Source organism: Vigna angularis, chromosome 7 (genome assembly GCF_016808095.1).
Source record: "Vigna angularis cultivar LongXiaoDou No.4 chromosome 7, ASM1680809v1, whole genome shotgun sequence".
NCBI lineage: Eukaryota > Viridiplantae > Streptophyta > Magnoliopsida > Fabales > Fabaceae > Vigna > Vigna angularis.
Window position 1 is genome coordinate 6,150,732 of NC_068976.1, and position 72,089 is coordinate 6,222,820.

A 72,089-nucleotide genomic window follows, 5' to 3' on the forward strand; every position below is an offset into this window, starting at 1 on the left:
CTTTTTTATTAAAAATAAAATCTCAACACTTTATTTCTAAAACCCCTAAGATTTCCTTTCTTATTCTCTCTTAACTACTTTTTAAAATATCACCAACCACCAAATCTTTTTAAAATCCACGTACTCTTTTAATTTCAGATTTAATTTTATTCTCTTACTTTCTACACCCCCTTATATTAATTTCTACACCAATTAATAAAGGTAAATGACCATTTTTCCCCTAAGAAAAATACAAATAAAACAAATGTTTCCTTTAACTTCCTTTCTCCCTAGAATTGAACTCACACTCATTCAATCCTAAACCACCCTTCCATCATTAAGCCAACACATCACATTTATAATATTACACACACTTTAATCACTCAATTATCAATATATGAATCATGTGTTGCACTTTATTAATAACATAAATAACTAGCATATCAATTATAATTCTAAGCAACATATAAACATTAAACCTAATTACCAAACAAGAATACCCAAGTCTAAAAACACATTTTATCCCCTAATTACTACGTTTTCACCGGGTCTTACATTCACCCTCCTCAAAAGAATTTTCGTTCCCAAATTTACCCGGAAGTTGAACAAAACTTGAATAAGCTACGAAAAAGTTTGAAATTTGGGTGTTCTACTCAGGGAACATCTTCAACATCTGAAGCCATTACAAAAACTATACCACCTTCATCTTCTCTGGTTATAAATATATCATATAATCCTTCACCTAATCCAAACCCAAACATAATGGCTCAAAGATTCACCAAACAATTAGCCACATCCAACAAAGAAGCAACAACAACAACCTTTGGCTTCTTCACCAAAGAAGCAACAACAATGACCAACACCCTTAAGTTAACCTTTTGCTTCTTCACCAAAGGAGCCATAGCAGGGATCAACTTGAAAGAAGTATGCCACTTCTTGTAGTCAAATTCCTTTGACATGACCTTTGAAAAGTAAAAAAGGAAACGTTTGAAACCAACTATGTGATAAGTGTTCATTTTACCTATAATTCACATGCATTTTAACACTTATCTTGATTTCTTCTATCATATATATTAAGGATTTTACTCTCTTTTACTTAGAATTCACAAAAAAAGATGAGGATATAAACATGTATTGTAAAATAATGTATTTTTGGATGAATTTCTGCATAATTAAAAGAAATGGAAAAATATCGGATATATTGAGGATTTTACTCCCTTTTACTTAGAATTCATTAAAAGCATCAAGATTGAACATGTATTGTAAAATAGTGCATTTTTGGATAAAATAGAGAACAATAGCTTAAGCTCAAGAATCATAACTTTAGCAACTAAAAGGCGATTTTAAGAAGATTGAAATTTAGCTTCCATAACTCAAGCAAAGAAGATGGTGTTTGAGACATGTGAGGAAAACTTCACCATGAAGCACAAAATTCTTGAGTTCAACCACGGAAGAAACCCACCATTGAAGAAGGTTTCGTTATTACATAATAAGAATAGAGTCCAAGCTTGAAGGAACCCTCTATGGAAGAAAGGTCATAAGATTCACCGCCAAGTTTGGAGCTGCAACCAACCTTCCAATTTTTTGTAAATTAAGCATCCCCTGTCAAGGTACGGTAAGCTTGGTTCAAGACAAGATCGTTTAATAGACACCCTGGTCTTGGTTTTGAAGTTTAACTAAATAACATGAAACGAAAAAATCCTATGTATTGAAAACTAACGAAGAAGTCTCTGTGTATGGAAAGATAACTCCAAACTAGAAAAATACTTAGCAAACCAACTAGTTTAAAAACACCTAGACTAAGGAAACAAACACTCTAATAGAAAACCCTAAACCGAAGTTAGGAAATCAACCTTCGGTTAGATATTAAAATAGAAAAACCCTAAGTTATGAGACCAATCTTAATTGATAGAAAACCCTAAACCTAAGTTAGGAAACCAACCTTCTGTTAGATACTATAATAGAAAAACCCCAAGTTAGGAGACCAATCTTAAGATAGAAAAAAATCATCAACACTAAGGTAGAAGTTCTTAGAAAAACCATGAGCCTAGAAGGGCTAATGAAATCATAATCGATCAAAAAACAAAACAGAAAACAAAAAGGTCTGACAAAACTCTAGTTAGGAAAAACATATCCAAAAGTTGTATATGATCGTCTAAGAAAAAGAAGTGAACAATAGAAAAACCAAACTAATGAACTTACGAGAAATATACAAGAAGAAAACTTAAGACACCAACTGAAAACAAACATCTCAAAACTCTGGGAAACAAGAAAACAACTTAGAGCCTAAATCCCAAACATACACAACCAAAACCAAAATCTCTACTATAGAAAATCTTAGAACAACACTTAAATTCTTAGGACACAGAAAAACACTCAGGTCAAAACACCTAGACATATAGCTAAACGTTGGTATGTCTGAAGCGTATAAGAAAGTTGAAGCCAAACATTAGTACTTGAATTAAACTTTGAAATTTTTTTCATATATTTTGAGTTATTTGAATTAATTTATTTTAAAGAAAATTAACTTCCAACTTCAAGAAATAACAATGATTCCTTTAATTGTACAATAATATTCATAATAAAAAAAATATACAGAATTATAGATGAAAAGCCCATAAATTTTAGAAAATAAAGCCAAAAATTTCTTTCAAAACTATTTGTCAGATGACAATGATTTGTAGATGCATTGGGATGATTGTCTGTCTAGTGTATTAAATTTTTTAAAAATAATTTTTATACACAACTTGTAAGAGACAAAACAATAAAACACTTGGGTTGACTTACGTTCAAATATCTTTTACAATTTTTAAAAGAATTTATGAATAACAAGTTTATTACCAATATTTTTTATATTGTTTTTGACATATAATAAGAGCACAAAATTAATATTAATTATTATTTTTATTTCCTATGAGATAAAGAATGCACAAATTCTTTTCCATTAAATTAATTTTTCCATCTAAAATACTTTTGAATATCTTTATAGAATCGATTCATTAAAATAAGCTTTGTTTTCCGAAATAATCAATAAAGTTTCCTACTTTAACATAGTTATGAATTTTATTATATCAAGATATCAAGTTGTTTAAATAGAAATTGACAAGCTTCCTTTAAAAACGTATGAGAAAGAAGAAAAAGGAAAACTTTCAAAGTTAAGATTAACGTGTGTATAAGTTAAAAATTAAAAATTTAAAGAAACTAGTGGATTTCTAAATTTAGTTTATTTATGAATTATGTTTGACTAGTGTTGTCAAAATGGATAACTCGATCCGGTCTGACCCACCACGAGTCGGTTACTTAGTGAGCCAACTCAACCCGGTTTATTTATTAGTGAGTTAGAAAAAGTTGAATCTGGCCCAACCCACCACGGGTTGGTGGATAAACGGGTTGGCTCACTAGCTTATTTAATTATATTTTTTTAAAATAAAAAAATTACAAACTTTCTGTAATTCAAATATAAACAAATTTCACTCCCAAAATGATGTTAAACTTAAGAAAGAGAAGTCATTATAGGGTTTTCGGAAAAAAAAGAAGAAAGAGAAGTGAGAAAACAAAAATGTCGAGAAAAGAGAAGAAAAAAGGAAGAGTGTTTTACCCTACTCCTTGAAGACTTTCAAAGAGTGAAGTGAGATGCTCCTTGAAGACTTTCAAATAGTGAAGCCAGAGTCAGAGCACTGTGAAGTGAGAGCAGAGCACTGTGAGAGCGATTCGCGAGAGCAGATGTTTCTTTTTTGGTATACACATTGAGTAAAGAGAGTATTTTGTTTTTTAGGGTTTCATAAATAAAATAATAAATTAATAAAATAAAATTAGGTATGTGGGTTGGTGGGCCAACCCGGCTCACCACGGGTTCAACCCGCATGAACCGGGTTTAAATGAGCCGAGTTGAAATTTGACCCGCATAAAAAAAATACAATTTTTTCAAACCCAATTCGGTCCGAACCCGTGGTGAGCCAGGTTGGCCCGCGGATTGTGACCCATTTTGACAGCTCTAGGTTTGAGTATACGAATTTCTTAATTTTATATATTTTTCCTACTTATGGAGAAATTCATTTAAAAAGATGACATTTAATATTGTTTGAAAAGTTATAGTTTATAAGATTTTAAATGCTTACTAAAGGAGAAATTCCTTTAACTTATCTGAAACGTTTTTAAATAACTATTTTTCTCAAGACAAAATAAATAAACATTTTAAAATAAGAGGTAAATTCTAAAAGATATATTTGAATAGAGTTTTTTTTTTTTTTAAATCTCAATTTAGTGTTAGATGTTATTTGCAGGGGTTAAACGGTCAAAAAATATTGAACATTTAAGGATTTCTAGAAAGTGTCTAAAAAGTCAGTAAAGAGATAACACAAAAAATTCTTGTTTTCATACTAGTTTACTCCAATTAAGTTACGTTTAGTTCTCCTTTAGGCATTTTAAAATGTTTCACTATCTTTGAAAAGATAGAACGGGTTTTACTATTCCTAGTTTTACAATGAGTTTAACTACTCATGGTATATAATAGTCCAATTGACTAAAATGTTTAACTCCCCTTGAGTTAAACAACCAAATGTTTTAAATCACTTATGATTATTCAAAAAACAACAAAGTGTTTTTTAAAAAAGTACAAATTAAAAAACTCTCTTAGAGAGGAGTTAGATCAATACAAAGTATATATGGAAAACTTGTTACGAAAAGTTTTCTTTTTCAAAGAGCTACATGACACAACAAGATAATATTGACAGCATAAGAGTATGTGCACTTAATTCTTATTTGTTCTCTTCATGTAGTCTTCTTTATATTGGCAACTTTAAGAAAATTCGTTACTCAGTAGCTTTGACTTTGATGTAGGTGTATAGCATTTTATTATGAGGCTAGATGCTATGTTGCTTTTGCAGAGGTAACTATGCTTCTTGTACGAATGAGGCAAATAGAAAGCATTGAAGAAACATGCACAAAATGTTTTCATATCTCTTAACGTTCTTTTAAATCAGCGTAGAACTTTTGAATAAAACATTGTCCTTTATGAATATGTACAGATAAAGAAAAATAACACGACCCAAAAAAAGTATTATTCATACATTTGGATTTAAAACGTTAACATTCATTATATTGTTTAACACAGTCCGTGTACTATAGTGTTTATGCTGGTCTGAAGTCATTTGGAGTAATGTATTGTGTTTAAGATATTGTTTACATATGTATTACATTTATTGCATTATTCTAAACAATTACATCGATAGACACTATTTTATTAGATTCTTTTGTTAAATTTCAAAATAAAAAATGTATTGATGATCTTATCTTAAACCAAATGGGTTATTAGAAGCTTATGTTTGAAGAAACCAACTTTTAATCACTTTGTACTTATTTTTTCATATATATTTATATTTACACAAGAGAAAACATTCTACTTTTAAATTATATTAATCTTTAATAAGATGTAATATAAAGATTGAAATTTAAATCTTTTTATTTTGTTAAGTGACATTCGTTAGAAAAGAGTTTAATTGAAATATAAGACTTTGATTATTGCTTGGAGATCAAACTGAAGATAACATATGAAATAAAAATATTTGTATCATATTTATGTGTAATAGTAAAATTTGTTAAGAGATAAAATAATATTATTAGTACAAGACAAATTAATATTATTTTCTCCACCAATATATAAACTTGTGAGAGCATGTAAACTTCGGTTGTAAACTCCTAAAAAAATACTTTCTTCAAAATATATATTAAAATACCTATAATAACATAATAATTTAATGATATATAACTTTTTAAATAAGTTTTTATATTTTTTTAGTGTATTATTATTATTATTATTTTATCATATTATATATAATTTTTAAATATTTTTCTAATGTTATTATACTTTAATCATTACTCATATTATGTTATTATTATTATTATTATTTTTATTGTTATGTTTTACAAGAAAAAAAATTGATCTCCATATTCAGATCCAATAATCCAAAGGGAAAACACTTAATTTAGATTAAGGCCCAATAATCCAAAATAATAAGAGGGTAGAAAAAACCTAATATCGAAAACAAAAACCTAATTTTAGCTATTAAAGAATTAATTAGTGTCTAGATTATTCTTTAATTTAAAATTAAAGATTTACTTAGAATCAATTAGTATGTAAAAGTAACTAATGTTAAAGATTAATTGAGACTCTAATTTAGAAATTAATTATAATTTTTTATTTACAGTAGAAATTATTTTAGATATCGATACTTTTTTCTTATAAAATAATATTTAACTTAATCAACATAGTGACTAATTATTTTGGCCTTTAAAATTGATGATTTTCATGTATTGTATTTAACAAGGTTTTTAATTTATTAAATATTTGTTTAAAAATTTATGTGATAATAAATTATAAAATTTTGAGATAAGTATATGTATATATAACAAATATTTATTAACATTTTATTCTTATTATTGTGATGACCTTTAATAATTTTTAAATGATTGTTTCGATCACTTAACTTATTATTTTGTAGTGTTAGTACGTTTAATAGAAGAATTAAATTTACATGTAAATTACCCAACACTCAGATATCATATTTGTGTTTCAACTCAACTAAAATAGAACCAATGACATATTAGATACCTATATAAAAAATAATAGTTTATTTGAGCATCAATTCGAAGAAAAAATTTATGGGATTTAGTTAGTTTTATGACAAGATGCTAAAATAAACTACAAATAACTAGAGAAATGCTATTTTTATTTTCCGCATTATTAAAATATGAAGAAATGTAGACAGTGACATAAAACCAGTCCAAGGAGACAGATAGTTGGATTGGAAGTTTGGAAGCTATAGATGATCTTACAATGAACACTCCAACCCCTTCATTATTTAGTACCTTTCCCTTTTCCTACAACAACTCATCTTCTCTATCTTTCAACACTCTCTTGCATCATCTTCTTTCTGAATACATTGTTTGATCAGGATGATCACACTGTATCATATTGGCTAAAATCAATTCCTTTTATTTAGAACCAAAGCAAACTTCATTTCTTTGTTTAATCTTTTCTTGGTGTCCACTTTTCTCATAAACCATTATTTTCAATTCTTCACACACAAGGACTTGTGTGGTGTGAAATAGTGAAAGCCATTGCAACAACATGCCAAATCAACACCCCATTTTGCAATGTACTTTCCTCATGTTTCTCTTGTACTTTCTACTCAATGCAGCTCCTGTGAGTTGCAAATCCACCATTGAGCCATGCTCTGATAGTAACTCCTGCAATGCTCTTCTTGGCTACACCCTTTACACTGAGCTCAAGGTCTCTGAGGTTGCTTCTCTCTTCCAAATAGACCCTATTGCTCTTCTCACTGCCAATGCCTTTGACATATCCTACTCTGATGTAGAGCATCACATTCTCCCTTGCAAACTCTTCCTCAAGGTCCCTATCACATGTTCCTGTGCTGATGGAATTAGAAAATCAGTGTCTGCCCATTACAGGACTCGTCCTTCTGATACTCTCTCTTCCATTGCAGATTCAGTGTATGGAGGTCTGGTGTCTCCTGATCAGCTTAGGGAGGCTAATTCCATAGCTGATCCTTTGATGCTTGATGTGGGTCACAACCTTGTGGTGCCACTTCCATGCACATGCTTCAATGGCAGTGATAATTCTTTGCCTTCAGTTTACCTCTCCTATGTGGTAAAGCCAATGGATACTTTGGCTGCCATTGCAGCTAGGTATTTCACCACACTTACTGATTTGATGAATGTCAATGACATGGGGAGTGCAGCTATCTCTGATGGAGATATTCTTGCTGTTCCAATTCCTGGTAACTCTGATTGTCTTTCTACTTAAAGGAAAAGATTTCACTTTGTAGAACAAGTGACGACATGTATGAAAATGTTTTTCTTTGTTCTTGTTCTTTTTCTTCGTTTATGTTTTCATGCATAATTACAAAGTGATTTTCATATTTTAACTTGTGGATTATTTCTTCACTAATTTATGAGTATTATACCTTATATGCCCGTTCAGAAGATTCTTGTTTAGGTTTAGGTTTGTGATTATATTGTGACTGCCAAGCTTTTAAATTGGTGGTGACAATTGTTTTGGGCAATGTCTTCGATTTCTTCACTAAAGTATTTTGCTTGTGCTTATATTGTGTTGCATAATCAATCACTAGCTGTTATCTTGTTATTGTTACAGCTTGTGCATCAAAATTTCCAAAACATGCCACTGATTTTGGCTTGCTTGTCCCTAATGGAAGCTACACCATTACAGCTAGTCACTGTGTGCAGTGTAGCTGTGGACCACAGAATTTAGAGTACTGACTAAGCTACTTTTTTTTTTCCTGTTGCAATATATTCCTTCTCCTATTTTGAAGCAAACGTAGATTTCTCTTGCTTAGAGAATGATCTATAACTAAACCGTAGTTCATCGGGGTTTGTGACTCTACCTGCAGTTTAAACTGTATTCCCTCTTCTCTAGCCGTCTCTTGCTCCAGCATGCAATGCAAAAGAAGCAATTTTACACTTGGGAATGTTACCGTGCAAAAGATGAGCTCAGGTTGTAATGTGACATCGTGCAATTATGATGGTTTTGTCAATGGCAACATATTAACAATGTATGTTTATCCTCTGTGCTTTTGATTGTGTGATTGGATATTTCTACCATACATTCTGCTTGTTAATCTTAAGCTTATTCAATCTTTTTCTTGCCACCTTGCAGGATGGCCTCTTCTCTTCAGCCTCATTGTCCAGGTTAGAGCTACAACTTTTGTATAATTGAACTACAAATTCATTGTGAAATTCCGTATTCTTTTACTAGTTGTTGTAATCCATGACAATAAACATTGTTTTGTGGTCGATCGAGATCCTAGTTTCTATTCCTTTGTCCCCATCCCGAAAAGTTTACTGAGCTGATACTGAAGTCGTAACTTCTGACATTCCTTCGAAATATATTTGAAATTATGCAGACCAACAACGGTTCCCTCCACTTAGAGCGACACCTTCATCTCGTACAAGTGAATCAGTTGTTGCATTTCCTCCATCTCTGTCACCGTCACAGCCACAATTACTGTCACAATCACCATCATCGCCATCAGAAGGAATAGGTCTAATAGCACCCAAATCTTCAGTCATGCCTGCAACCAGATCATTTCCAGTATTCTCTCCTGGAAGTGACCTTGTTGGTAGGATTGCGTCTGCTGCTTCCTCTTTGGTGAATCCTATTCCCATTTTGACGTCCTCATTTATGTTGTTGCTTATAACGTTGATGATCCCTGTTGCTTTGTAATCTTCTAAGTTTTCTGGTGGGCTCTGTTCTCTCCCATTGCTTTGTCACAGATGCTCTATCTGTTTTAGTTACTCATTTGTGAAATCTAAGAAACAATGGTATGTTTCATCAAACAGTTTTCCTTTTATTATTTGGTGCTTTAGTGTAATATGCTGTCCTATGTGCAATGTATTTTGACAGCCAATTGTGTGTATTTGTCAACTCAATTCTGTTTTCATCCAATTGTGGGTATTTTTGCAATTCAACTCTGTTTTACATATCTTTTTGAGTAGTGACATAATTATACATTTTTACATTTTATTTCACAGACTATAGGATAAAATAATCATAAAAAATAAATTTTTGTATTCATTTAAAAAAAGAAGAAGATAATATCAAATTAATATAAAAAATTTATATGTCAAATATCATTATTCTATTTTCAACCACTTTTATGTGAACTAGATGGTTATTTGATGTTTTATGTAATACTCTTTTTTTGTGCAAGACAAAATAATAAATAGAAACTGTTCTGTATAGAAATTCTAATTTTAATATCTGCATACAGTAAATTTTATTTTTAAAATATTAAAAATTACTTTTTTATTTAAAATAGTAAATGAGGGTATTATGTATGCATATTTTAATATGCTCGAAAACGGCCACACTTGAACTCGTGTTTCTTGTTTGCATGGGGGTTGATCCAACAAGTTCATGGATTTTTTTTTTCTATTATATTGCTGTGGTATTAAAACAATCCATGCCAACCTTTCACCTGAGGTCTCAGCATTGCATGTCCTGTCAGAACCTTTTTAAAAATTAAAATTAAAAAAAGTTTAGTGCTATTATTACTAGTCAGTAAAAATTAGGCAACTGCAGAGGAGATTTCGTATGGATTTTAAACATTAAATTTATCTGGTTTTACAAGGAATCTAGTAAATTAACATCCACATGATAAAATCCTTGAATTCAATAATGAAATATTCAATATAATTTAACACCATAGCAACATTGTTAGAAACCAGCGTGAATTCACAGGTTGGTAAGAACACGTATAATTTTATTTACAAATTATTTACATCAACAAGATTTGTAGGAACAAATAGGTTGATACTCAGACAAGGCACAGTAAGCTCCATGGACTAGCATTCATTATACATTTACCAGGGTCACGGAACAACCATCTTCAGAGAGCCCTGAGAGCAAGTTTACTTCCTGAATGAACACCTTTCGCAGCAACTCTTAACAATGCACGACTTTGGTAAAGCCTGTCATTAAAATATTAACAAATTAAAATAATAAAAAGAAGTTTATTCTCTTCAAATTATTTTAGAACCTTTATCAATTTCTTCATATTGTCGTGTACCTGTCTTTTGCAAGCCATTCAAAGTAACAGTTAAGTGAGAGAGAGAGAGAGAGAGAGAGAAGGAAGATTACCCAGCCAAAGCAAGTCCCCACGTAGCCAAAGTATAAAACAACTTTCCAGCCTGCCAAATATCTAAAATCTTTTCCAGTTTGCTTGTACCTTGCAATGTCTTTGATATTGCTGTCATCACATAAATTGAAATATGAGATGCAAAAGTTGTTACTTAATCACAATGGCAAAAAACTGTGTAATACAACTCATTCAAAATCCTCCCAATCAAAACATTGCCAATGGTAGATAAGAAAATGAATAAAATAAGGTTAAATTATAATTTGGTCAGTACATTTGTCGGATTTTTTATTTAGTTCCTATAAGAAAAAACTTCACATATCTGTTCTTACAAGTAAAGAAGTTTACAAATAAGTCCTTGTCATATGCTGAAGTTATGATAGAACTAAACTTTTTTTTATGCAGGGATCAAAATAGAAAATGGAAGTGTCAGGTAGGGGTGTTTTTCCTTTTCATTTGGGACCAACATGCAGAGTGTTTTTCCTTTTCAAGACCAAATATTTAAGTACAGAAGTTTTTCATGTAGGGACTAAAACAAAAAGGGTCAGGTACAAGGACTTCATCAAATCAGACACAGTTATAGCTTTGGCACAGTAGTGATCAATTCATAAACTATTTTCTCTAAGGCAATCCAAAATGTGAAGTTCTTTGTTTTTCATGTAACGACTAAAACAGCAAAACAAATAGCCAAGTACGGAGAAGACCAAATTTTTAATTTAAGTCTACAGAACAAGTAACAGATTTTGAAAGCAAGACACTGGTATTCAGCTCCAAGGATCAGAAAGTTTTTATACAAAATATTTAGAAAATTAAAAGGAATGAATCATTCAGTTGGAACATTATGAGAAAACAGTATTCACCTCATCCATCATGTTTAAAGGGGACTATCCACTTGAATCATTCATGCTGAACAATAGTCATCAATTTATGACTAAGCTATTAACGAGTTTTATGGTTGCTAAAGTTAGAGTGTAGGAAGAATTATGTTTTTGACTTATTTAAAACTTCCTTACTTTAGGACTTCCCCAACTACCGTTATAACTACCTCCCTAACTAAGTACCCACACTGCCCATTCTTTTGACAAAATGAATTACCCATGTGTTAGAGCTTGGGGCACCTGTGTGCAGGACAAAACGTAGCCCACATTGGGAGCAATGTCCCTCCTCATTTCTCTTGACATACGCTCATATTTCGTAAAGCTTTGTTATTGGGCTGAACTCGTTGCTACAGACCCTGTTTGGAGAAGACCCTTACACCAGCCCAGATAGTTAAAGCCTGTGTGTTTTGGAACTGTGGTAAATCCTTCTCGTTGGTTTTCATCTTCCTCAAGCCATGCAGATGTACAGCACCCAACTCTCAAGGGAGCACTCTCCCTCCACAGAAACAACCTCTTGTCAACACAATGAATATCCAAAAGCTCCCCTAACACAAGACCTCCCTGCCTTCTTATAAAGGTCCCCCAACCAACTAACAACTAATTCCTAATCTATTTCCTTTTATTCTGCACACATTATATCCTATCAGCACATCTCTTCGATTAACCTTGAGTGCGGGTCCTTTGAAGTAAACAACTACTAGGAGCCACCCAAACCTCAAATTCTTGGATGCATTCCACCACAATACCTTTCTGATGTAATGCCAACAATCTTTTGTGGATGTTCCTAAGGCTACATACATAATAAAATCTTCACATTCATGCTACTCTGAAATTCTCCGACATTGTGTTTGTGTTTTTCTTTCTCCAAAATGGAACCAGTGCACTCCAATCCCATCCATATAGATGAAGTCTAATCAGACCTTCTTAAGAAGTCTAATCAGACCTTCTTATGAAGTCGAATATGCTTTACTTGAAAAGAAAAAAGACTATCTGCCCTAACTTTGCAATCCTGATAGGCCAAGTTTTGAATATGGCTGTTCTAATTATGTATAGAAAGTTATTAATCAACTATATTTTATTAATTTCAACTTAAACAGTTATATGTTATGATGTGACAATTGTAGTGATAACTCTTTGTATCACAGACTTCTAGAAAGCAATTAAGGTTCGGATAGTTAATTCAGGAGTTAAGAGAAGAACTCAGTTTATACTCAAATCTAAACCAGATTATTTTTAAAATTATTTCAAAATTCGACATTTATTTCTTGAGTCTGACATACCCACCCAAATGAACCCACCTTCATATTTAGGTAATTTATTGCAATATAATTATATAACCAATTAGCTACTTTTTCACTTGTTTAAACTTCCTTAGCTACTAACTTCCCAATCCCTGTTATAACTGTTAGGATATTTATCCTATTTTATCATCATTATAGTGTGTCAAGGGTTTCCCTATTTATCATGATTATATTATGTCTAGGATTACCCTATTTATCATGATTATATTGTGTCTAGGGTTACCCTATTTATCATGTATTTGTGTATCAATTTATTCTTATAAATAGAAGATTGTGAGAGGGATCAATCAAGCCCTCTAGAATTATTTTACAGTTTCAATCTTAAGTTGGTATCAGAGCGGGTCGATCCCGCTCTGGTTTCTGTCTCGTAATATATATCTGTCCGGCGCCACAGTTCTTTGTCGCCCGCTGCTGCCCGCCGCCGGCCACCGTCAACCGTCGGCCACCGTCGTCCGTTGCCGGCCATCGTCCGGCCACCGTCTCCGGCCACCGTCGCCGGCCACCGTCCGGCCACCGTCACTGCCGGCCACCGTCACCGCCGGCCACCGCCCGCCATTGCCGGCCACCGTCGTCCATCACTGTCAAAGTTTCCTTCGTTTAAACCCTTAGGGTTTTCTTGTTCTTCGTTAGTACTATTCGTCTTCTTCAGAAATGGCGTCTGGCAGTACTCTTTCCTTTTCTGGAAGTCCATCAATTACCTCCGAGAAGCTAAATGGAAAAAATTATCTATCATGGTCTGCTGCCGTTGAAATGTGGTTCCTTGGCCAAGGGCATTATGACCACCTTGAGCGAGATGGAAGCCATGTGCCTACTGAAAAAGCTGATCAGTGGAAACAAGCAGATTTCCAGTTGTGTGCCCTGTTATGGCAATCAGTGGAACCCAAACTTTTTGTATCCTTGAGGGCTTTCAAAACTTGTCACTCCTTTTGGAAGAAAGCCCAAAGCATTTATGCCAACGATATTCAACGTCTCTATGACACTACGAATAAACTTGCATCTCTTAAAATGGCAGACCATGATATGGTGTCCTTCATGGCTGAAGCCCAATCTGCTGTCGAAGAACTTAGGATGTTTTTGGAAGTAGATCCATTAGAGGATATAAAAAAGAAACTAGACAAATTCTACATGGTGTTGATCCTTCGTGCCCTACATCCCGATTTTGATCATCTCAGAGATCAACTTCTAACTAGTCATGAGGTCCCCTCTATGGAAACATTGACCACTCGCCTTCTGCGTGTCCCGGTATCTCAAACTCAAGAAGCGCATGAACTAGTGGAACCATCTGTCATGGTTGCCACACGAGGAAGAGGAGGACGTGGCACTAGAGGAGGAGGACGAGGAGGTCGGGGACGTACTCAATGCACATATTGTAAAAGGATGGGTCATACTCAAGAGAATTGCTACTCCTTACATGGTTTCCCTTCCAAAACCGCCAATATTTCGAAGACTGAAACTTCCACTTTGAAAACTGAAACCTCCACTTCTATGTTTTCTAAGGATGAATATCAAGAGTATTTAAGGTTAAAGTCTAACAGCTTGGCACAACCATCTCAATCTCCCAATACATCAACAGCCTGCGTTTCTCAATCTATGGAATGTCAAAATTCATGGGTAATTGACTCAGGTGCTTCTGATCACATTTCTGGTAATACCTCTTTGTTCTCATCTATTTCCTTTCGAGAAAAACCTCATTTCATAACCCTTGCAAATGGATCTAAAACTTCTTCCAAAGGAGTCGGTCATGTTTCTTTGTCTCCCTCCCTCAATCTCAACTCAGTCCTTTTTGTCCCTAATTGTCCTTTTAATTTAATTTCCTTAAGCCAGTTGACTAAAATGTTAAATTGTTCAATAACCTTTGATCATAAATCTTTTGTTATACAGGAGCGTGGTTCGGGGAGACAGATTGGAGAAGGATATGAAGCTGGCGGATTATACCATTTTGGATCTCGTCCAAGGGTGTCTTGTGTTGCTGCTCTTAATCCTAAAGTGCTACATGATCGACTTGGCCATCCTCATTTGTCCAAATTAAAAAAGATGTGTCCTGAACTTAGTGGTCTCCAAACCTTAGAATGTGAGTCATGTCAATTAGGAAAACATGTTAGATCTTCCTTTCCTAAAAGGTCTCAATCAATATGTAATTCTAGTTTTTCCATCATCCATTCTGATATATGGGGACCTAGTCGTATCTCCTCCTTTGGTTTTAGATATTTTGTTACCTTTATTGATGAATATTCAAGATGTACTTGGGTTTATCTTATGAAAGATCGTTCTGAATTGTTAGCTATCTTTACATCCTTTTTGAATGAAATCAAGAATCAATTTGGTCAAGTAATCAAAATATTAAGAAGTGATAATGCCAAAGAGTATTTTTCATCCTCCTTTTCTGCCATCTTGAGTTCCCATGGTATCTTACATCAGTCTACTTGTCCTCATACACCACAGCAAAATGGTATAGCAGAACGAAAAAATAGACACTTGGTTGAAACTGCTCGTACCCTTTTGCTTGGTGCCTATATTCCTGTCCATCACTGGGGGATGCCATCTTAACTGCATGTTATCTTATTAATAGGATGCCCTCCTCCTCTCTTGATAATAAAGTCCCTTTCTCCATTTTGGTTCCTAATGATCCTCTCTTTCATACATCTCCCCGAGTGTTTGGCTGTGTATGTTTTGTTCATGACATGTCTCCAGGTCTAGACAAACTCTCCGCTCGCGCTCTCAAATGTGTCTTCTTAGGCTATTCTCGACTTCAAAAAGGATATCGGTGTTACTCTCCTGAAACTAAGAAGTATTACATGTCTGCCAATGTCACATTCTTTGAACAGACTCCTTACTTCTCTCCATCTGTTCAGGATGTTTCTATCCTCCAGCAGGTCCTTCCTATTCCACTGGTTGAGTCAAATAGCTCCACTGTCTCTGTCATTCCCAGTCATGATCACAATCCTTCTACACCTGTTTCTCCACATACTGAGATCATCCCACACAGGGCCCCAATGGATAGTCCACCTCCCCAAGACAATGGTGAATCTCCTACTTCAGATTCTTCTCCCTCGTCTCCTCCCACGCCTCCTGGTGCAAATAATTCAGCATGGCCTATTGCCCTCAGAAAAGGTACTCGTTCCACTCGGAACCCTCATCCCATTTATAATTTTCTAAGCTATCATCGATTGTCGCCCTCCTATTTTTCTCTTTTATCCTCAGTGTCCTCTGTTGTTATACCCAAGAATGTGAAAGAAGCACTTGATCATCCTGGATGGCGACAAGCTATGATTGCAGAAATGCAGGCTCTTGACCACAGTAATACTTGGGAGCTGGTGCCCCTTCCCCTAGGAAAAAAGGCGGTTGGTTGTCGATGGGTGTATGCAGTTAAAGTTGGCCCTGATGGTGAAATTGATCGGCTCAAAGCTCGGCTTGTTGCAAAAGGTTACACTCAGGTTTATGGTCTTGATTATTGTGACACTTTCTCTCCTGTAGCCAAGATGACTACTATTTGTCTCTTCTTTGCCATGGCAGCCATTCGTCACTGGCCACTTCATCAATTGGATATCAAGAATGCCTTCCTACATGGTGATCTTGAGGAAGAAGTTTATATGGAGCAACCTCCAGGGTTTGTTGCTTAGGGGGAGTCTGGTATGGTATGCAAATTGCATCGATCTCTATATGGCCTCAAGCAATCCCCACGTGCTTGGTTTGGAAAGTTTAGCTCCATTGTTCAAAAATTTGGGCTAAAACGTAGTGAAGCAGACCATTCAGTTTTTTATTGTCATTCTTCTCTCGGGAAATGTGTTTACTTAATAGTATATGTTGATGATATTGTCATTACAGGAAATGATGCTGTTGGAATATCTCAACTAAAAGAGTACTTGTGTAGACATTTTCAAACCAAGGATCTTGGAAGTCTCAAATATTTCTTAGGCATTGAAGTAGCGCAATCAAAAGATGGAGTTGTAATCTCCCAAAGGAAGTATGCTCTTGATATATTACAAGAAACAAGCATGATTGATTGTAGACCGGTAGACAGTCCCATGGACCCAAACCAGAAATTAAGGACAGAAGGTGAATTATTCTCCGATCCAGAGAGGTATAGGAGGCTGGTTGGCAAACTGATTTATCTCACTATTACAAGGCCAGATCTATCCTTTGCAGTTGGAGTGGTTAGTTAGTTCATGCAGGCTCCATGTATTGACCATTGGAATGCTCTCATTCGCATTCTAAGGTATGTAAAGAAGGCTCCCGGGCAAGGATTGTTATATGAAGATAAAGGAAGCATTCATGTCTCTGGGTATTGTGATGCAGATTGGGCAGGTTCACCTATTGATAGACGGTCTACAACAGGATATTGTGTTTTTCTGGGAGGAAACATTATTTCATGGAAAAGTAAGAAACAGAATGTAGTAGCTCGATCAACCGCGGAAGCCGAGTATAGGGCAATGGCATCACTAACATGTGAACTTATATGGGTGAAACAATTCCTTCAAGAGGTTAAATTTTGTGACATCCATACTATGAAGATGTATTGCGACAATCAAGCTGCTCTCCACATTGCATCAAATCCAGTGTTTCACGAGAGGACTAAACATATAGAAATTGATTGTCATTTTGTTCGTGAAAAGTTGTTGAACAAAGAAATATGTACTGAGTTTATTGGGTCAAACGATCAACTCGCAGATGTATTGACCAAGTCATTAAGGGGTCCTCAGATTGAGTTTATTTGTTCCAAGCTTGGTACATACAATTTGTATGCTCCAGCTTGAGGGGGAGTGTTAGGATATTTATCCTATTTTATCATCATTATAGTGTGTCAAGGGTTTCCCTATTTATCATGATTATATTATGTCTAGGATTACCCTATTTATCATGATTATATTGTGTCTAGGGTTACCCTATTTATCATGTATTTGTGTATCAATTTATTCTTATAAATAGAAGATTGTGAGAGGGATCAATCAAGCCCTCTAGAATTATTTTACAGTTTCAATCTTAAGTATAACCAGCTGAGTAATGTTCCTGACTTTTATTTTATTCCATTGGGAATAAACCCCAGAATCCTACCATCAATATTCTACTGAGGCTGGGCCTCGTGCCTAGTAGTCTCCTCACTAATCACATAAAACAAAATGATTGGCGTGTTACCAATACATTTGACCTAGAGCACATTATAAGCTACAATTCAACATAGCTTTTACAGTTAGGTGAAGGAGAAGTGAAGGAAAAACCATTAAGATACAAAAAATATGATAGAAAACTCACCTTTCTGCAGTTCCTCCGGTGAAAAATTCTGCAATTATAACAAGGGCAAAATGATGTCAATTGAAGCAAAAGAAAAAACTAAAATTGCATATTATATGAACACACAAACCAGAGCTTTTGGGTTCGACAAAATGCATTTGGCCATGAAGTTGGCAACACCATCAACCACATGTTCTTCACTGATGACCAGGTAACTCTCATCATCAATTCCACTCATTTCCTCAATGTTACTAAGATCTGTCTCATCCTTAACCCACACCCACCAACTTGGTTCTTGAGAGTCAACATTGACCAAAATGTCAGCTGATTTATAATCAACCTCTGTCAAATACCAGACAAAAACCAAAAGATTGTCAATATCTAATTATTACAATGCACGCAAGACACATTTTCAAAGTAGAGAATTTTACCAGTGGCCTCCTTGAAAGGAAATTGATTTCCTCCGCTAGCAGTTTCCTGTTGTAGGAACTTGAGCCGATTCAGGTACTCATCAGACCTCATTGTAGCAACTAACCGGTCATTCAACTATAGCCAAATATCACCAAAATATAAACAAGGAACAGGTAAAAAACATCATGACCAAACCCAAAGCACAATGCAGCCAAACTAATAATGCTTGGAATAAATTATGAAAATGCTTCTAGATTCGTAAATGTAGATGCAATAATATCACAAAATATGATTGACCAGCACCCAACTGTATCCAATTATAAGAAATTAAAAGCATTCGATCTAAAAAATAAACTTCTGTCCCAAAAGTTTGCTTCGTTTCTATTTATTTACCAATACTCCCACGAGTATAGACTAATTCCATTATGATGGTTAGGTATAGGTTACCCAAAATGGCAATCTTATGATGCCTGGAGTCTCGGTTCATTTCCAATGCGATCAAGATCACATTATATAACAATTAGCTTCATCGATAAAAATACTATAATTTTCTTTCCATGTATTATGGAAGAAGTAGCATCCAATTAAAAAATGGTCCTCCAGAAATTAGCTTTTCTCTTTTTACTTTCATACCAAAATTTCCACCCTTGTTTATCAATTAGACAGACCGAGACACATTTTTCAGAGCAAAGTCCATTATTGAGATAAATTCAGACATTCTCACATCACAATTAATTTTATAAAAATAATTTCATTTTTTCAAACCTCAGAACAAACTGGCCCTGAGGTTGAAGGTTGGGTCAAGTTCTCATGGGCGATAAAACTAAAGAATCCTGAATTTCATTTCCAATAATTAAGAAAAAGAGCAGTACGCAATTTAAAATAAAACAATAGCACCCATATTTTTAGAAAATAAAACACATTTGAGAAAATGACATCATTTGATTGAATAAGGAAAGAAAAAGGGTTATTGAAATTGGAAATATACATCGGGAGGGCAATTATCGAAGCAAGGCGATTCAGAGAGGTTTTGGAGCAGTTTCAGATTCTGGTCGAGCAAGTTCCTGAGGCGTCGATTTTCTGATCTCAGAGCCTCCAAATCATGGTCAGTTGGGCATTCATCAACAGAGGTGGCGGGGGGCACGGAATTACTGTGGCTGCGGTAATGGTGGGTGTGTTCAACGGCGGTCCATGCAACGTCGGCAACCTCGAGCACCGTCATGGCCACCTCGACGCTTCGCATGATTCAATTTTCGAGATTTGGCCTTTCGATTGGGCGAATCTTCGGTTCTGAGAGTTCCGTTAGGGTTTCGGTTTTCGCACGGAATGGCGGATTGTCGTCGTTTTCGTCTGGTGGTGGTGAGATAGATATAGAATATTATTTTATTTGTTCGTGTGTTATAAAAAAGAATAATTTTGTTGGAATATTAAAGAAAAAATGCTTTTTAAAATATGTTTAAAATTCTTAGAATTTTGTATTTTTAAATAATAAAACTAAAAAATTTCTTTATTTTAAAAAATTGAGTTGGCAAACGAAATTAGTTGACCAATTGGGTTCCTATTTTAATATAATTGTACAACTACAATTGTAGAGTATGTATTGCTTCACTTATATGTCATTTTTGCAATTTCCCCGCACGTAAACTCACCCCAAACGCGTATATATATATATATATATATATATATACATGTATATGTATATATACATGTATATGTATATATACATGTATATGTATATATACATGTATATGTATATATACATGTATATGTATATATACATGTATATGTATATATACATGTATATACGTATATATACATGTATATACGTATATACATGTATATACGTATATACATGTATATACGTATATACATGTATATACGTATATACATGTATATACGTATATACATGTATATACGTATATACATGTATATACGTATATACATGTATATACGTATATACATGTATATATATATATACCTGTTTTTAGTTGGTACATTTTAGTAATGTGTATCGAGTTTTAATAGACAAAAATACTCTTATATATGATGGATTCTAAGTTTTAAAGTTAAGGATATTTTAATAATTTTCATTCTCAAAACTAAAAAAAAAAATCCCTAAACTTTTGCTCACCTCCCTTGTTCTTCTCAACCATTTCTCTTTCATCTATCTCACTCCAACATTTTTCTCTGTCATCTTATGGTAGACACTCCTAACCCTAATCTACCTTCCTCACTTATCTAATTTGATTTTGATCTTTGTTTATTGATGATAGTGTGCCTGCAGAGGAGGAGTTTTAAACACAACAAAATTCTAAAATTTAAAAACGAAATTTAATAATAATCAGAAGGAAAAATATATAACACAACTCTCCAATAAAAAATTAACATCAACATCATCAATTATTTTGTTATTAAAGTGTAAAACAAATGAACGAACAAAGCAAGAGCGACAAATTGTGGTGTCGCTGGTTGTTGTGTGTGGGCGAGGAAGAGTATGGAGATTCAGAAACGGTTAAACAATCTTACAAAAAATGATTTTATAATGAGTTTTCATTTTATAATTTTTGTCTTATCTAATTTTATCCAATTTTCACAAGCATAAAGGAATTGGTAATTGACTTGTAAAAAATCAGAAATACTCCGCTGTTAAACAATTTCTTACAAAATATGATTATATAATGAGTTTTCATTTTATAATATTTGTGTTATTTAATTTTATCTAATTTTTACAAGCATAATGACATTAAAGGAATTGGTAATTGGCCTGTAAAACATCAGAAACACTCGTTGTTAAAAATTTTCTTACAAATGATTTTATAATGAGTTTTCATTTTATAATTTTTGTCGTATATAATTTTATCTAATTTTCATAAGCATAATGACATCCGAAGGAATTGGTAATTGGTCTAGAGGGTTTTTTTAGAGATGATGATTCAACATCAGATGATGAAATTAATGAGGTTAATGAAGATGGTGAAATTGATGAAGAGATCTTGAATGAACCTTTGTCTAAAAGTGAATATGTCAATGACTCGATTCTTTACAAAGAAAAATTATTTAACGACAAGTGTTTCTGATTTTTTCAATTAAGGCTACAGTAGGGATGACATAGAAAAGGTTGGAGTGAGAGAGATGAAAGAGAATTCGGGTTAAGAGGAATGAGAGAGGTGAGTAAGGATTTCGGAGTTTTTTTAGTTTTGAAAATGAAAATTATTAAAATACTCTTAACCTTAAAACTTAGAATCCATGATATATAAGGATATTTTTGTCTACTAAAACCAAGTACACATTGTTAAAATGTACTAATTGAAAAACAGACGTACGCACGTTAGCAAACCCATATATATATATATATATATATATATATATATATATATATATATATATATATATATATATATATATAATCTCTATTAGTATGCAGTAAATTCAAGGGGGTTGAATCAAATTTTAAAACTAATATGGGGTTAATTATAATATTTATAAATAAAACATTGTTAAACCTAAAATTATAACAATTAAATATTAATTTTCTGTGATATGATTTTTCTCATAAATTATAATAAAAGATATTCTTATCTTTATTTTATGGAAATTTATTAAATCAAAAGGAATTATGTCAATATTCATATAATTTTTTACGATAATAATAAACACCATTATGTGTCATGAGTTTGAGAAAGTGAAAATAAGTAAATTTAAGGAGAAAGAAAAATGAAAGTGATATTATTTAGATTAAGAGAAAGGTATTAAGAAATTAAATAAAATTTATTAAAGTTTTAAATGATCTGATGGGTTGATAAATAATTTTTTTTAATAAAATTAATTAATTAAATATATTCTTAAAATGAATTTTATTAATACATTTTAAGTATTTATTATATTAAAATAAAGAATAAATATTTTATTCAATTTTACTGAATTATATTTATTTTTTAATTAATTATGAGATAGTTTTTAAATATAAACTATTATAAAAATTAGGAAAAGTAACTTCTGTGTTTTTTTCGTCGCTAAAAATAAACGCATGCTAAGGGTAATTTAATATTATTAAAGATAGAAGAAGAAAAAGAATATTATCTTGGCAATTATCAATATAAATCTTATTTTCACGTTTTTAATACAACTTATATTTAATTTATTTTTCTGAAGATTCAACAAGAAATCTTGACTAAAACATGTTGGAGTCTCAAATAATATAAAAAGGAATTAAGAAAAGAGGGAAAATCAAACTGCAAAAAATTTACAGAGACCGGCGATAAAATATGTGCTGGTGTTTTAAAAGTTCAATTCTACATCAATCCCTTGTATAATTACACAAATAGAAAGAATGTTTTAGAACAAATAGAAAATATTAATAATAAATAGACTCTAATTATAAAATCAATATTCAAATCATATATATAAAGGTTAATACAATCATCAAACTAACAAATGTAATCATTTATAAGTTTTAAAATACAAATAACACAAAAGTGTTAAAAATAAACAAAATTAAATGTTTAGCACTTTATCTAAAAGGAGAAAGGTGTACTAAATCTATAAAATTAAGAATTTAAAATCGAAATATTGTCTAAAAAGAGAAAACTTAATTATCTTCCTAATAAATAACAGGAAGAAAAAATAAAATACTTTCTAATAAATAAATAAAAAATATGTGCAAGGATTTAAAAATTAATAATGATTTTAAAGACCATACTTATTTTTTATTTATAAAAGATTCAATTGAAAATAGATTTTCTATTAATCGAGTTTTATTTTATAAGAATTATTATTTTTCTAAAATATTAAATTATTTATTTGTCTTTTCTTTTGATATTTAATTTCATTCTTCATTTGTTTGGTATAATATAGAAATTCTAGCATAAAATGCTTTATATGATTATAATCTTAAATAGAATAAGTTCATCTTTTGTTTTTTTTTAAATTTTTTTGTGAGATTTGGTGCATGTAAGGGTTGTTGGCTTACATGTAAGATTTAAGGACTTAAAATGAATCTATGTTTATTTAGGATTGTTAGAGTGTAATAAGATCTTTGATCTGAGTTTTTTATATGTAAATATTGCATCTTGTGTGAGTAAATGTCAGTAAAGACAATGAAGCTTTTTTTTCGTAGTAACTCATAATCTAAGAGAAGTCAGTTTAACTCTAGAATTTGACTTTTTGTTGATGAGTTGATTTTAATGAGAAATTATTTGGTTTTTGTTTTATGATGTGTTTGATAGTATTATTATGCTAAAATGATGAAATTGTTTTATGACGTGTATGATAGTATTATTATGCTAAAATGATGAAATTGAGTAATGTAAGCTAAATTGAAAATTTGGAGTTAAATCTCTAAATGCTTGAGATATGTGAAATTGTTTAGTTATAGAAAGATTGTTCAATTTTCTCTATTTGAGGTATATTTCAAACTAAATAATTGTGTTTTTAAACTAAGAAAGAGATAAAGTTGTCTAGATAGGCAAATTGGATGAGATGATATAGTTAAAAAAAAGAGAATTAACAAAAATTTTATTTAATTATTGCAAACTAAAACAAACTAAGAAAAATCACATTATTTCAAATTTAAAACCATGAGATAATATTCCAAAAACATTACATTAAAATAAAACATTGTCTTAAATGTATTTCGAAAATTTCCCATAAGATTTTTCCATACATCTCCTCTCTCTAAACAACATCAACATCATTTGTTCCCCCTGTAACCACATAAGTTATACGATCATCACACTAACACCAACAAACAAGGGTGAGCTAACTACAAAAATATATAAGATAACATACAATAATTATACTAACTCGCTCTACACAAAACATCCATTACAATAATTGATTTTACACCACCGTGTCATAAGATAAACATTCCCTCAACCAAAAACATACCAAAGACACATCACCTCTAAGTGATACCAAACCATATGTCATTCTCATGTACCATACTGTATACAACTTGTTTACCAAAATAGGACAATTCGAGTCGTCCTGCCATCACAGCAAGAACCTTTCTCTCCTGCTCCTCAAGGACATACGAGTAAAAATTTTGATGCATCACACACTAAGCACTATACTCAACAACGAGATCGAAACCTATGGGCGAAACTTTCCTTCTGCTTCACACTAGTGAAAAGGTGCAACACTCAAACCTCTCATTTTCCACTACCTCACACAAGCGAAAAGAACCCATTTCCATTGCTTCACACAGGTGAAAGGAACAAACCCCAACTTTACAAGGTACGTCAAGAAGACATAACCAATATGTCTTTCAACTTCACTCTAAGCAGACAACATCACTCCAACACAATAGCAAAACCAACATCCAACATCATAATCATGCTCTAACACAACATGATAATCATCACAACAACTCGACTAGACACACTCATAGTCCGGCAATCATGTAAATAACTCAACAAAAACACACAATTAGCTCGGAAATCACAAAACACAACTTGACATTCATACAAACAACTCAACAAACATAAGCAACAACTTGACCAAGGTCAAAAACCCCAAGACCGACCTCTAGAACAACCAAACTGAGTTTCAAAACCTCTAAATTGAGGTCTTTAAACAACTTGACCAAACAACCCACTGAAATAGTCACGACTAAAACCTAAAATGATCAATCATTAACATATAACTCCTTACAACCAAAAACCATGCACTAAACCATAAAATTGTGACCACTACTAAACCAAAATTGTGCAATAAACAACAGTACATACCCAATTCACCAAACTAGATTACAACCAACATATTTCGCTAAACCATAGTATAACTCACTAACAACATCACGACATAGAAAATCATAATTGTGTAAACTAAAAGATCAATTACATACCTGGACTTTCTTCTCCTACAACCAAATTACACCAAAAAATGTACAGAAATTTACTCTTCACCATCCAAATGAATACATGCTCACAAAACATCACCACGACAACCAAAATATACTCCCAAATACCACATGATCAACATATAATAATCTCACAGAATAAAAAGATAGCAGCAACATTTTTTACATACAACATACCCATTAATCATATGAAACAAGGTCTCATGTTAGCACCTATTACCTTAGTTTGTACTAATCCTTTCTCTTGAATAGACAAAGTCCTTCTACTGCATCACCCTACTCTCACAAACCTTATAATTGCATACCCCCTAGCCATTACCCAAGCACATTCAAGAAGAGTTGGAGACATCTATGCAAGGTGAAGCAAGGCTCTTTCTCTTGTGCCATCATGGAGTATTTCTAGACCTTGTGTTAAAGGTCAAGTAGTGTAGGATTTCTTTTTAGGTATTTTATTAAGGGTCAAGTAGCGTAGGATTTTTGAACAATCTTGCTTAATTTGTATGACAATATTTGCGTTTAGCTTAAGCTAATCTTTGGTGATTAGTTTTGTAACCTTACCCCGGTGGAGGGTGTCCCACATGAAACATAGTGGCCACATGAAAACTCTTAGTAAAGAGTATTCTTACAAAGGTAATGGTCCTGTGTCATTTTCCTAGTGAGGAACTTTGGCTAAAGTGGCTTTCCACATGACAAGCTCTTAGTGAAAAGTTTTCTTACAAAGGTAGTGACCATGTGTCATTTTCTAAGTGGAAAAACTTTTACTAAAGTAGTTTTCCACATGACACTCTAGGAGTTGAGAGTTTTTCTAAAAGTTAGAGTGCTACATTTCCTAATGATATGGAAGCATATGCTTAAGTAGAAAGAACAAAGCTAATTGACAAAAAAGAAAAGGAATTGAAAGATTAAAATGGAAGAGAAAGAATAAAAGAACTTATGGAATGAAGGAGTTCACGCCACATGAAGGAGATTCCAAGATGAGTGGTCAAGATCATCTCTTGTTTCACCAAACAAGATAAGATTTGAAATTTGGAACTAAGAGATAGTTGTTATCTCTAAGAAGTAATGCAATTGAATGCAAAACACTATTTACTTCATTTATCAAGTTGTTTGTTACAAAGGAGGGCTAAGAGTTCCTTATATAGATTTAGGAGAGGAAGAATGATGAGTGAGCTAGGGAATGTGGGACCTAAATAAGGATATGCAAAAGCTTAGAGCCAAGGTAGCCGCCATAAGTCTCATTTCACTCAATTCTTCATCTTCCTAAAGGTATATAAGCTTCTTAACTATTTAAAAGAACAAAAACTAATGTAAAGAGAGAGTTTTCGTGAACTACAAGGCACCAGAAGAGGAAGAATGATTTATTCTTCTTTCTTTGAAGTCCAAGCCATGTTATGTCCCACATTGCTCGTGCTTTCAAGAGAAGAAGGATATATACGCTTCTTACAACTCATACTAGAACAAAAGATAAAGCAAAGAGAAAAAAGCAACCTATACTACTAAGGCTGAAATACAAGCCTAAGGAAGCCTATATTACTCTTTTTGAACAAAGGAATAAAGAAGCCAAGAAATGAGATGATCTCCTTTGGTCATGCTTCTTGTAATTCTTTTATTTGCTTCATCCTTTGCTCTATCTATGATCACATCATATTTCCCAGGTTGGAGAGGATTCGACCACGAATCGGGAAGACGTGCAAAAGGAGAAAGATCAATGACATTAAAGGTAGAATTAACATTGTATATGTGAGTCAAATCAATCTCATATGCATTGTCATTTATTTTGCGAAGGACTTGAATGGGACCATCTCCTCTAGGATTGAGTTTGGACTTCATTTGAAAAGGAAATCTATCCTTTATCAAATGAACTTATACCCAATCACTAGGAGAGAAAATGACTTTCTTCTTGTGCTTATTGACACTGGATGCATGATTTTGATTGGTGTGCTCAATACGAGCTTTGACTATACTATAGAGATCTTTGACAAATTGGGATTTGGAAACACCATCCACACTCATAGACTTAAAGTTAGAGAGGGGAAGAAGGTCCAATGGAGTGAGAGGGTTGAAACCATAGAAAATGTGAAAAGGGGAGTGAAAGGAGGTAGAGTTGACAACCCTATTATAGACAAACTCAATATGGGGTAGCAAATCTTCCCATTGGCATGGATTTCCCTCAATACAACATCTCAATAGCTATACCAAATTGCGATTAGTCACCTTAGTTTGACCATCAATTTGTGGATGACAAGTGGTAGAAAAAAGAAGTTTAGTACCCAACTTATTCCACAAAGATAGCCAAAAATGAATAAGAAACTTGGAACTCTATAGTCTTAGGTATCCCATGCAAACGTATCTAAAATAGAAATTGGCAATATGGATAACATCATCTATTTTGTAGCAAAGAATAAAATGAGCCATTTTAAAAAATCTGTCCACTACCACAAAGATAAAGTCCATTCCTCGATGTATCCTAAGTAAGCCCAAAACAAAATCCATAGATATATTAACCCAAGGATTATTAAGGACAGAAAGAAGGGTGTATAAGCCATGAAGATGGGTGGGGAACTTAGCATGCTTGTATGGAATGCATTGGCTATAAAACTTAGCTACATGTTTATTCATGCAAGGCCAATAGAAATACTCATGAAGAATAACTAAAGTTTTTGTAACTCCAAAGTGACCCATCAATCCCCCCTCACATGCTTCTTTAATTAAGAGAAGTCATGATGAACTCTTGGGAACACAAAGACATTTATTTTTGAAAAGAAAGTCATTGGCTAGGAAAAAAAATCCTTATGTAGCCCATGAGAACATTGATTAAAAAAATCCCCCCTCACATGCTTCTTGATACAACTCCTTAATGCAATCAAACCTAAAAAACTTGGTCTTAAGAGTAGTTAAAAGAGTATGTCTTCTTGATAGAGCATCGACTACTATGTTAAAAGAATCCTTTTTGTGTTTGATTACATAAGGAAATTGTTCCAAGAATTCTAGCCATTTAGCATGTCTCTTATTGAATTTGCCTTGACTTTTCAAATGTTTTAAAGTTTCATGATCACTATGGATCACAAATTCTTTGTCATAGGTAGAATAATTTAGGTGACTCCCCTTGAGCTTCTCACTAAAGTACGTAATTGGGTGTCCTTCTTGAAGAAGCACGACCCTTATGCCTACATTAGAAGCATCACTCTCAACATTAAATCATTTTAAAAAGTCAAGCAATACTAAAATGAGAACATGAGTTAACTTGTCTTTAAGGACTTGAAAACTCTTTTGTTGCTCATCCCTCCACTTAAAACCTACATCCTTTACTATATCACTTAAAGAAGCAGCGAGAGAAGAGAAATTAGGCACAAAATAGCGGTAAAAACTTGCTAAGCTATGAAAACTCCTCACATCCTTGATGTTTTAAGGAATAGGCCAATCCCTAATGGCGAAGATTTTGACAGAATCAACTTGAACACCTTGGAATTTTATGACAAAGCCTAAGAAAACTACTTGCTCCATGATGAAAAGGCATTTCTCTCGGTTAGCAAATAATGATGCATCCACACACACACACACATATATATATATATATATATATATATATATATTATAATTTTAAGTTTATTAAATATTATTTTATCAAACAATATCCATGTTATATTATTATATAGTACTTTTAAATTTTAAAATAATAATACTTAAAAATATATAATAGATGTTTAAAATTATTGTACATTTTGTCCATCCGGCCAACAAGTTGACCGATTGATCAATCCATCAAATAATCAAAAATAATATTTTTACCATATTAACCGAGTAATCGAGATGCTAGTTTTACTAAAAAGACTAAAACTTTGTTCACTTGAATGGATTTGGGAGAGAGTGATTGAGTGAATTTGAGAGGATTTGAAGATAATTTTTTTTGTTATTTATTTAAGTGAATTTGGAAGTAAGTGAGAGTGAATTTGGAAACAACTTTTGTGAGAATTAGTGTAGGATTTGATTAATGTGATAGATTAAAAAGATTTACTTTCAAATTCACTCTCACCTACCTCCAAATCCACTCAAATAAATAACAACAAAATTTATTTTCAAATTCTCTCAAATTCTTTCAATCACTCTCCCTCAAATCCATTCAAGTGAATAAAGCCTAAAAGATCAAGATAAAACGAATTAAAGTAAAAAAAATCATTTTAAAGTAATAGAGTTTGAATAGTAATTAGACAAGCTATAATGAAAAGTCCGTTACAAAAACTTGAAATAAAGATTTAAGATAAGATTATAAGTTACACCTTAATTACATATTTGTTATCATGATCTTTAGACAAAACTATTTTTAACATTTTAGAACCATACGCACAGTTTGGTGTTAACGAACATAAGATAGTTTAGAACAAGAACAGTAAATGACCGATCTTTAGAAAAAGATTAATTCAATAGTAAACTATTGATTCTTAGAAAGAGATTAATCGACCCTACATTTAGAAACAATTACAAATATATAGTTGTTAATAAAGTTACTGTAATTTTATAGTAATAAGTTTTCCATATAAAGTTTAATTTTGTAGCAATTAAGACAAGATGTTATATGACAAGATTACAGGCACAACTAAACCTGAATATTATCTTCCCAAGAACACTTTTGGAAGAGCCGAAGTTTCCAAAGGATTTAATAGATAGTTCAACGCTGCATCAGAATGAAGCATTCATTGTTCCTCTTCGAGAATACGCCGCACTTCGTTTGCGAGATCAATGACATGTTTGTCTTTGCATCCTAAAGAATGATCAGTAAAATGGTTAAAAAAATATAAAATAAAAGGGAACTTTTAAGAGAAAAGTTGAAATAACATGAACTATTTGAAGAACCTCACCTATTTGAAGAAGAGCCTTTTCAAGATTGAAAAGATAATCTCTGTTGGGTCCTGCAGGACCTTCAGACTTAATTATTTGCCTGTAAGATGAAAAGGAAAGAGCACAGAGGCAATAACATGAACGTGAGTCTAAGTTTTAACAAGGCATGATAATCAATAAATCATTGTTTTGAAGATAAATACCTCGCAATCTGTTCATCAGATGCAGGGCCCAAATAATTTACATTAGCTTTCTTGTCTGCAGTTGCTATATATCTGTAACATGCTCTCATTGGTTATTATGACCAAAAACATGCAAAAGGGGAAGAAGTTTATAAGGTAGTTTCTTTCACTTACACCATCACTCCGGAAACCGCTGGAGATGTAGCAGTAAGGTCCTGAAATAAAGTTCATTCATATCTATTTTCACAAGTGAAGAAACTACTATAATGTAATGCAAAACAAAATAAGGTACTCTAAAAAATAACCTTATTATGTGACACTTACAGTATAAAAATCAAGGTATTCCTTTTTGTCGTATTGCTTCTCCCTTACTTCCAGATACTGTGCAGTAAAATCACACTTCAATACATATCAATCTAAATTATGAATATTTGACATAAAAGAAGTCTCTTGGAACATGACAGTATTGTTTTTATGATATAATAACGTAAAAAATGTGGCTATTATCACCATTGAGTCCTATAATATGATTCCATTTCTATGCAAGCTCGATATTATAACATTGTCGTATACTTGTTGGTTTGAACAAGAGATTCTAATTTTATCGTTGTCAAAGGAAACAGGATTTTGCAGACCTTGAGATATTATTACACATGTAGTAATACAATAATTAGGATAGGATGCCTATCTAAATATCATTGCTCTATGCAGACATGGAGTTAATTGCAAACCAGAAAAGGGCTAGCAGAATCTTATCCATATAAAAAAACAGCGAAAATCATAGTACTAATTCAATCATTTAAGATAGTAAAGATCACAAAGCCTAGTCATTCTCATATGTTCTAACTGAAGCATAGTGTTCAAGCTTAAGTTTAAGACTTAAATCCCTCTTTTTTTAATTTATCACACCAAGGTTACATAAAGAACCTTAAATTATCAGTGTTCCTAGTTTCAACTACAAGTATCCGCGGTGATGTTCTCATTGTTGTTCAGTAAGACTTTCTGATTATCTCTGCGCTTATATCTAGTAGCACCATGGACAGTTTATTTATTATAGGAAGAAGTCAATATCTCAGTCATTTTTATTTTTATCTACATTACTACATAATTGAGTGCCTATAATTCAGGGATTAAAGCACTGGTTACAGTCAGTGGGGAGAATTTCCTAATGTAAATATATACAAGCAACTTAATACAAACCTCTTTTAAGCAATGGAACCAAATGATAGGCCTGAGAAAATAGGTCAAACCTCTTTTATTTCATATAAAGGGAAACGTGTGTAATCATATCATGAACGATAGAAAACATAAAAGCTTCCAAATACTAATATTATCATGTTATATCAAACAGTCACAATACCTCTGTAATGTGTCGAAAGGCACAATGTCCTAACATAAATCTATATGAGCTTCTGTCGCTATAAAACAAACGCCAGTTCATTTAAATTTAGTTAGTCAAATAAATAGATCATCATTTCATAACAACATTTACGAAATGCTTAGCGAAGCAAAATACTCTCTACATAAATCAGTATAGTATCACACACGCGCGCACCCATATCTATATATATATATATATATATATATATATATATATATATATATATATATATATATATATATAGTTTGACGTGTTGGAGATGATATAACGAAAAGGCACAATCTCTAAGGTGACAAACCAAACAATACATTTTATAAGATAAGTCAACATAGTTATTGGGAAAAACAATATACTAATGTTTGAATTTTAGTTGCAGCATAGTAATATTCCAATAACGTAAAATATTTTAAAAAGCATACCGTTAATGCAGTTTCTGCATCTTCTTCCTTTGAGATCTTGTAAGCAGCTCCCCACTATTTCCTTGTAAAATAAAGCAAGTATCAAATATAGATTGCATTTGATAATTTTGATTCTCAAGAAATCGAAAATTATATTATACAATATACATGAATTCACATAGTAATTGAAAAACAAGAAATACCCAGAAGGCCAAAGTAATCAGAAAATAAGACTTAAATGTGGAAGCATGATTGGGCAATAGCTGAAATGAAACTTTACTTTTACAACTGATTATGATCTGATTCCTTCAAATACTAAACATACTCTTAGTAATTATATCATACTTGCTAGTGCAAAGAGGCTCTCTCTCTTTATAGAGATTCAATAAATGGTAAACAATTACAAAATAGATATATCAACATTATATCTCGCTAAATAATGTTATTTTTCTTAAGCATGAATTGTAGGCATAACAGCTATACGGGCAATAATTTCATCAGTCTTCACCAACAGAAAAAATTACTAAGGAAACAAAGCAAAAGTAACATCCGGACGGGTTTTCCACTCTAACTTACCCTTTCCACCCTAAAAAATGGAAATTTTATTGCTTAGATATCATAATATGATAATCATATGCTGTCAATTAAAGACGCCAACTTCCATCAAATTAATCACATAATATGCAATCATATGAACATCATAAACGTAGTCATCATACTTTGCTTGCACCCTCATACTAGAACAACTGCATAAACTTCAGATAACAATTGAATAGATGAAATACGGAACCGGTAATAATTAAAAATCAACCTGAATAATGGGGAAAAAAATTATAAAGTTTCGAAATATTTACACATATTTCTCCTTCAGCAGGCTCCAGGGTCACTGTTCTTCCAGGGAACTCAGGGGTCCCTCTGTGGTCAGTAGAGCCTAAAAGGGAAAACCCACATAAGAACAAACCAAAGAGATTGTGTTTGATTCATTAAGGGATATTGCAACCTTTTACACCACAGTGAGGGGAAAAAGAGAAAAACGATACCTTGGTAGAAGACACGTCGATAGCCTTTGATGAAACCAATAACACGTTCATCATAGTGAAACCCAGCTTTCGAGATCAAGGAACCATACCCAAATACCCACATTACCATTTTTTTGGTTTTTACTTAAAGGTTTTCGCTTTCGAATTTTAGGATTATAATAGTGACGAAAATTTGGATAAAAGAGGGGTTGATTGGTTCAGTTGCAACACAACAGAACTGAACCAGAGCAAAGGTTTTGGCAAAGCCTCGGTTTTATCACAACCGAGAAACGACAAAATATAAAGCAAATCACATGAGACAGCAGTCACTGACTCGTTGGTGGAACGAAAGAACTTAGAATATCAAATGCTTTTGATTCTTTCTTTCTTTTCGAACATTTTCCTGCGTTCATCGTTCTTAAATATTAAATTATTCTTTTGGTATAAAAATTGTATGGTTGTGATGGCACAGTCTTTTATTTATTTAAAACTAAATAAGAATTAAAGGTGTAAGATCCGAGAAAAAAAAGTAATAATTAAAAAATAAAATGATTTTAAAATTTAAGTATTGTTATTTGTAATTGGTATGTTTTTTTTTTAATTATAATTGTTATGTTAATTATTGATGTTATTATTGATAAAGTGCAATACATAAATTTGGTGATTTGCTTAGCATTGAATGAATTTGGGTTCAATTTTTAGGAAAAAGAGTTTAGGAGAAACTTAAATTTTAATTGTATTTTTGGTATAGGAGCAAAAAGAAGGGATTTTAATTGTATATTTGGCATAGGGGCAAAAGGGAGAAGAGGGAAAAGGTTTGGATATTGTTACACTAAATCTAAAATGAAAAAGATAGAGATAAGGGAAAGGAGAAACATTTTCTAAGAGAAAAGAGGAAGAACTGCAGAAAACATTAGTGCAATGGAGAATTTGTGGTGTTTCTGGAATATAGAAAAAGTCCTAGTATTGGCCAAGGTTTTGTATGTTATATGTTCTTGATTATCTTGAATGATAATCCTTGTTGTGATGCATGTGTACATAATTATGATTATAATTATTTGTTGTTATTATTGGGTAAAGGTTTGTGTATGCTTGATGATAGGGTTTATATCACGTTTGTGTTTGGTTTACCTATGAAAGTATGTATGCTTTGTTGGGTTATCTCTTGATAATATGTATTGATGCTAAGAGAGGACAAATGTATGTTGTTTGGGGGTTTTACCATATAAATATATGTTATAAAGAGTGATATGATGATCATATGCAGTATATTGGGTTTGTTTGGATTGTAATTTACATAATGATGGGTTTTGGATGATTCAAGTGATGCAACTTATGTATTAGAGTTTGTTTATAAGGGTATGTGAGACTTGAATGCATGCATAATGTATTGTGTATGTTCCCTTGTGATTCAGGGTTGATGTTTGTGTATTTTAAACACTTGAATTCTGTCCAAGATGTGTTTTGATTCGGTAATAATCGATTATCTGGGATGATAATCAATTATCCTTTTATGAGCGACGAATATGGGATTTTGATGTGTTAGGGCCACTGAAACAATCTATTATCTTAAGTGATAATCGATTATCATAGTATATTTTGTGTAATTGTGTAATTTGATGTGCATTTTTGGTTAAAAATGACGAATTTGATGAAGAATGGACGTGGACTAAGCTTGAGAAGTTGTAGAATGTGATGATAATTAGAGAATGAGATTAGTGGATATGTTTAGGGTCAGGTTTGACGTGTGGTTAAGGTTGGAGCATGAATGAGGGTTGGGGTGTACCTAAGTATGTGGTTGATGAGCATGAAAGGGAAGGATAGGTTTATTAGCTATACCTAGGAAATCCTGGTTTTATCTGCAAATATGTGTTTCCTTTTGCCTTGTGTGCAAAGGAAAGATTGTTTGAGTATTAAATCTTCCTTGAGTGGGGGTGATGGTGTTTCCTTGTCCTTGTGTGACAAGAATACATGTTCCTTAGTTAGATTGCGGGACTACTCGAACAAATTTGAAGAGAAAGCTACATATTGGTTTGTAGGAGCGACTATAAGGGGTGAGGTAAGGTACATGGGTGAGATTGGCTCTTTCCACTATGGTGTTTATGGTTTGGTGATGCTCATGGTGTTGTTCATAATTAGGATATTTCTGATGGTAATGTATCTATGATGATGATCATGGTATTAGGGATGCTCCAAGTGATGCTATGTTAATAGTGATGTTACTATGATGGTTATAGTAAGTTGTTAGCATAAGTGTTAATGAGTGGATAGACCAAAGGTCTATGTGTGAGATGTTAATAATGACATCAAGGATCAAGGAATCAATGATCAACAATCAAAGATCAAGGATCAGGGATCGAGAATTGAGTAATTCATTGTGATTAAGTTGTCATGTTACACTAGTACAAAAACACCGTATAACATCAGTGGTTTTCGGCCTTTCACGTCGAATTCGAGGTTAACGTCATATTGGGAGACATTAAATTGACGTCGAACATAGAACAATTTGACGTCAAGCAAATTAACGTCGAATTTTGTCAATATTCGACATTAATCAATTTTTTTTAATTAATTATGATCTTTTTTTACAACTCTACAAGATCTGAAAAATAGAAAAACAACAAATTTTAGTTTTTGGTATTTTATAAAGCATGAACTATGAACGTCTAGTGTAGTATCAACAACAAACAACAATAATAAACAACAAACAAGTTCAATCAAACAACAACAACAGGTTCAACCAAACAACAACAATAAACAAGTTCAACAAAAAAACAACAACAAACATGTTCAACAAATAAGTTTTTTAAAACGAAAACGAAAATTAACCTTCAAAAGGTGGGTTCATCGGAATAAAGTGTTGCCACCAATGAGAGAGAAAACAGAATGCGACTATGAAGGAAAAGAACATGAAAATAATCGGTCAAAACAAACGAAAATCATACATAAAGTAGTTAATTAACATGCATTTGCAACAAATGAAAGAAAGATTACATGTGATGGTTGTCAAATTTTGTTCTAGAAAAGTTTGAGCAGAGAAAAGGGTATCGCGCGCTAAGATAAAGTGAATGAATTTTCAATCTCCCACTCAGTTTTATTGAATTCACTAACATTTTAACGTCTAACGCTAAGGCATTCGATGTTTTATATCCTTTTGACGTCTAATTTTAGGAAATTCGACGTCATACGAAAATACATTTTCACCTTCGCGTCAAAAATTTTCACAAAATTTACACAATATAACAAATTGACGTCGAATTACAATTATAAATGACGTATAATAATTGTATTTATTTACAAAAATGTCACTGGTCATTTTTAACGTTAACTATTCAGTGGTTGGACATTGAACGCGTGATATTATACATTGTTTTTGCACTAGTGAATTGTTATTACCATTGGGTATGAGGTGGTTTATGGTTGATATATATTCAGTGTGTTTATATCTTATTATTATGATTATTTCATCAGTAGCTTACTCCATATGTGTTCGTGTTTGTGTGTTTTGAATGAAATTATAAGCAATAATCGAATAATGTGTTATTCGTGAGCATATGATGTTGCAGATAGTGCCGAGACATGGTAAATTTGATAGATGATGAGGAACAAACTTGAGATTTTTATTGAAAGTGATTTTAGTTAAATTATAGACAATGTAACTGGAGATATTTTATTTCATTCGTTATTTTGAATAATGTAATTGATAAGTATTTTGGAACTCATATTGTTAGAATAAATTATATGCATGTATAAATGTTAAGATTTTGAAAAATATGTTTTCACAATATGATAGAAAATTGAAATTTATGATTTTTGAATAATCCGTGACACCTTAAATTTGGTGTGGGGCGTTTCAAAATGTGATAGAAATAGTAAATCTTTGAGTAAATATTTATGATACTTTTGTAATCTTTTATTATTTTATTAACGGTTAAATATGTTTTTAGTCGCTCAACTATCAAGCGATTTTGTTTTTCGTCCCTATTTCAAACTTTGTACAGTTTGATCCCTCTCCTTAAGGAAACCATAATTTTTGGTCCTCTAAAACAAACGGCGTTAAAAATCAGGTGAGGTGACTAACGTCTGGCCACGTTGGAAACTTAGAAACTCCTCTCTCTCTGCAACGTTAGATATTTTTCAATGCAAAGTCAGAACAGTGGTCACACACGAATGCCAACACACCTCCACTAACTCAGGCTGTCGTCGGCGACGTTTGTTGCCGCCAGGGAAGCCACCGGAGTTTCCCTTCCTTTTCTTTCAAGCATTAGGGTTTCTTCCTTCTTTTTCAATCTCTGCTCATTAGGAACAATAGAGGCATCATCACGGTCAATCTCTAATCTATTGATTTTTCTTAAACATGCTTATTGGAAATCACTACCACTTTAAACTGAGATGTATAATGCACAGATATACTATCACTCAATTCAAAACCCTGGGTGTTTGCTTCCGTTCTCATTTTTCACTGCATATTTGATACATTGAACTGTAGATATAATATTTTGATAATAAGTTGTTTCCATTGATTTCCCTCTAAAAAAGCCTACTGAAAAAAGGTTAACTAACAAACTATAAATGCTCTATACTTCAATACCCACACTTGACTTGCTATAGAAAAAAACATCTAGTTTTTAGATCTAGCACAAAAATATCTTTTTTGTATTAATCAGAGATCTTGGGGTGAAACAGGTTTATTTTTATGTAATCCAAATTGTTGGTTGCCATCTAGTAGCCATAGCATGAGAGGCCTAAGGATTTGTGGTTTATTTTCTTTTCCTCAGCTTCTATTTAATGAATCCCATTTAGGTAAGTTAAAAGTAGCTTCATTGATCATCTTTACAAGCTACACCTGCAAATCATCACAGTATCTATTAGCTGCCGAAACAAGCAACCGCAAAATGACCATAGTATAAATCAAGCTTCAAATAAAAACAACTGTAAGTTTAGAGTTTAATGGAAAACATTACAGTCTCTGCTTAAAACTCTAACAAACACTTTCAAAATTTGAAACACAGCCAGATTTTTGCATTCAATTGATTTTCCAAAACCTCAGCCATTAGAGTTTACTACATGGTGCATCCATGTCACAGTAGAAGAATTAAATAAAAGGAAATATAATTTCATTTATAAAAGTTAGCCATGCTGCTAAAATATCTTTAACACACAGAAGCAAAAGTTAAATGCAATTTCAAATTGCCAAGATTCACATCCAACTGAAACTTGGTTTCCCTTTGCAGAAGAATTGTAGACTAAGACATATAGGTTCATTTTTGCTTTGTGATTGGCTAACTTAGATTTGTGACAATTTTCTTGATTTTTAATGCATTCCTTAGATTTTTGAGGATTGAAAGCCATGTTTGTTGGTCTCAGGCACTTTTCTCAGCTAAGACAGTGACTTAGAGGAGTTATCTTCATTGGAGTGTAACCAGACACGTAAGAAATCTGCAGTTAAGATTGGACTTGGAACACAAAGGGATCTCATTCTGCAGAAAACATGGTCAAAAGCTTATCCAACAAGTTGGAATCTTGAAAGGTTCCATCCTCTGTAACATGTCTAGTTTTAGAAAATTATGGAAAACGAAATGATACTCCAATTTAGTACTCATTTCTCATGACCCCACCCATGATGTCGTGTTTGCCAAAATTCTCCACACCTCCTTCTTCAAAGTTCTATTATATATATATATATATATATATATATATATATATATATATATATATATATATATATATTGTTACCAATGAAGAGCATTGGTATCTTGAAGCTACTGTGAAATTTTGTTGATGATAAAAGCTGAAGAATTGAAGACTCTAAATGCATCTTTGTTAAACGCATTTTGTAGAAACAAATGTATAGGATAAAATGTAATGATGTAAAAACTCTTAGAAGTTTTCGTATTTAGTGAGTCATTGCACAAATAATTGATTATCAAGAGGAATAATCGATTATCACGAGCCAGTTTAGAAGAGAGTTGCTTGCGCAAATAATTAATGATTACACAGAAAATCGATTATCAGTGGCAGTTGGGAGATGTCTTTTCAGTTTTTGACCCTGCATGAAACTAGGCTTATAAATAGAGGTCTTCACAGCTCTTAGAAACTAACTTTTCAATTGAGAGTATTAGAGCTTTGTGCCTAAGGGAAGCTCTCTGTGAATGAAAAGGATCTATGCCATTTTGAGAATACAGTTTGTCTGAGGAAGTTCTCAAAGTGAAAGAGTGCTCTTGCCTGGTCTTGTGAATAGGAGAAACTCGCGCTTTGTGTGTCAAAGGTCGAAGCGGTTCTCTTCAAGTTGGTAGAGTTGTTGCTTCCGGTTCGTGCGTCGAAGGAAGCTCTTCCGATTCGTTTGTCGAAGGAAGTTACTTGTTGCACTCTTCTGGTTCGTTTGTCGAAGGAAGGTGTTTTCTATTCTTTGCTCATTTCATTATCTTGTAATCTGTACAACTATATTTTTAGTGAAAAAGGTTAATCACTATTTATAGTGATTAACGACTGGACGTAGAATCTTTTGATTCGAACCAGGATAAAAATCCAGTGTGTCAATTTTTCTATTCCCTACACTCTTTACTATTTTATGCACATCAACTGTTTGAAACCGACTATTTTAACTTGTGTTGTGATCGTTACACGCTTTCCGCTCTCTATATTTTATTCCGCTGCGCGACTCTATAACGGTACCGATTGTTCCGACATATATATATATTTCACAAAAAACCTTCCTTCTCCACATTCAAACGCCACACTTCCACCAATTCATTAGATTAATAACCTTAATTTTTCTTCTGTTCTGCGGTCTCAACAGACAGAACACGACACTCTTCACAAATGGCACACACAATTTGGGATTGAAGCTTGAAGCTGCGATGGTCGGTGCGGATTGATCGAAGAAGGAGACGCTGGCGTTGACGACACCCCCGATGGCTCCATATGCCACTCGCGGCGAATCTGGTTGGAGTGGACCGTGATGGTACCTTTATCGTTCCTGATGAGCGTTGCAGAGATTGAAAAAGAAGGAAGAAACCCTAATGCTTGGAAGAAAAGGAAGGGAAACTCTTATGGCTTCCCTGGCGGCAACAAACGTTGCCGGCGACATCCTGAGTTAGTGGAGGTGTGTTGGCGTTCATGTGTGACCACTGTTTTGACTTTGCATTGAAAAATATCAAATGTTGCAGAGATGGAGAGAGTTTCTAAGTTTTCAGTGTGGCTAGACGTTAGCCACCTTACCTGATTTTTAACGACGATTGTTTTGGAGGACCAAAAATTATGGTTTCCTTAAAGAGATGGATCAAAGTGTAAAGTTTGAAATAGGGACAAAAAACAAAATCGCTTTATAGTTGAGGGACTAAAAACATATTTAACCCTTTTATTAATTGTTTTATATCTAGTTACTTAATATTTTTAATTAATTTATGTTATCTATTAGTTTTGAATGATGTTCTTGCTTGGCTTTTGGATCAAATACCATTGTTTTTTTTATATATTAAAGCGAAGGAAGATTTTCTCTTTCCCTACTCTCTTTAATTATTTGTGGATTATATTAAAGGAATTGATCTTTTGTTGTATTATATTTAAAAAGAGGAATTTTTTTAAGGCACAATTTTTATTAAGAAATAAATTCATCCCCCTTCTTGCTTTTTGTCCAAACACGATTATTTTGCTTTGCAATTGTAATATCTACATCATTCTTTTACTTACATTGCACACTTTATTTTATGTCTTCACTTCAACATTCTTTTTCATTTTCTCGATTTTTGATAGCCTCGATAGTAACATAACCCAACAATGGTATTGTTATATATCAAAGTATGGATTGGAGATGTTGGATGAAACTAGGTTAATGAACTCAAAATTTGTTGACGTATCCATGGATCAAAAGACTAAACTCCTACCTAATTATGGTGAGCCTCACTCAAATCTTAAGAAGTACAAAAGATTGGTTGGGAAGTTTAACCATCTTTTTGTTACTCATCTTGGTATTTCCATTATAGTCTATATGTTGAGTCAATTTGTTAATTTATCTTGTGAAGATAACTAGAATTCAATCATTTGTATATTAAAGAACATTAAAGGATCTCTTAAGAAAAATTTGTTATATGATCAGAATAACGACACTATAAAATGTTGATTGGAGTGAATCTCCTTTTGATAGAAGATTCACTCTCAAATTTGAGGAACAAGAAATAAAATGTTGAGGCTAGATCTAGTGCGAAAGTAGAATATAGAGTTATGGTCTCAATAACTTATGAATTATTTGTCTTAAATAGTTACTTAAAGAATTGCAATTGGTTGATGTCGCTCAAATGAAACTTATATGTGACAATTATACTACTTATTCGGAAAAAAAATATCTCAAGACATCAAGATTGAGATTGTTAACTCAAATGACCAATTAATATATACTTTTACTAAATTTTTATAAGAACCTGAAATTAATTATATTTACAATGGGAGCTTGATAAGAAGTATTATATATATATTATTAAATATTTTTATATATTATATGATATATTGTGAGTGTTAAATATTATAAAATATTAATAAATAAAATCTCATCTGATCATGAAATGGGCTTAGCCCATATTTTCTATATGATTTTATAATAAATATATATTTATACAAAGTAATTAATCTTAATCTTATACTTAGTTTATAAAAGGTACCTTTTCATCCACTTTATTTTTGTCATTGATACTAAAGATTGTCCTTAGTACTAATGACAGTCCATCCTTATTTGTTATTTGTTAATATTGAAAGGGAGAAAAACAAAAGATGACGAAAAGAAAAGATTATAAGAATGGGAGATTTCTTTTGTTTGGTAAGACATAAAACAAAAGAAATAATACCTATGTGATTCTTTCCTTCCCTTCTGTGAAAAAAAAAAGCAAAAAATGTTTATATAAAAACTAAATAAAAATATCTTTATTTGTCCTTCATCTAAACTTTCTCTATTTAAATAGCTGTCATTTTCTATGAATTCTTTTTCTTGTTTTTCACTGCTAACACAATCTAATTATTTGTTCTCTTTATTCTCGTCTTTCCTTGCCTTTCTCATTTTTCCTCCCTTAACATAGTGTAAATTATCTTTAATAAATTAAAGAAGTAATAAAAAAAAAATGTAACACATGACGGGGAAAATCCGAGAGAAAAATAAAACACACCAAAAGAGTAAGAGAAGACCTCAAGAACAAAAACAGAGACGAAAGCATCAATGCGTTATTTCACTCTTACTCAAGCTCCAGCAACATAAAAAGGGTCAAAGCAAAACAAGAAAAAGGTACATAGCAAAACGCTGCCACTATATAACAGCTATTGAGAGAAAGATTTGAACACAGTACAAAATCCCTCTAGATATCATTTCAATAATTAGTAGGAAAATCTGTTATGGTAGTAGTCCTAAGGGACCTATTTATGTTCTTGGTGATGCAAGAACATTCCTTCCTTGCCCAGAAGGAACATTGATCTCAATGCTGTCAAAAATGCCTGATTCTGATGCTGCACTGTCCTTAATTGGCAATTCTTGGCCTTCAGTTTTCTCTGCCTCGGTTTTGTTCACACTGTCTTTGCTTTTTCCCCATACCACTGTATAAAGTCCAGTCACAATGATAATAGCTCCAATTACACTGCAAATAGAACACACTTTGATTTTGGCATTGGTAATAAAGAGAGAGACTATATATATATATATATGATAATTCAACATTGCATATTTGCTTACCTTCCCATGTAAACTTGCTCAGCCAAGACAATGGATCCCAATGCAGCAGTGATAATCATACACAGTGGACTGAAAGAAGTCACAAACACAGGTCCACGTTGCCTGGTCACAACTCCTTGTACATAGTATGCCATTCCAGAACACACCACACCCTAGTCAGTTATCAAAACATGTGTGTCAATTGGTTGAACCATTAACAATTAAACTAAACAATTAGGGTTGAAATTAATGGTTAATGAATTGAAAAGTAAAAGTAAAAGGTATGAGCAACAAATGGGTAGGTAGAGTGTATGAAAAGGTGCTCACAGAATAAACACAAGCAAGAAGCCTTGAGTCCATGCCTATGGACCACACACTCATGTCACGTTCAAATATAAGGCTTGCAATTGAACCCTCAAAAATGCCCAAAAAGCAAATCCAAGCTGTCACTGAGAGCTCTGCGGGGTACATCTTCAAAGTGAAAGACTGTAATATTCACAAAACATATTTAAATAAGATTAGAATTTATTATATAAAACTATATATAAGGTCATAAAATAATTAATAAATGGAAGAAAAAGAAAGTGCAAGGATAGTGTTATACTTGCAAGATAAAGAAACTAGCCCAACCACCACAACTTGCTAGGAGCATTACTGTGCCAAGCACCCAGTTTTGTTCAGATGGTTGTGTGGTGCTGCCACTTTCATGGTGGGTTGCTTGACCCTTGACAAAGTGAAGGGCTGACCCTTTGTACAAAGTCATAACCATGGCTCCTGTCACTGTTACTGCGGTTCCAATTACCTTGGCCATGCTGTGTATTTTTCTCAAATTCACTGTCTCTAACCTGGTTACCACATTGCAAGAATAATATAATATCATTAGGCATCATGCATCCCTTGAAATTCTTGGTTCTTTGCTTAAAGCAACTTCCAAACACACATCGCGTTGGATTGCAATACATCAAAGTTTTGATTAATATATATATTATGGATATTCTTAAAAGTATGTGAGTATGACCCATTTGTTATGACACTTGTCAACGGGTGGTCCCATACTATATGCATGGTCTTGTCCATCACTATATAGGTTAGTGGATGAAAATATCCTGTAATTGATCGTGTTCCACTAATTAACTTTGACCCACTAATAATGGATATACTGTGTTTATATCTACTAAAATTATTAAACTTTAAGTCTACAAAACTGACTAAGTTAAGATCTTTTAACATCTATATACTGAAACTTAACCTTATCTTTAACAGATATTTCAGTCTCTTACTTTAAAAACATGTACTTTTTTGTCTATTTTTTTGTTAAATGAAGAAAGTAAATAACAAAATATTCTTAGTAGAAAATAATGACAAAAATGGCATTTTCTCTTTTGAAATGTTCCAACAAAAAATTGTTAAATCAAGGGTGATGATAACTGTCAAGAATATATGTGTACTGTGGAGAGAGTACTCAGTTGTTCCTTGTGTGAGTGTGCTTTTACTTTTGCGAGCTGTCATTACATTATGGTGAAAGGATTGAAGCATCTAGTTACCTGAAAATAAGTGCCATTATAAAAGTAATGGCTGGGAGAACATTAACTGTGGCCGATGCAAACGTTGTTGAGGTGTTCTTCATACCCATGTTGTACAAGTTTTGATCAAGCACTGGCCTGTTTTCATCACATATATATATATATCAGATCACAAATCATCTGTAAGAAAATATAGAGTAGCATGTAATATGCAATTCATAATTTCTTAATCAGAATGTTGAAGTATTAAAATTTAATTCAAATAATAACCAAATCCATGAATAAAGTCATATCTCAAAGTACAGAAGATGCGCCTATTTCGTACTTAGACTAGATGGTAGATTCTTTGTCAAAAAAGGGTGCCTCTGTCTGTCATACTGTCTCAGTTTTCTTTTTCTTTTTTTTTTTATAATTTTTTTTGACAGAGTTTATGCCTGTCTCAGGTTATATTGGTGAGAAAAAAAAGATATTTAAACCTATAAGTTATATCTATGGGTAGAGAGGTGAATGATTTTCTTCGAAGAGTAACACTAGAGGCATTGACATCCTTTTCCATTGCATAGTGATTCAACTGAGGAAAGGAAATTCATAGTCATGATTAAACTTTAGAGACAGACATACTCTTGATAGAAAAAAATAATCAAATTTTTAAAAACTATTTGTTATTGAAAAGCTAACTGTACATTTTTTTTTCTTATTATTCATAAATGAAGTGTTATAAACGTTAAAATTGTCATTGACTCGTAAAGAATTTTATATCATATTTACTATGTTGTGGTGGATTGCTTCCTGAGGTATGATGTGTCCACTAGAAATGTGGGCCCACATGGTGAAGCACCATTGTCGAGTTGTCGCATATCTAATGTGCGATATATTTTATTATGCAATTAATTTTCCTTAATTTCTTGCAAATTTGTTTTCAACTAGAGCTATAAATAAAGAAAAACATAAGTAGCCAGTGTTTAATGAAATTATTTGGTGATTATAATCGACTTTTATTAATTAACTTTTTCACTCTTTTCATTGAATATTTTAAACCCATGTATGGGTTGAATAATTTCTTCTATCATAGTGGGCTTTCCCGTACAGGAAGAATATAGACGTTGTCTTTCATAGGTAGTATTTAGCAATAATTAATATTAAAGATAAGGGTGTAGGTGTCATAGACATAGCAGAAAACCATGCATGCATGTGTACATCAAATATTAATTCAGTTGGGTCCATGAAGGGACTTTAGAAGAAACAAACAAAATGTACTATATTTAGTACTTCGAATATATATATATATATATACACACACACGTGTTGAGAGGGTTGAAGAGCCTTACTCAACGAAGCCAAGTACCGCTAGTCTCAGGAACACAGGGAGAGTCATCTTTGGTCGTATTTTTCTGTAAAAGGGAGCATCAAAAACAAACAAACACTTATGAATCGTCGAAAGTTAATTAAAGGAAAAAGAACAGCTACAAAAGGCATAAAATGGAAGAAACATTACTTTTGGTACGTGCTAGTTGTGTGCTAGAGGGGTGATGAACGTGAAAGCTTTGTGCATGGATCTATTTTTCCTCTCATAAACTTTGTATGTTTGTGTTTATTAACATTATGTGTTTGTTTTCGAACAATCTTAGTCTAAAAACGACGTTGAAAAGAACTCGTTCAACATGCTAAAATTAACATGAATAGAAACAAAGTTATTAAAGTGATGCAAAAGCATGAGAAGAAAAGCTTGAGGAGGAGAAAAAGACCTTTCAAGAAAAAATGCAAAAGGGGCCATGATGAGAGTGGCAACTATATGACGGTAGACTGAGAGAACCCAATGGCTCATGCCATGCTTGAAAGAAACCATGGTGATGATGTACATTCCTGAGTAACCGAACTGAAGGGACACCATAGCAAGGTAAGGCTTAGCCTTGCGGAACCCTTTGCCAAAGCCACTGGAACCATTTTGATCTTCCATTTTGCAACTAAGCTTGCCACACACAGAAAACTCACCAAAGAGCTATTTGGTTCACTTGTGAGTTTGTGGATGACACACTTTAGAATGCTCAATGGTCCTTTTATAGGCCCCAAAAGCAAAATTTTAAGAGGCACCGGTTTTCGAAGTAGTGCATGGCACTAACTCTCTCACCTCAACTTTCATTCCCACAGATTCCCTTATCCATTAGGAAAAAAAAAAGAAACATATTCCGAGTACAATTTCTGGAATAATGTTATATATGTTATATATATATTTAATAGAATAAAGAAAATAGTTCAAGTTGCTCTCTCTCTCTCATCATGGCCCCTTATGTTTATACTAGTGGGAACATTTGATTTCAATGGTAACAAAGTGGAAAAATTGTGGTGAGACATGACGCATGCAGATCAATGATACATTTTTCTAAGGGGTGTTACGTAAGAACGGATTCTATAATGTCCACAACATTTAGAACCATGGAAGGGTGAAAAAAAACCACCTAGTTAGGGTTTTCACCTATGGTTATAAACAATATTATATATTATAAGTAGTTGCCAAAGTAAAAAATAAAGAAAATAAGTTACTGGTTTCGATCCACACTCATATATGTTAACGTCATAATCCCTAATCATTGAAGTGAGATATCTTAATTGAGTTGAAGACATACATCTGCAATGACGAATAGCATAGGTTGGTGATTTGAACATCTAATTTAACACGCCATGTATTATGGTTTATACATTATTTGAGAATTATTGTGTTGGTATGAGAAGGTTGATATAAGGAGTGATAAGAGTAATAGGAAAAATCCATTTTTGTTATGTATGATTGAAAAGTTAGTGCGAGTGACGTGGGGAGTAGTCACTGACACAGATACCGTAGAATGATAGTGGATGGATCTGATACATGGTCGATGTTGAATTATTTTAAGCAATGAAAAAGAATGATTAATTGAAGTCTAACTAATTAGTGGCCTTCTTGGATTTCAATTACAACAAATAACACTTGATTTATGGCTCCCACCAAGCAAAAATTATCCACTCATGCCCCCACCTATACATTGCAATTTGCGTATGGAATACCTCTTCACTTCAACTTGTCTTCTCAATTAACACTTCTGGAATTATGTCAAACCAAAATGCTTGATATTATTATAGGAAACACAGTAACAAAACTTCCACACCAATCTATTCATTTCTGTCTTCATATCATCAACTTTTTTTAAGACATCATAATTAATAACAGTATTTTAAACACTCTAAATTTACTTTCTAATTACAAAAATTAAGGATTTTTTTATTGTTGTTTTATGGAAAAATAGTTCTACAAGTGTTGATTTATGAGCTCTGTATATATAGATAACTGTTAATAGAAAATACTATTAATTTGACATTCAACGAATTTTTACAGTCATTTATGTTTATTATTTTATTCTTTAATCTTTCTTTCTTCTTTTAATACAAAAATTCACTTTTTGAATGACTAAATTACTTCTAAAAAGTTCTAAAAGTGGAGTGTCAAATGCTATTTCTTGTGTTTTGCCCAAAAAAAAGTTAATAGTATCCTAATGTTAAAATAATTTAATAATATCTTAAGTTTAAATGTTAAGAATAATTGACTGCTTCTATTATAATGTTAACATTCTAAATGTCAATTCTAAATAATGCCTTAAATGTCAAGAATAATTGACAGCTTTTATCTAAACAATGTCTTACAATTAATTTCTGATAAAATAAAATGTTCACAGAAATATTTAGTCCCAATTTAACTTATAATTGGCATGAAGTTTATTTTCCAATGTTTTGAAGAAAATTACTTTTTTGAAAAAAAAAATCTTCTTTATGTTTGTTTGCTTAAATAATATTTAACTTTGAATAATCTTCTTTATTTTTCTTTTTTCTTATATTTTTTTATTTAGTTTTACTCCTATTATGCCATGATATTAGTATTCAAAATTATAACGTAAGCCTAATATTTCTCAAATAACATGGACTAATGAACATATTTCTTACAATTTTATAAAGACCGAGACACTAAAATAAAGAAAAACGGTGTAAATACAAAAGCAAACAAATAAGAGGACAAAAAAAAAATCTTATATGCAAAAGTGACTTAAACATATAAAAATTGTTTTTCTTTTTCATATCACCAGGAAGGACTCTTTAAAAAAATTAAATTTATATAAGAATAGTTTTTTCCTTCCTATCTTCGTCACATCAATTTTCCTTTAAAGTTACAACGAGTTCTCAAAAATTCAAACGTGTTCATCATGATGCCATTAATAGACATCAATATTTTGAAATATAATTTGTATAGTTTCAGAAAATGGATAACAATTAGTTTCTCAATACATATGTAACATTATTATATTGTAATTATGTGGGGTTTTGTTACTTTGTCCATTTTACACAGCAAATACATTAGAATAATTAAAGAGATTACCCTGTGTCTAATTACTTTTAATATCTTAGGTTCATACGTATTTATCAACCTGCCACAACAGACCATATCATTAGAAAAAAAATATGTTACCCGGACTTAAATGTCTCTTTCTCTCCAAAAATCAAGCGAAACCAACCAAATCACGTGCAGTATGTGATCTCTTTTCTTGTGAACTAATTTCAAGAACTAATGCAAAATAATATAAAAAATAATAAACTTATTTTCTACTAAGATGAATATCTTATTTATTAAAAGATTGAGAGTGAAACAAATTATCTTATAACAAAAAGTAAAACATGTAGTTAAGAAAAAAAAAACTTCTTTTAAGAATAAAATATATAAATAAATATAAAATGGTGAAAGCAAGAATCTAACATTTAAAAAAATACAACTTTCGAAAGCATTTGAAAAACACTATAGTAGTGTTTAAAAAAAAAATACTCATTTACCAAACACAACTAAATAGAGAGACACAAATTAATAAAAAATACTAAAAACTAGATGAAGTCCACTTTTTTTTTTTTTTTTTACTTGTAATAGTCAAACACAATCTATTTGAAAGTTACCTTTCCACAGAAGATAATTTTTTTAATTGACTACAAGTTAAATAACTTAACTTGAGGATGTCATATACCTTTGAAGAGTACTCCTTTTACCTATTTATACAGTTTTCTTTGCTGATAAAAAAAATCTTTTACCTTCTTTATATATATATAAAAAAGAAATTCATTTGCATTCAATATAATAAATTTGTATATTTGTTAAATGAAATCTCAATAACATATATAGTCTTGCATTCGAAAGAGTGGATCACAAATATCTGAAATTAAATAGTATATTGAAAACTATCAAATGGATGCATTTTCATTCCGGTGGAACTAATACTTATAATTAAGTGGTTGTTTTTTCATCTTAATTCTGGTTAGGAGAATTGGTAGTTTATCTTGAATTTTTTTTTTCATTATCTTAGGTAGGACATCAACATTTCGATTAGTTAAAATAATATTATTATAATTTGAAATAAAATTGAGATCAACTGTCTAAATTGTGTTGCATCGTTTAAAGTCTGAATGCAATCTAGAAGTCGAATTGTTGTATTAAATTGTTTATCGAAATCATTGGATGATACCTTCAAAATGTAAATTGATACCAAAGTTGTCTCAATATTTAATAACTGGTAAATGTAGTACAAAATGCATGTAATCTAATTCCTTACCTCAAACATTTATTTAACATTTATTTATAGATTTTCAGGTGAACTTTTAATTAAAATGGATTTAATTATCGTTCAAATATGAGTAATTATATTTTATCTTTAAATTAATAAATTTTAAGGCTAATCTCCTAAAATAATTTATACTAATAAATTCAATTCATGATTGGTTAATTTTTTTTTATGAGTGATCAATTTATCGATCAATTGAGATGTAATTAAGTGTATGGTATCTTACCGAGCACACAATACAAAAATCATTAATTTAGTTCTCTCTTGTGTTTCCTCCTTATTAACTAAAAATGTGAATAAATTGAAAGATAAAGAAAAATTAAGTATAGTTAATAAGTAATAATTAGGGAAGGAGCATAAAAATGGTTGAGGCGCGCCAAGGAATTAAAGTTGGTGGTTTCGTGTTTGGATTCCAACAAGCAATTAGGTTGAGGTTGGTGGAATCCACCATATATAATATTGGGCAGCACTATGAGCATGTGCGAAACAAATACTAATAGGTGGGGGTAGGCATAAAGCAAACTAAACCACATTCTCTATTGGTAAATAGTAACATTACTATACATGAATATTATCCTATAAGAGATCAATATATACATATATATGTGACTCACATTTAACAACACCATTATCTGCCAACACAAATATTGTGGCCGTAGAAAATTAATACACACATTTCAACCTAAACACACCATTCTTCCTTTTGGAATTATTTTTGCTTTTCAACCTAGTTAATTTATGGGAATTATAATTTATTTAGAGATATTATATATCTGTCTTATGATTGAAAGTATATGATAAACTCTATTTCATTTCAAAGATATAATCAAAATATATATAGTATATAGGTGAAAATAATTTTTTATTTTTACTTGTAATATTATTTTAGATTTACAACCTAAATTCTAAAATAAAATTAGATATACTCTAACTTTATTTTTTGACTCGTTGGGTGGCGTGATATACTTAATTTTATAAATTGTGTTAAAAAGTTAAACGGATTAGATATGATTTTATAAATCAATTTTATAATTATTCAGGTAAATAATAGTATTGTTTTTTCTTCAACTTTTTTAGAAGATTTATATAAACTGATTTAAAATCGGAAAAATAATATTTAAAGCAAAAGACTAAAATAGTTTTGGGATATCAACTTTAAATTCAATGAAAATTGATACACGTCCTCTCGTTTATTATAATTAGCTAAAATAATGATCTGCGTCACACTTTTTTTTCATATCATATTCCCTGGGATTTATTCATATTCTTCCATCCACCAAAAAGAATAGAATGCTGGCATGTTTCAATCTACCTCAGATCAAATCGTTAGAGAGATTAAAAGAGATAAATTGTATGTGTAAAATACCAACGAAACCAGAGAAATTGCATCAGCATCATTCTTATATTCCTTCAGATTGATATATATGTTCCACTATGTCTCCGTCATAATTTCCAGCCATTGTAACTGAATATGTTGGGACTCTTGCTTTCGACATTTTAACTACAATTTTGTTTACCAAATACACACGATGCATCTTTTTTAGGTAAGGTTACTGGTATAACTAAATATTGAATTTGTGTATAAAAGTAAAATCATGAACCAAAAGCATCATGAAGGTGGTAAGAATAACAGAAACAAGAATTTATATGATGTAAACTTTTTTCGTTTATTTTCTTACAAAAATTAGCTACGTTGAATTGCTGCCTAAAATTACCAAAGACGTAAAAGTTCTTACTCTAAAATAATCTAGTTTGGGTTATTGAATTGCAGTTGGTGATGAAGTACGGAAAGAATTTTAAAACATATCAACTAAGCATATATGTACTCTGACGCATGATATAATAAGATTTTCCTGTTTATATAATCAGTGTATGTGAGCTCATATTTTTGTCTAAAAATTATGGCCACACGTCCCTAACCCTAATCCTCTTTCAATTATTTTTGTGTATATTTTAAAGGAAAGCAAAGACTGTACGTATACGTCTATTTTCTCTCTTGCTTTATTTGCTTATTCCACATACAAAGATACTCCTAAGAGACATATTATAATGCTTAAATGTTTCGACCGTATCTTGTTTGCTTTAGTGTTGCTTGTTTTGGGTGGTATTCATTTAGTATTCATTTTTGAGTTCTCCTACGTAAGAAGCATATTAAGTGTCAGGATCAATTTGTTACAAAAAGTGGGTGGAATAAATCTAAATAATATAAAGTATAATCCTTTTATAAAAATGAAGATATATATAAAAAATATCTTTCATCTTTCCCCCATAAACTACTCTTCTCTCCTGTTATTCTTTCCGATGTCAAATATAAGTGTGAAGCAACAGAGGAAGGATATTATGGGAAGGATATCTATATCTTTGTTATATGTGAATCTTAGAACGTTGGTGTTTTAGGAGATATATAGGACTGAAATCTACACTGGGGAATCGCACTTTAGGTCAATGGGAAGGTTGAGATTTAACCTAAGTCATGTTAATGAAGAACTAAAGTATTATCATTATTTTAATTTTATTTCACAATGTTGGAATTAGGTTTTTGGAGTAAGTTTTAAGGTTTTGAAGGTCTAATTAATTATTAAGAAAGTTTCTTTGTCTCAATGATATATTTTGGTTAACAAACTTTAAAAATGAATAAATATAGTCTTCTTAACTTAACTTTGTTATATATTTTTTATTTGTCAAATAACGTTTTAAGTTGGTGTTTGGATTGTTTATAACGTTTGACACATTTCAGCTCAAATGCGTTGGAATATCGTTTAACACAAAAGAAAAATCTATTGTCATTGGGTTAAGAGAACAATATTCATTCATTTTTAACTTTGGAAATGTATTAAAGTTTGGGACAAGAACAAATTATGATTTCATCTCCAAGTTTAAGGACTACTACTATAGTACAAAATTAGGCTTCTAACACGCCTAATACGCTTTGATTTTGACAAACTCGTGAACATATAGGCCTCGACTCATAAACAACCGAAGTCATACGTACCTTTTGGCCTCGTTTCAAAATCAATCACTAGTGTAGAAAATGCTTTTAATGTCACCCATTAAACGTTAGCTGACCAAATATCTAACGTAAAAAATGTCCGGTGACATTTTTGTAAATAAATTTACTATTTAGACATCGACTTAGAGGGGCATCGACGACTATACTAACAAACACGTCTGCTCCCCCCAAATGGACGCCAAAAATATGGGAGAAATTAATATTTTATTCGTCTTAGACATCTGACTTGAGAGCCCCCGACGTCTAAGGGTCATTTAGACGTCAGATTACTCCATTGGATGCCAAAATGGTCGCGCCAGAATCCCAAAAGTCACTTTTTGATGTCATTTAGACATCCGATCCCTCCACCCCGACGTCTAAATAGCCCTTAGACGTCGGATTCCCCCTATGGGACGCCAAAATGGTCATCCAAGAATCCCAAAAGTCATTTTTTTTCGCCATTTAGATGTCCGATCCCGCCACCCTGATGTCTAAATACAAATTTAGACATCGACCCCCTAAAGTTGGACGCCAAATGACCTGTAGAGGTAGGTAAAAACCATCGAAAAGCCTAAATGGTGGCAAATCATCAAATAAAAATTAAAACATTGAAAGTTTAAACTATTTCCTCCCTATAAACAAATCCTATGACTTTCGTTATTTAGAGAACCGTTGTCATATGGTCTTTCAAAACTGAAGCCTCTCTGAATAAGACTTATGACTTCAGTTATTTATAAAATTATTGTCATAGGATCCTTTAAAATTGACAGTTTCAATTTATTATTTGTCTAAAGAGCACCTATGCTTCAGTTTTATGTAGAACCGAGGCCAAAAGTGTAATCCAAATTTAAAAATTGCCATTGAATATTTTAATTTTAATTTTTTGGTAGGCTTTAGGCATTCGTTATTAGTAAAACCAATGTCATAGAAGTGTTATTGCTTCGGTTATTAAAATAATCGAAGTAGTATGTCTTTCCAAGGTTAAAAAGTTCACGAAAAGTCACAGACCTACTTCTTTAGTTTTCTTCTTCCTTCACCTGTGCGAACTAGCGTCGCTACATTCTATGGTCTCTCTTCATCTCCGAACGTAAACGTCACCCTCACTACTCCGAACGACATCACGCCACCTCTTCGTTACTTCGTTTTTCACTTTTTTTGTTCGTCTTCTCTACTATAGTGAGCGCTATTCTCTTCGTTTATTTATGCAATTTTGTGTCTGCGTTGGTTCTTGAGACTCTAATATCTTTTTTGTATTTGTGTTTAAGTACTGTATTTTTTTTGTGGGATTTTTTACATTTATAAAACGTAGGTAGTTGCATCTGTCTCCATTGTTGTTCACCTTTTACGCTCTCATGTTTCTATTATTGTCTTTAAAATTTACTTTTTTATATGAGCCTATAATTTTGTAGTACATTGTTTACATTTTGTATGTTGGATATGTGATTAACTGTATACTTAACTATATTGCTGTATTGGATGAACCTTTTTCCCGTTTGAGAAGATTAATCAATTGTTCATAGTTTACAAGTGCTTGTAAATTTTAATATACATGTCTTTGATAACGTTATCGTTGACGCGATCAAATTAAAACTAATAAGATAATAGTCAACAAAATAGAAAAGATAAATTCAACCCTATGTCGTCTCCCAACGAACACGAAATTGATTTCTGACAAATTAGCTCTTATAAAAACTATACAAAAGGGTTAGAAAACAAAAACAATAAAGAAGATAAAGATCAATAAAAGATTAAGAAATAAAATAAAAGATAGAAATAATTAAATTTATAAAAAGATTTAAAATGATAAAAACAATGATAAAGAAAATAGATTGATTTCACTGCTTTTTCAAAATATGATTCATCATTAGTTATCTAAAGATTATTATTCAATTGATTATTGTCTTAGATTTTCAAATTAATCAATGTAAATTCTCAATTAATTTATTGGCGCTCTCACTCTTAACGAAAGTACATTATTAATTAAAAGCAATAACTTTGTAGATTAATCATAGTAAATTTAACCAAAGTACATTCTCAATTAAATATTATTATGCCTAATCATGTCTATTTTTTTTACCTCTTATATTAAGTAAAAAACGAATTAACCAAAGTACATTCTTGATTAATTCTTGTTAAAGTTTTTACCACTAATCAAAGTACATTCTCAATTAATGGCAAAAACCCATTCAATCAAATGAAAGTTTCTAACTTTAATCAAAATAAATTCTCAATTAAAAATAAAAACCCTTAGACTCATATGATTGATATGTTATGTAGATTTAACACCATGCTAACTTGCTATAATGTAAAAAGAATTACATTTAATTGATTAAGAAGCAAAAGTCGTAGATAAAAAAAATCACAACAAGAATCAACAGAACAAACAAATTTATTTATCTAACTTCATAATCCAGTTAAGAAATTACACCAGAATCAATCCTAGAGGTTAACACTCCATGGAATGTAGAAATAACAGGAAAACTGAAGAAGGGAGGGTAGAGAACATGATAGAAGAGAGAGGACAGAATTTGAACCCCTAAAGGGTTCCTAAGCTCCTCTAATGTGTTTCCTTAAGTCTCTTTATATAGAGACTGGATTGGACTTTGTTTCAGGCTTTTCTGTTGTTGTAATCTTCTTTATGATAATGTAATCTCCTCCAATTATCTTTTAAATAATCCAATATCTTCAAGATATATTTGTTTGTTGAGAAGATCTAAAAATATTTGAAAAGATATTTGCTAGATTAAAAAAATTTGGCAAATATTATCTTTTTATATTTAGTGATATAGTTAAATAAGGTAATATTTAACAATATCAAATAAAATATTTGAAGATATATTTTCTCCAAATTATCTTTAATCATAAACATTTATCAATTATCAAAGCCTTTTTAGTAGAAAAAATAGAGAAAACCGCAATATCTAATTTTTGTTGTTTGTTCCCTCTTCTTAGCTTAGTCCAATTTCTTCACTTTTTCATTTATTCTTGGATGAACTTCTTGTGGTCTTGGTTATTTGTTATTCTTGGATTTATCTCTAATGTGACATGACACTTTACCAAATTTATTTTCACACCTCAATGAGCTTAACTTAGTTACAGCTGCACAAACACACTTCAAAATATCCAAAGAACATTTATGCAACTAAAAAAATATTTTTAACATGTTTTTCTTTCTCATGCTAAATAAACTCAATTATAAAAAAAATCCTAATTAAAATATTCTATTAAAGTACAAAAACCAATTAAGAATCCAATATTAAAGGCTAAATGAGGGCATAAATATGCACTCACCAGTTTCCATCAAAGTTATACAACATGGACATGACATGACAAATTAATAGACTTTCCAACTATCTTCTGAACTGAACATGTATTTGATTCCACTATGGAAGATCGACAAGAAGAAGAAAAACTAGAGGACATGATTTGCGATATTAGCACAAAAGCTTTTTCTCAAGTGCATGTGAATGAGACGATGTCCACTAATGTGAAGACTTCTTTGTATGTTAGTTCAACTAAGTTCAAATGATTGTCAGCAGTGTTAAGGCTCATGAATTTGAAGGCAACTAATGGATGAACCAATAAAAGTTTCACAAAATTGTTGTCGTTGTTGAATAAAATGTCTGTAGATGGAAATATACTACTTACTCGTAATTATGATACGAAGAAATAGTTCAAAGGTTTAAAAGTATAAAAGGATACATGTATGTCTGAATGATTGCATATTATACAAGAAATAGTTCAAAGGTTTAAAAAAATGTTTGAAATGTGGGTTATCATGATATAAGCCAAAAAACAAGAGTGACGATAGTGGTCAAATAAAAAAGGATGGTTCCACTTTGAAAGTAGTTTGATACATTCAAGCTAGACTTAAGCGTTTGTTTGCGAATCCAAAATATTCTAAAATCCTTAGATTGCATGCAGATAAGAGAACAACTAAAAGACTGCTTTGTCATCTAGCTGATTCAATGCAATGGAAAAAATATTGATTATGAATTCCCCCAATTTGATAAAAAAATGTAGAATTCTTTGGCTTGGTTTAGCGATTGATGGAATGAAACCTTAGTAATTGATGGTTTAGCGATTGATGGAATGAATTCTTATGCACAAGGTGGACTATCTTTAGTGCTCAGATGTGTTGTTTACGTGTAGATGATGAAGATCTGCCTCCTACGAACCCTCTAAAGATTTGTTGATGTGACCTCGGAGTAGACGGTCTCTACTCGTGCTCCTACTCTTACTTCAGGACCTAGACTCTCAACGACACTCAATTCTTGAGGAGTGGCGAGAACGTATCTTTGGACTACATTTGCGGAGCGAGCTCTTGTCCTCTCGCTCGATCTTAACATACTTTTTGTAGTGACCTGCTAGGATTAGTTCCTCAGTGTTGTGCCCCACTTTCTTGTGGTAGAGGCAATGCTTATTACGATTAGTACCCTAGGGGATGTCCCTTGTCCTCTAAGAAGGAATGAAATCAGCACTTAGAGCCTCCTCAAGTATCTTGGGTCCGATCGCGTTGAGGGGGTGTATTGGTGAAACTATAGCCCTCTTGGCAACTCCTTGGGGTAACAATCCCTTTACTTGTTGGTTTCTTCCCCTCTTTGTTTTCGCTCGTTGAAGCCTCCTACTTCATCTGTCGATGAAAATCTCGCATATTCTCTACCTGCTCATTGCGAATCACTCCCTTAGCTCGTCCATATTCGTGGCTAGCCTCACGCAAAACCTGTCGATAAACAGTGCAGACTGTAAGGCCGTTATCATGTGATATAGGGTTACCTCATGATTGGGGTTCCTTATCTACGTTGTAGTCTTCACAAATCACTCCATGAAACCATACAGTGATTTTTCCTTCTTTTGTCGGATATTTACCAAGGCAAGCGTTGTTAGATGTTACGATCGACTCGTGGCGAACAAAGCACCGAAACGTGAGCATATGGCTGCAAAGCTTTCAATGGAATTGGGTGGTAGCGAATTGAACAATGTCAATGCTTCTCCTTTAAGAGAGATGGAGAAGGCTCAACACCACACGTAGTCCCTTGCGGTGTAGAAGGCCATTTGATTCAAGAACATTCTCAAATGTTCGTTGGGATCGGTTTAACTTTCACACTTCTCGAAGGCTGGAGGGATCCACTGGTAGAGCATAGGGGTCTACATTATGGCTGACATGAAAGGAAGTAGCCTACTCGTGCACGGAAAAGTTGTCTCTACTAGCTCTCATGTTGCCTTCGTGAACAGTCTTACACGAGTCCTGCCTAGGCCTGGTTGGCATAGGCGGGGTCGGTGCTTGGGGCACTGCTGAGTGTTATACTCTTGTTGCATATTGAGGGTCGTCAATTCCTCCTCATATCTCTGATGCATGTCTTCCATCTACTTCTGCATACTCCTAAGCATCTCTAGCTCACTAGGTTGGTTCCTCGACTCTTCTATTGTAACATTGTTTGTCACATTCTTGGTGGTCACCACAAGGTTTAGTTGCTAATTACTCGGACACACGGTCGCGAAAATGTTTCGGGTATGAGGTTGAAGTAGCAGTCTAAACTGTGAGTTCAAGGTCTGAAAGTTGACCTGAAATCCAAATACTAGGTCGAATCGATCATCCAAACACTCGGAGGATACCTGTAGAAGACACTCTGATTCAAAGTCAGATGAACATTGGTAGTTAAGGATTAATGATACACTAAATGCAAATCACATACCTCATTACCTCAAACCTTTATTTATGCGTTTCAAGATAGACTTTTCGTTAGCATTCACGATACAATTATAGGTAATGATATTTTATCTTTAAATTAGTTAGCATTAAAGTTAATATGGTCTTACTAATGACCTATCAGTTTGTTTAGTAATCGGTTTGGTGCGCTAATAACTCACTAAATTATCCAAAATATAAGTAACGTCCGGTGTGTCACTGAATACACATTTATAACGCACAAAAGTAATTGGTTAACTTTAAAAATAACACAAGTAAGCTCTATTTCCTGCACTTTACAGGTTTTAATAATACAATATTATAAAAATTATTAAATGAAACAAAACATGAAGAAACCTTATCCCATTCACTTCTAGTATTTCACCAAAAGTAATAATATAGAAAACAGAAATTACACTGTTCAGATAAAAGAAAACAAAAAAAAAAAAACACCCACACCCACACACAATGTTAAATTAAGAGTATAAAATTGAAACTGAAACCTACCACAGACAAACACTTCAAAAGAAAGAGAAAAAAAATACAGGTAACGACGCACTTCATGTGAAAAAACGACGCTGCCCTCACGCGCTACTTTGCACCTACGCTTTTTAAAGACAGTGGCTGCTACCACCAAAGCATCAAGTTCCTTTTTTTCTATATTTTTTGTTTTCATTTTAAAAAAAAATTGTTTTGAACTTTTCACATTAAAAGTAAAATGTAAAAATTTCCAACACAAAAAATTTCCAAGACAACACAATATCACATTACTTTCTCAAAGATCCTACGGCATGAAATATTAAAGCACTTATAAATATATCGTCGATATATTTTTCTCTTTTGTATTTTTTTCATTTTGGTATATAGCATCTATTCAATAAATATCAAAATTAACTCGTGGTCATTCTTTTTCTTTTCTAATACATTTTAATATGTTCTTTTACATATAATCTTATATTCAAAATCTTTGGTTCTCCATATAACATTATATCATCACATTGAGTAAAAATGTTATTAAATTGTTATATATATATATATATATATATATATATATATATATATATATATAAATATGAGTGTAAGTCTTATAATTTAATGTTTTATAAAATAAATTAGACTTAAATGTACTTTTTAAAGATACTTTAAACACATGTAAATCAATAATGTTACACGTCTCTATTAGCATTGGTTTCGCAATGCCATTTTGCGACATAAAATAAGGTTTTTGGCACTGATTAAAGCTAATTCTAATTAATTAAAATAGAAAGAAATTATATATTAAAAAATTTAAGTGAAATTAATTAATTAAAATGTCAATTATACTATCATAAAATTTGTTTTTGGTTAAATACACGTGAGATTACTAATTTGAGATGCACTCGAACCATCCGTATTTGATCAACACAACATCACACAAGTCATCTACTCACAATAGTTCATGGTTAATCATGATTATTCAGAAACTAGCGAGTATTTTGGTCACGAGGACTAGACTCATCTAGGTAAAGACTCATTAACAATAACATAAATAACACATCTTATGAGATATGTTAATTACGTTCATTAATTATTACATTTATTGTTTGTTGATGCACTTGACTGACTTGAGCGTTAGAGTGTCTTCTACACGTTCAATTCATACCAAGTTAAAGGAGAACGAGTATCCAAAAGAAGGATAAATACATTATAGATATTGAAGACTTGAAGTATTTGGAGTGACATTGAAATCTTTATAGAATACACCTTTATGTAAGAACATAAGACATTTGCAACGTCATCCATGGAATGTTCTTCCGTAGAGCACATGAATGCAATGCCATCCACGGAATGTTCCTTCACACACAAAAACATTGTTATTCTTCATGCACACTCCCTCGTAGATTTTTCTGGATGAGTCATGTGTTCCTTCAAAACTCCTCTTCACTCATCTTCTCTTTTCTCCTTCTTTTATATTGTATCTAGGTTTTTTACTCTATAGAGTTTGTTTATTAGTTCTGAGTTTTTTGAAACATCTTGTGTAAGGACTGAGAAGAGTTAGCCTTGAGAGTGCACAAGTGACAGTAGATAATGGGACTGAAAGTATAATAATAAAATAAGCTAATATATATATATATATATATATATATATATATATATATATATATATATTTATGCTGGATTTAAAGTTCCTTCATTATCTGAGAAACTTGCATCACTCTTCAAAGCCACTCTCTTCCCTGTCCTCTCTTCTCTGCCTTCTCTCTTCCATTCCTCCTCACTGAGTTGTTGGATTTCCGATCAAGAGGTGCCCAGATGTCCACGGCGTAGAGAGCTCCATAACTGACCGATCAGTTTCTTCGTTTTTCTCCGCATGTTGTTGAGCTGTATCATGTTATTTCTACTGGTTGCATGTAACTAGTAGCGTTATTCCTATACTTTTTGTCAAACTCTAGCTCTAAGAGTTGTTTCTATCACTAATTGGGTGGTTTGAAGGATTTGGTTGAGTTCATTGCTGTGTGAAGTACTGTTGGGTCATTCCGGTGAGTTGTGCTGTGTGACCTTTGAGGTAAGGGGAGCTAGAATATTTCTTTAAATTGGTTGCATGAGGTGTATGTATACTGAATTTTGAATTGGTGTACTGTTTGGAGTTGTATTTTACGTTTTTGAGTATATTGTGTGGTATGTGTTGAAATGTGAAATCTGTGAACTGTGCTGTGATGTTATGAACTGAGTGGATGAGTTTAATTTACTGTAATTGATTAGGTTGGGAGTGATTTGGGGTGTGAAATATGTTACAACATTGTTTAGATAGAAAGCATGGTGAATTGGTAGTGTTTTAAGTTATTTTGGAGGAAGCGAGATAATGAATTTGAGAGTTAGGAGTCTAGGGCTCTTGTAGTCTGTTGGGACAGTATAAGGAGGTTATTTGTGACTTGTTAGAGTCATCAAACTGGTCAAAAATAGGTGTGAAGTAGTAGAATTGGAATTGGGTCCCTAAGTTGTAGAAATTGGTGTTTTAGAGTTGAATTTGAGTCTTAATCACTCTAGATTTGTAGTAAGGAGGGTTGGGATCATCTAGATAAGTTTAATTAAGTATAAAACACGAATTAGGGATGTTAGAAATTGGGGAAAATGACTAGAAATGGTAAAGGGTGTGTGAGTTGCATAATTTTACAGAATTTGCGTTCTTCAGATTGTGCAGACTCGTTGAGCGAATTGTTTCGCACAACGAGTCAACCTTGCGAGATGCTCTTTGTTTGGTGATTCACATAGCGAATCTGGGCGTTGTGTGAATGGTGGTTGCCTGGGAAAATGCTAGTTTAATTCGAATGGCGAATTTGGGGCGTTATGCGAGGGTTTAGGGTCTGATAATGTGTAGCAGAATTTTCAGTTTAGCTAAGCGCACAGACTTGGTGCGCTGAGCGAATGTGAGTGAATAAAATCCATTGTTTCTGTTATTCACACAACGAGTTTGGTGCGCTGAGCGGCTTGCCTAGAACCTGGTTTTATTCTTTTCATCCCTGTTTTCGAATAACCTTGAGCTATGTTTTGATTATTAGAATGGTGTAGAAGTAACTATGATATTGTATGATCATGTATTATGGTATTTGGTCGTTCATGTCTTGAGTTAAGTTTTAAAGTGAAAGTATGGTTGATGGTCGTAATTCCATGATCTTCACGGAGAGGTTACATGGTGATGCCTTGTGTAAGTTTAGAATGATTGCAGGAAGCTCAGTCTTGAGGGTTATCCTAAAACTTCAATGGTCTTTCATTCTCAAGTAGAGAGGATTGAACCAGGTTGTGAGGAGTAGCAGGAGGTCTTAGTCTTGGGGGCTTCCAGTATGCCTCAAGGCCCGGAACAGACTAACCTCGTGAGTGTGGTAGGGTGAAACCCATTGGCAATGGCTTTGCAAAGCAGTAGAGGCCACCACGAGTGCAAGACCCGACATAGCTCGACAATCATTCTAAGTCCGGACGAGTCAAGTTTAAAGTATAACATGTTATGATGTGTGATCCAATTTACTTGAATTAAACATGAATGTTGTGTGTTATTGTAATAGTATGATCTTTGTATATCTAGCTCACCCTTGCTTCTGTGTTTGTCTGTCTGTGTATTGTTTTCTCTTTTGCGATGATCACCTTAATGGTGTGAGCTTAGGGATGCAATCTTTTCAGTTGGCTAAACGGGAAGTTAGATGAGAAGTTTGAAGTGTAGGTTGTGCTTTTGGTCCTTTAGGTGAAGAATTTTATTCTTCGCAAATCTATAGTTTGTTGTATCATTATCTATGTAATGTTCATTTTAATAGTTTTATATTACTAAATTGGGATGTTACATCTTGTTTATTAGAGACTTACACAATACACTAAGAATAAATTCTCAAAGACAATAATCACTCCCGTCTCAAAAAATTATAATTTTTGTCACTTTTTATAAGACAAATAACAATTTTCATTAAAATATTTTCTAAATTGACTTTGATAACTTTAAATCTAACTTATCTTATAAAATCATCTTATTAAATGAGTTTTGGAGTGACTTAATTGAAATTGGTCTCGTGGTCTCATTTGGTCTATATAGGATCTCTATGATTTCAATATTTTTTTAAAATAAACATTTTAAAATGTATAAAGTTGGAACTTCCTGATGTGGTAGTAGCTGCCACGCTGACTTTAAAAAGAGAAGGTGCAAATCACTTTTATCTGACAAGAATAAAATTAAGAATGACAAAACTGTTCTGTATATTTATTATTTATTGATGACTCTAAGATATTGGTTTAATAAAATATTGATGACTCTATTAAAAAATATGTTAACTAAGGTCATGACGACTCTATAAAATATTGGTTTAATAACATTTTTTGTCTTAATATACAGTAAGATTCAATATTTTCCCTCTCTATATTTATTATTTACTGTGATTTTATACTTTTTTTTAAATTAATATGATATTTTTCGTGAGATATACTTTTTTTTAAAAATCTCTCATGTTGTGTAAGAGATTTGACGATAATCACATAAAAGTAGATAACCGTATTGATAGATGTCAAACACGAAAATAGAATTAATGTTGTATAAACATATGTCAGCTCATTATCTCTAAATGTGTGTTAAGGTGATTTAATGGAATAAATTACATTGAGTCAAAAATAAATACGAGAAAAAGTTGAATTATTTCTACAAGTATACTAACAAAATATGTCATTAAATTTAAAATATTTGACATCTAACATGTATAGTTGCATTTTTGTGAAAAAAATTGACATTTTTACCTTATTTATGCAAAAATGGCTCGGTCGAGTTAAAATAAGTATGGCATAATATCAATTAAAAACAATGTCAACCAATAACAACTAAACGGAAAATTATCAAATAGTGTGTGTGTGTTAGTGTGTGTGTTAGTGTGTGTTAGTGTGTTTGTTAGTGTGTTAGTGTTAGTGTTAGTGTGTGTGTTGTGTGTGTGTTAGTGTGTGTGTTGTGTGTGTGTTAGTGTTAATGTGTGTGTATTAGTGTTAGTGTTAATGTTAGTGTGTTAGTGTTAGTGTGTGTATGTGTGTGTGTGTGTGTGGTGTGTGTGTTAGTGTTAGTGTGTGTGTATTCTAAAAATATATCCTAGACTGCTTTCAATCAAAGTAACTAATATTAAACCTAAACCTAACTATATTGTTTGAGTAGAAATGTTCCCCACTCCTTTCTTATTTACTTCATTGACTTGTCTGTTATAGGTGATGAATTCTTGAAAGACTGAAAAAATGACACAACTTTATTATGTAATTATATTAATGTTTAAAGTTTAATATGATTACTAATATGTTAAAGGTATATATTACTACTTCTATCCAATCTTTTGTAAATCCTGCTCGAATGATGGTTTTCATCCAACACATGACGTAATAGCCATTCGAACGAAGCTTTGTGCTTGTAATACGAAACATGACAAAAATAATCACATATTAAGGTAATAAATTGATGTGCCAAAACTTATAGATGAAAAGAGTTCTAACCTTTGGATATATTACTTAAATTTGCATTGATACGAATTTACTCAGAACTCTAATTAAATTGGAAACATATGTTAGTAGTAATATATTCTATGTAAATGATATGAAAAAAGTAACACTTACATTTGTAGCATGAATTTCAAATCATTTTTCATCCTCCTATGCAGATAACAAAATCACATAACTATGCATTGTCTTGGAATTATGACAATTAGTTGTTAATGGAACCAACCATGAATCCCAAATAGTTAGACGAATAATCAACATTACTTCATAAAATATTACATTCTGTAAGACTTACCTATCAATGTATGGTGCAAGGTACATCTCTCTTTGTGACTCAAACATCCTTGTTTCCAAATATGTTTGAGTTTGGTCAATTGTGTTTCTAGAATTTTGAATGGTCTGAAGTTTGATAATTCCATACATGTTTGTCCAACCTTGGTCCATAATTAGTGTCCATGTACCTAACAAAACAATTAAGTATAAATTAAAAAGTAGCAATTTAAAGATTTAAATATGAAAGACAATGGAAAAACTTACATGAACCATATAGTTGCATAATTGAAGTATTTATCATCTTGTCTCCTAAAATCACTTCCATTGCATCATTTAACGAAATGTACAATGGGACAATACACAGGAAGCCAAATACTCTTAACTCCCAATGTAGCTCTATTGGTCCTCTATTAAAGTTGTGTAATTTCACCATGAGCTATTATAGAGGATCAACCTTTGTTTTTGTCATGTCCTCAACATCTTCATGGGTAATAGGTTGTCACATGACCTGCATTGTAGCATGGGAGAACTGAAATAAATTTTTTTAAAGGTTTAGTGCATTTATTTATAAATTGTAACATAAAAATACTAAGAAAAAAATGTAGTACATGTGGTAGACCAAAGTATGACATGATCAGTCTTTTACAAAAAGCTATAAATGTGTCTATGGTCTCCCCTACAAATTGGATCTCTAAAGTTGGTATAGGCACTCGAACATTAAGATCTCGAGCCTCATGCATGTAGTTGGGCAATAAAGAAGCATCATGGATAGTATACCCTCCTTCAAGTTGTTGTCCTACGAGACTACATGTGGGAGATCTCCATCAACCAATAACTCATATTGACTTATGTGATCAATATGATCAATAATATGTGTCTTTTATGGTCATATGATGTCCTGTAGGAGCTTTAGTTACTAACTCCTAAGTTTATTGCTGCATGGATTGAAGCTTTTCTTCAAGTGCTTTGTATTTGTTGTTATGCTTGAATGCTCTACTCGAAACATTACTCCATGTGCTCCATGCACTAATATATTTTTTCTTCCAGTTGGAGCTCCATCTTCCTTAAGGTCTCTTGACTCAAGGATTCATTACTTTTGTGTGGAGGATCAAAGTAATATCAAAGTCCAAATGAAGCTCTAACACCATGTACACGATTTGGGTGCTTAGGTCTTTCAATGGTCGTTGTGAGTATATTGTCACAACCATGGGGACAAATTAACCCTGAGTCTCTTGCTCCACTAACTCACCATGCACCACATAATCAAGTTTAATAAAAAAAAACAATCCATTTCATATGGACATTGGTTTTGGGTTTATGGTTTGTACTTATTATTTTTCTAGATATCATATGAGTTGATTGCGATGTCATGTGCTCATCAAACTTAGTCTAAGCAACCTTCCACATTTCATACTTAGGAGGTCCAAGTACTAGCTTAGGGGACTCAAGTCCCAAAGGTTTTACATGAGACTTTCCCAAACATTTCTCTGATAATGCATAGCCATCTCACGAGAGTATGTGAGATGCATCATTAAGTTTTTGTCTTTGCTGAGTTGCTATCCTTTTGACATGTCATTCCTCAAAGTCTCTAGATGCATAAAATTGTATCCGCTCCTCCTTAGTTACGTGGTACTTAATACAAGGAATGTAATTTTTCCTATCTTTGAAAACATAATCATATGTTAGTCATGTCTAGAAATCCTTCCATCTGATGACTATGTGAGATAAAACCTTCTTCCAAACTTCCTCAATGTTTGGGATGTCAAAATTTTATTGTAGGAAATAAACATATAAGATGTTAATGAATTAATTAAACATACTAAATAATAGATCTATTTTAAGTAAAAATACGAAAGATACCAGAATATCATTCCATGGGAGGTTCTTCTTTGTGTTTTGACTTCATCCATGACGGAATGGTAATAAAGACATGCCTTTTGGCTAACATTCTCAAATAACTACTAAACTTTTGTGCATATGCGCAACTACCTTTACCCAATCGAGGATGTATGTCGACCACCAACCTCTCCTTGGCAATTCGTCTGGCTATGACATCTGGCAACTGAGTTATAGATCTCTATCAAGTTAGGTCCTTTCGGATCTAGAACTTATCATACGTGAAAACACATTGTTAGTCACAATTTGGGCAAACAAAAATCCAAGTTCTCCCTCTAATGAGTAGGGAATTGACTTGAGACCAAATATGAAGAAATGGTGCGTGTTAAGTTTTAGAATTGCACATTTAATCCTTGCAAAAAGAGATAATGCGGATGAGGGAAATTATAATTTTTGGAATGAATGGAACTGTCTAAATGTTATGCTTAAGATTGTAAAAAAATGCTATGGAGAATGATGGAATGCATACAATAATGTAATTGACCTAATGAATGGACTATATGCATAAAAAATTTAAGAAAATGAATGTAAAAACAAAATCCATGCATATGCACCTAAACTAGCCTTTTTAATAGTTTCTTAAGTGAAATTTTGGTGCAAACACTAGATGTAATACTATTTATGAACATCTAAAAACGTCCAAATCAATCAACGTGAATGAGTTATGAAACTTTGTTATAGAAAACACTTGTAGAACTAGAAATTTGACTTTAGAACCAATAGATGTAATTTTGGTTGCATTAGAACTATTTCAATGATAGAATACGATTTTTGCAAGTGTTGAATGGAGATGCAATGTCATGGATAAGATGATAATGATATTTATGTGTGAATAATGCAAGCTAAAGGAATGAAATATATCCATGGATATCATTCAAAGTTAGAAACTGAGTTTTACGGGTTAAACTATAATATGATTCTTGTATGCATCTAAGTATATGCTTGGATTTATGCATTTTAAAACTAATGAAAGGATAATGTTGGACCATCTAAATGGATTTATGCAGACCTAAAATTTTCTAAATGAGCATAATTCGATGCACTTAAATCAAAACCATGCAGATAAATCAACTACGTATGCATATGCAAAACTACTTATGTTTTATTCTAATGTAGAATGGATTTGGTGAATGAGTTTATGATGCCAATGAAAAGATCCAGCCAGGTTAAGAATGCTAATATGGGATTTGAAATGCAATGCATGAAATAAACCTAGGTGATGAATGTATATTCATGCCCTAATTTAGCCTTTAATTTTGGATTCTTAATTGGTTTTTGTACTTTAAAAGAACATTTTAATTAGGATTTGTTATAATTGAGTTTATTGAGCATGAGATACAAAAACATGTTAAAAATAATTTTTTAGTTGCATAAATGTTCTTTGAATATTTTGAGGTGTGTTAGTGCGACTATAGTTAACGTGAGCTCATACAGGTGTGAAAGTATTTAAAATTTTATGACACCTTAAAAATAAATCCAAGAATAGAAAATAATAAAAATCACAAGAAGTCAAGCCAAGCATTGAATGGAGAAGATAACAAAAATTGGACCGTGTGATTTTCTCTATTTTTTGTACAAAAAAGGCTTTGATAATTGATAATGTTTATGATAAAAGATAATTTGGAAAAAAATATATCTTTATATATTTTATTTTATATGTTTAAATAATTATCTTATTTAACTATATCAGTAAATATCAAAAGATAAATTTGTCAAATGTTTTTGAATCTAGCATCAAACATGTAGAGTGTAGGATTATGATACTCTAACCTCAATGTCAAGTGGAAAATATTTACAACACCACTTTGTTCTGAGGATGACCGAGAGTTCCACCAAGAAAAAAATAAGCATAAGTTAAGGTTAGCTTAAAACACCATATATCAAGTATAACCTAGGCTCTAGATATCAAATGATAAGAACCTATTTTGCATTTTTGAGAATATAATGTTAAGTGATTAAGAAAGCTCTATGAAGATTCCCACTTGACATTTAGATAACCAATGTTATTTGGATGAGAAGGTGCACTTCAAGGTGTTCAAAAAAGGAATAAGTTCATTTAAACAAGAAAACAAATGAAGATAATAATAGGAACATAAATGGTTGAAACTAGCATACACATAAGGAACCAAAAAGAAAGGAAAGATGAACAAAGATGGAAGACAAGGAGAAGGGATGGAAAGCTTAACAGAAGCACCTAACTTAGGGGGAGTACAAAGGCTCGAAAACCCAAGATGAGTGTAAATGTTGCTACCTGAGTGCAAGTTTCAAGATAAGTCTTTTATAGCCTCCACCTTAAGTTAGGTTGGGCCAAAGCAAGAAGATGAGTTTATGGTGGTGAATGATGCAAAACTTGGTGGTGGATGAGAAGATATGTCTTGGTTTTGGTGTGTTTAATGGTTCTTTTAAGAGATTAGTCAACTCTAGAGAAGGGTGGCTAGAGAAGACCACGAGTGAGATGTTTTATCCTTAACATGAGACAAGATATGGTTGTACAAATAATTTGACAGTATAACATTATAATTCTCAAAGTGAGTTTATAAGGGAGGAGACATCTCTACTTATAGAGGGAGGTGTCTCCAAAGTGTGTAAACACAAAAACTTAAGAATGCTACCTTGGTGCAAACCATAAAAAAAGATTTCATCTTAGTGAAGGAGAGGAGGATATGACCACTAACTTTTAGAAGAACTAGAGTTAGCATGTGGTTTTAGGCATATCTCTAAAAACTAGATTTCATCTTGGTGGTCATGTCCTAGAGTTCCATGTGGCCCCTATTATAGCAAAAGCATCCCCAATAGATTTATGACACATGGCCACATGTCCTATTGACAGTAGATGCTCTATTACTAAACGATGGTTTATTATGAAAGGGTCACTACATGATATTTTAGTAAACACGTTTTTAAATGATATTTTAGTAAATGCGTTGTTATGACAATAGATGCGCTATTAAATGATATCTTAGTAAACACATCAATATGCTAGATGATATCTTTGCTAAACGCACTCTAACTATACCTTACAAAACAATGCAACAATGCGTGACATGATGCTTTTGGTAAATGTGCTAAAGCTATAAACTATGCTTCAAAAACAATATGTTGAACAACACTTTGCTAAATGCGCTCTTGTACTAAACAAAAATCCCTAAATGATGAGCTGTTAGTAAACATCTTCAGAAGGTTAAATGATACTTTACACCAAACGATGTTTTCATCCAAGGATGAAATCTTTATGAAAGTCAAAATAATGAAATGGAAAACAAAGATAAAGAAAAAGGACTAGAGGTCTTCTTTCTAGTCATGCTTCTAGTCACTTTTCTTAAAAAATATTTTATTATTTCAAGATGAACTCATGAGTTTATTTTTCATCTCAAAATATAAAGATATACCTAAAATATACACTTAAAACATAGTATGTGAATGTTATATAAATGAGTTGATACCGTAAATGTATTATTTATTTACTAATAATAAATTAGAAATATAATTTCAAATTACCTTTTTTTTATTTATCGATAATATTACACAATATCATTCTTTATTGGAGATCAACATATGTAAATTATTAACCAATAAAATTCAGGACTTACCCAAAACTTTCGATTAACTCTAGTGTGAAAATAATATATAAAGTGTTTTACAAGCTAATATTAAGTTAATAAAGTATAGTTCCATGATCCCAGAGCTGCACTAAAAGTAGGTTCTTTTATACAAATTGAGGTAGCAACATAAATATAATCGAGATATACGCCTCTAATAATTCAATCTTCTCAACCATAACGGTCAACTTTACATTGAAAGTAACTTGTGGATTTATTTTTCTTACAAAAAGAGCATTTACTAGTATAAACACAACAATGAATAAAAAGAATATATAGATAGATATTGACTTTGCAAAACTTAGTTCAACAGTGAAAATATATTTTTCTCATATTCTTAGTAATCATGTCTAGTACATCAATCATAGTATTGGTATAAAAGAATATAAAAATAAAACTGTAGTGAATCATATCTAACATCCTACAAACTAAAGAAAAAATTATTATATATACCAATTAAATAGAACCAAAGCATAACTTGATTCTCCACCCCTCCACTGATTTTCGTTATTTTGTTTGCTTTTTTTCTTTAATAATATTCTATTAATTAGTTGCTCCTTTTTCATACCGATACTATAATATTTTAGAAAAGGAAGAATGTTAAAAACATAATAAAATTTTACAAAATATTCTGTGATATATTTATTTACTTTTATCATGATATATTCATGTTGCTCTACATTTTTCTTATTCTTCTTGTTTTTTTACATTTCAAACTTGTAGGACTTGTTATGAAAAAGTTTTTGAAAATGTCGTTTTTCTACCATGAAGTGATGTTAGTAGTTGAGATATGAAAATCAACAGCTATTTGTCGTTTATATGGAGTTGATGATGGAACTCTAATTATGTGCCTTTGTTTAAATAAACATTATTTGTATAGTATTCAACGTTCATATTGGAATAAAATATATCCATTGGTGAACATTAGGACTGATGGTAGCAAGTATTAATGAAATCATTATATTATAAAGTAGTGATGCATTTAGGAAAATATTTGCAATAACAAATTATCCCACAATAAAACCACGAATCACGTGGTACTTTGATCATAAAAATGCTGGTTTTGATTGTATTGTGTATTAAGTTTGACTATAAATTAGAATTTTAGAACTTGCTTCTAGATTTTAACAATACTATATTTGTTGTTTTTCTTTTTTATAAAACTCATGTTACACATTATTATGTCTCATCTAGATTGATATATTAAAGTAGACCAATCATTTACAAGCATATAAAATATTAAAAGAAATAATAATGAAAGTATGGGAGGAGCAAATTAAATTAGGACACAAACTATATAACAAACTTATTTAAAAAAAAAAAAGCTAAACAGCTTTAAACACGAGAAATTTATACATATTATAAAAATATCAAAAGACATCATAGATGACATAGTATTATATCCCTTATAAAAAAAAATATTTTCTTATTCTAAAAAATCTATTTTCTCTGTACAATTCTTAAAAATATGATAACACTTACTTTATTATTTTACATATTTCTAAACATTTTATTCATTGGAAAACCAAATAATAATTTTAGAAACATAAAGTCGTACATAATAATATAAAATCACTTTTCAACCAACACTTGTCAACCTCCTTAACATATTCAATATAACAATAATAAATCATATAATTTAAGCGTATAAAGAATTTTGTACGCTCAAAA

At 32.1% G+C, this 72,089-nt stretch overlaps 4 protein-coding genes across 4 annotated transcripts; 1 reads left to right on the forward strand and 3 right to left on the reverse strand.

Annotated features, from left to right (window-relative positions):
- Positions 1-6,759: 6,759 nt before the first annotated feature.
- On the forward strand, positions 6,760-9,463 carry LOC108337705 (lysM domain-containing GPI-anchored protein 1). The gene is made up of 5 exons (XM_017574280.2): positions 6,760-7,778; positions 8,153-8,270; positions 8,409-8,570; positions 8,675-8,706; positions 8,922-9,463. The coding sequence occupies exons 1-5, from the start codon at positions 7,109-7,111 to the stop codon at positions 9,239-9,241; spliced, it is 1,302 nt and encodes a 433-aa protein (XP_017429769.1). The 5' UTR covers positions 6,760-7,108; the 3' UTR covers positions 9,242-9,463.
- Positions 9,464-10,188: 725 nt separating this feature from the next.
- On the reverse strand, positions 10,189-19,856 carry LOC108338674 (uncharacterized). Its single transcript, XM_017575705.2, has 6 exons — positions 19,463-19,856; positions 18,495-18,609; positions 18,194-18,405; positions 18,085-18,112; positions 10,658-10,766; positions 10,189-10,488 (listed from the first exon to the last, which is right to left on the reverse strand). The coding sequence occupies exons 1-6, from the start codon at positions 19,715-19,717 to the stop codon at positions 10,407-10,409; spliced, it is 801 nt and encodes a 266-aa protein (XP_017431194.1). The 5' UTR covers positions 19,718-19,856; the 3' UTR covers positions 10,189-10,406.
- A 9,964-nt stretch (positions 19,857-29,820) lies between these two features.
- LOC108337478 (gamma-glutamylcyclotransferase 2-3) lies at positions 29,821-33,525 on the reverse strand. The gene is made up of 8 exons (XM_017574010.2): positions 33,171-33,525; positions 32,985-33,061; positions 32,152-32,205; positions 30,676-30,732; positions 30,526-30,566; positions 30,373-30,444; positions 30,190-30,269; positions 29,821-30,092 (listed from the first exon to the last, which is right to left on the reverse strand). Exons 1-8 carry the CDS (start codon positions 33,277-33,279, stop codon positions 30,025-30,027), a joined length of 558 nt encoding a protein of 185 aa, XP_017429499.1. The 5' UTR covers positions 33,280-33,525; the 3' UTR covers positions 29,821-30,024.
- Positions 33,526-42,339: 8,814 nt separating this feature from the next.
- On the reverse strand, positions 42,340-46,397 carry LOC108338581 (WAT1-related protein At1g44800). The gene is made up of 7 exons (XM_017575540.2): positions 46,109-46,397; positions 45,692-45,754; positions 44,385-44,501; positions 43,445-43,685; positions 43,168-43,326; positions 42,862-43,013; positions 42,340-42,766 (listed from the first exon to the last, which is right to left on the reverse strand). Exons 1-7 carry the CDS (start codon positions 46,318-46,320, stop codon positions 42,553-42,555), a joined length of 1,158 nt encoding a protein of 385 aa, XP_017431029.1. The 5' UTR covers positions 46,321-46,397; the 3' UTR covers positions 42,340-42,552.
- Between the last annotated feature and the right edge of the window lie 25,692 nt (positions 46,398-72,089).

Excerpts from the sequence above, each read along its gene's own strand:
- LOC108338581 (XM_017575540.2), bottom strand. The coding sequence starts at position 46,320 with ATGGAAGATCAAAATGGTTCCAGTGGCTTTGGCAAAGGGTTCCGCAAG. Across the intron at positions 45,755-46,108 it reads TTTGCATTTTTTCTTGAAAG|AAAAATACGACCAAAGATGA; the intron begins GTCTTTTTCTCC and ends TCCCTTTTACAG. Across the intron at positions 43,327-43,444 it reads CTAGTTTCTTTATCTTGCAA|TCTTTCACTTTGAAGATGTA; the intron begins GTATAACACTAT and ends TGAATATTACAG.
- LOC108337705 (XM_017574280.2), top strand. The coding sequence starts at position 7,109 with ATGCCAAATCAACACCCCATTTTGCAATGTACTTTCCTCATGTTTCTC. Across the intron at positions 7,779-8,152 it reads TCTTGCTGTTCCAATTCCTG|CTTGTGCATCAAAATTTCCA; the intron begins GTAACTCTGATT and ends TTATTGTTACAG. Across the intron at positions 8,571-8,674 it reads AATGGCAACATATTAACAAT|GATGGCCTCTTCTCTTCAGC; the intron begins GTATGTTTATCC and ends GCCACCTTGCAG.
- LOC108337478 (XM_017574010.2), bottom strand. The coding sequence starts at position 33,279 with ATGGTAATGTGGGTATTTGGGTATGGTTCCTTGATCTCGAAAGCTGGG. Across the intron at positions 30,270-30,372 it reads TCTGATGAACAGATTGCGAG|GCAAATAATTAAGTCTGAAG; the intron begins GTATTTATCTTC and ends TTCATCTTACAG. Across the intron at positions 30,093-30,189 it reads AAAGGCTCTTCTTCAAATAG|GATGCAAAGACAAACATGTC; the intron begins GTGAGGTTCTTC and ends ATCATTCTTTAG.
- LOC108338674 (XM_017575705.2), bottom strand. The coding sequence starts at position 19,717 with ATGCGAAGCGTCGAGGTGGCCATGACGGTGCTCGAGGTTGCCGACGTT. Across the intron at positions 18,610-19,462 it reads TCGATAATTGCCCTCCCGAT|TTGAATGACCGGTTAGTTGC; the intron begins GTATATTTCCAA and ends ATTTGGCTATAG. Across the intron at positions 18,113-18,193 it reads TGTCGAACCCAAAAGCTCTG|AATTTTTCACCGGAGGAACT; the intron begins GTTTGTGTGTTC and ends TTATAATTGCAG.